General features: G+C 42.3%; 2 protein-coding genes across 3 annotated transcripts in view; one reads left to right on the top strand and one right to left on the bottom strand.

Annotated features, from left to right (window-relative positions):
* Window positions 1-26,286: 26,286 nt before the first annotated feature.
* Window positions 26,287-54,262, bottom strand: LOC110536893 (thioredoxin-like protein 1). Of its 2 annotated transcripts, XM_036936721.1 has the most exons (8): window positions 53,966-54,262; window positions 53,233-53,329; window positions 52,817-52,990; window positions 52,043-52,165; window positions 33,094-33,163; window positions 31,815-31,987; window positions 28,234-28,338; window positions 26,287-27,835 (listed from the first exon to the last, which is right to left on the bottom strand). In XM_036936721.1, exons 1-8 carry the CDS (start codon window positions 54,061-54,063, stop codon window positions 27,806-27,808), a joined length of 870 nt encoding a protein of 289 aa, XP_036792616.1. In that variant the 5' UTR covers window positions 54,064-54,262; the 3' UTR covers window positions 26,287-27,805. The 2 variants fall into 2 exon arrangements, with proteins under 2 accessions (XP_036792616.1, XP_036792617.1); XM_036936722.1 differs by lacking the exons at window positions 26,287-27,835; window positions 28,234-28,338 and adding an exon at window positions 31,058-31,700.
* A 13,055-nt stretch (window positions 54,263-67,317) lies between these two features.
* LOC110536774 (asparagine--tRNA ligase, cytoplasmic) overlaps window positions 67,318-72,089 on the top strand; it is a 22,999-nt gene continuing 18,227 nt past the window's right edge. Inside the window, exons 1-6 of the mRNA XM_036936720.1 lie at window positions 67,318-67,491; window positions 68,839-68,921; window positions 69,023-69,088; window positions 69,239-69,331; window positions 69,567-69,656; window positions 69,784-69,862. Of these exons, the coding sequence (XP_036792615.1) occupies window positions 67,458-67,491; window positions 68,839-68,921; window positions 69,023-69,088; window positions 69,239-69,331; window positions 69,567-69,656; window positions 69,784-69,862 (445 nt within the window). The 5' untranslated portion in view covers window positions 67,318-67,457. The remainder of the gene's footprint in view (window positions 67,492-68,838; window positions 68,922-69,022; window positions 69,089-69,238; window positions 69,332-69,566; window positions 69,657-69,783; window positions 69,863-72,089) is intronic.

The raw sequence follows: 72,089 nt of genomic DNA, 5'->3' as shown, positions 1-72,089 counted from the left end.
CTCCTTCCGACGACAAACGTTATAAAGAATCTATAGACTCTAAGCGCTTCTGTAAAAATTGGTAAACACTAAACAAACAACAACGCAAATGGTTATCTATCCAAAATGTATATATATATATATATATATATATAATATATATATATATATGAACCACTTCTACAATTATTTTGGCTCTATAACAAAGAACAAACATCAAAAACATGGTCAAATTTAAATCTTAGAATCAACTATTAAAGACTCGCAGAACCCACTGGATTTTCCAATTTCATTGAATAAACTACAGGACAAAATACAAACCCTCTAACCCAAAAAGGCCTGTGGTTTTGACGGTATCCTAAATTAAATGCTAAAATATACAGACAACAAATTCCAATTAGCTATGCTTAATCTTTTTAACGTCATCCTTAGCTCTGGCATCTTCCCCAATATTTGGAACAAAGGACTGATCACACCAATCCACAAAAGTGGAGACAAATTTGACCCCAATGACTACCTTCAACAGAAACTTTGGGAAAATCATCTGCATTATCATTAACAGCAGACTCGTACATTTCCTCAGTCAAAAGAATGTACTGAGCAAATGTCAAATAAGCTTTTTACCAAATTACCCTACGACAGACCACGTATTCACCCTGCAGACACGAATGGACAAAGAAACACCAAAACAAAGGCAAAGTCTTCTCTGTTGATTTCAAAAAAGCTTTTGACTCAATTTTGCATGAGGGTCTGCTATAAAAATGTGGTGTTGGGGAGAAAGACATATGACATTATAAAATCCATGTACACAAACAACAAGTGTGCGGTTAAAGTTGGCAAGAACACACACATTTCTTAAGCCCCACCCTCTTCAACATATACAGTGCCTTGCGAAAGTATTCGGCCCCCTTGAACTTTACGACCTTTTGCCACATTTCAGGCTTCAAACATAAAGATATAAAACTGTATTTTTTTGTGAAGAATCAAGAACAAGTGGGACACAATCATGAAGTGGAACGACATTTATTGGATATTTCAAACTTTTTTAACAAATGAAAAACTGAAAAATTGGGCGTGCAAAATTACACCAAACACCAAATTGAGACTCTGCACGCAGAATTCTGCAAAAATATCCTCCGTGTACAACGTAGAACACTAAATAATGCATGCAGAGCAGAATTAGGCCGATACCCGCTAATTATCAAAATCCAGAAAATAGTGGCTAAATTCTACAACCACCTAAAAGGAAGCGATTCCCAAACCTTCCACAACAAAGCCATCACCTACAGAGAGATGAACCTGGAGAATAGTCCCCTAAGCAAGCAACACAATTAGACCCAACCATATAATGAGAAAACAAAAAGATAATTACTTGGCACATTGGAAAGAATTAACAAAAAAACAGAGCAAACTAGAATGCTATTTGGCCCTAAACAGAGAATACCTGACCACTGTGACTGACCCAAAATTAAGGAAAGCTTTGAATATGTACAAACTCAGTGAGCATAGCCTTGCTATTGAGAAAGGCTGCTGTAGGCTATGTGCACACTGCCCACAACATGAGGTGGAAACTGAGCTGCACTTCCTAACCTCCTGCCAAATGTATGACCATATTAGAGACACATATTTCCCTCAGATTACACAGATCCACAAAGAATTTGAAAACAAATCCAATTTTGATAAACTCCCATATCTATTTGGGTGAAATTCCACAGTGTGACATCACAGCTGCAAGATGTGTGACCTGTTGCCACGAGAAAAGGACAACCAGTGAAGAACAAACACCATTGTAAATACAACCCATATTTATGTTTATTTATTTTCCCCTTTGTACTTTAATTATTTGCACATAATATGACATTTAAAGTGTCTTTATACTTTTGGAACTTTTGTGAGTAATGTTTTGTGAGTAAAAAAAAATCTTATTAGTTTCACTTTTGTTTATTATCTATTTAACTTGCTATTTAACTTGCTTTGGCAATGTTAACATATGTTGCCCATGCCAATAAAGCCCCTTAAATTGAAATTGAAATTTAATTAAGAGAGAGAGGTGAGCAGAGGAGGCTGGTGGGAGGAGCTTTCGGAGGACATGCTCATTGTTATGGCTGGAGATGTGAGAGGGGAGTAAGAGAGAGCAGAAGGGAGAGGGGTAAGAGAGGGGGAGATGGGTAAGAGAGGGGGAGAGGGGTAAGAGAGGGGGAGAGGGGTAAGAGAGGGGGAGAGGGGTAAGAGAGGGGGAGATAGGTAAGAGAGGGGGAGAGGGGTAAGAGAGGGGGAGAGGGGTAAAAGAGGGGGAGATGGGGAAGAGAGGGGAAGAGAGGGGAGAAGGGTAAGAGAGGGGGAGATGGGGAAGAGGGGTAAGAGAGGGGAGAGGGGTAAGAGAGGGGTAAGAGAGGGGGAGATGGGTAAGAGATGGGTAAGAGAGGGGGGAGAGGGGTAAGAGAGGGGAGAGGGGTAAGAGAGGGGAAGAAGGGTAAGAGAGGGGGAGAGGGGTAAGAGAGGGGAAGAAGGGTAAGAGAGGGGGAGAAGGGTAAGAGAGGGGGAGAAGGGTAAGAGAGGGGGAGATGGGGGAGAAGGGTAAGAGAGAGGGAGAAGGGTAAGAGAGGGGGAGAAGGGTAAGAGAGAGGGATAAAGGTAAGAGAGGGGGAGGTGGGTAAGAGAGGGGGAGGTGGGTAAGAGAGGGGGAGAGGGGTAAAAGAGGAGGAGAGGGGTAATCTGTGGCCTGCAGCTATGAGAGGGGAGGATGGGGTGGGTTGTTGTTGGTGTTGGATGGGGGGTGGGGGAGGGGTTAATTTGAGCCCCAGCTGGCAAACTATGAGTTTCAGCATCATGTACTTTTGTGCACAATGAGGGAATAACTGTAAATGTGCAGCACTCTACTCAACTCATAGTGAAAAGTTGTACCGTCATGTCTGAATTTACATAATGATATTATATATTATATATTTATCCTTAAATTATCCTAATTTAATCCCAGTTTGATGATTCCTGGTATTTCCTGGTTATTTAAACCTGATTCCTGGTATTTATTGGTTAGTCACACCTGATTCCTGGTATTTCCTGGTTAGTCACACCTGATTCCTGGTATTTCCTGGTTAGTCACACCTGATTCCTGGTATTTCCTGTTTTTTCAAACCTGATTCCTGGTATTTCCTGGTTTTTCAAACCTGATTCCTTGTATTTCCTGGTTTTTCAAACCTGATTCCTGGTATTTCCTGGTTTTTCAAACCTGATTCCTGGTATTTCCTGGTTTTTCAAACCTGATTCCTGGTATTTCCTGGTTTTTTTAAACCTGATTCCGTGAATCTTCCAACTGGGATTCATGGAAAACCTGGGAATTTTGGGAACGTTTGCAATTCTAGACTGGAGTATTTTTCCATCCTAGACTGGAGTATTTTTCCTTCCTAGACTGGAGTATTTTTCAATTCTAGACGGGAGTATTTTTCAATTCTAGACTGGAGTATGACACCACACATACTGTAGGACCACTTTCTGCCCCAGTCCGTCCTCCAGAGGCTCTCCAGCCAGGGTGGGGAAGGAGTGGAGGGGCACCAGATTTTTCATGTTGGGGGGGGGGCCACGGTGATATTGGTGTATGGGTAGGGATTGGGGGAGAACTCCGTAGTAGGTGTCAGAAGGAGGCTAAGAACAGGGGGGGGGGGACCGGGGGGGAGCAGCACCCTCTGGTGCACGGATGAGGCGTGAGGAGTGATCCCACTCTGAAGGGTTTGCTCTGGGAACCGACCCACTGCCTTATCCTGCCCTCCCAGAGCGCCTACGTTCCTCACTTTGCTCTCTCCTCTCAGTCTCTCCTCTCCACCTCCTCCTCTCTCCTCTCACTCACTCCTCTCCACCTCCTCCTCTCTCCTCTCACTCTCTCCTCTCCACCTCCTCCTCTCTCCTCTCACTCTCTCCTCTCCTCTCCACCTCCTCCTCTCTCCTCTCACTCACTCCTCTCCACCTCCTACTCTCTCCTCTCACTCTCTCCTCTCCACCTCCTCTCTCCTCTCACTCACTCCTCTCCTCCTCTCTCCTCTCACTCTCTCCTCTCCACCTCCTCCTCTCTCCTCTCACTCTCTCCTCTCCACCTCCTCCTCTCTCCTCTCACTCTCTCCTCTCCACCTCCCCCCTCTCTCCTCTCACTCTCTCCTCTCCACCTCCCCCCTCTCCCCTCTCTCTCTCTCTCTCCAGCGTGTCCTCCTCGACCGCCCGCCTGCCTTAAAAAAATAAGTGCAGATTAGGAGATGGAGCATGTTTAATATAATTACACATGGACTTCTTGTAATGCAGGACCACGTGAGGCAGAGCTAATCCCTAAACAGCTACCTGCGGGGACGACGATGTGGAACAGCTGTTTGGACTGCAGCAACTGAACCGTGTGAACTAGGATACTCTGCTCCACAATACAGCATTTTAAATAATGTTCCGTTAAAGAGAGCAGTGTTAGCCCGAGCCGATGGTTTCATCAATGTGGCTCCGCGGCCTCCGTAACACAATCACACAAAAGACGACAGCTCTGCGGCTGGCTATGCAGGAGGGCCTTGAAAAAAGACATGAGGCCCGACTGTCGTAGCTAATCCCTTTAGATCGTCCCGTTGCTTGGGTTATTTTATTTAGATCTGCAGCTCTTCTTCCTGGGATACGCATAAAATAATAAAACACAAGACGTACAGATACATGACAAAGTACAGAACAGTTATAGACAAGAACATCATAAGATAACATTTAATTAAAACGTTGATTAATGTGCACTGTCCCCTGTACAAATACAAAATAAACTCAAACTCAAACATTACATTTTAAATAAACAAAAATATGTCTGGGCTTCACACCGGAGGTCAACCACCAGGACTGACTGTCTCTGTGTCTGTTATTGACGCAAATTATAAGGAAGAAAACATGAGATCAATAGCAGGGGGGACATTGACGTGTCTGAGTGTGACATCATAACGATGAAGATGAAAACATGAGATCAATAGCGGGGGGACATTGACGTGTCTGAGTGTTTTTTAACTATGAAGGTTAAAACATGAGATCAATAGCAGGGGGACATTGACGTGTCTGAGTGTTTTTTAACTATGAAGGTTAAAACATGAGATCAATAGCAGGGGGGACATTGACGTGTCTGAGTGTTTTTTAACTATGAAGGTTAAAACATGAGATCAATAGCAGGGGGGACATTGACGTGTCTGAGTGTTTTTTACTATGAAGGTTAAAACATGAGATCAATAGCAGGGGGACATTGACGTGTCTGAGTGTTTTTTAACTATGAAGGTTAAAACATGAGATCAATAGCAGGGGGGACATTGACGTGTCTGAGTGTGACATCATAACTATGAAGGTTAAAACATGAGATCAATAGCGGGGGGGACATTGACGTGTCTGAGTGTGACATCATAACTATGAGGGTTAAAACATGAGATCAATAGAGGGGGGACATTGACGTGTCTGAGTGTGACATCATAACTATGAGGGTTAAAACATGAGATCAATAGAGGGGGGACATTGACGTGTTTGAGTGTGACATCATAACTATGAAGGTTAAAACATGAGATCAATAGCAGGGGGGACATTGACGTGTCTGAGTGTTTTTTAACTATGAAGGTTAAAACATGAGATCAATAGCAGGGGGGACATTGACGTGTCTGAGTGTGACATCATAACGATGAAGGTTAAAACATGAGATCAATAGCAGGGGGGACATTGACATGTCTGAGTGTTTTTTAACTATGAAGGTTAAAACATGAGATCAATAGCAGGGGGGACATTGACGTGTCTGAGTGTTTTTTAACTATGAAGGTTAAAACATGAGATCAATAGCAGGGGGACATTGACGTGTCTGAGTGTTTTTATAACGATGATAATAATTTGTTATAACATCCTTGTTACAGCACTGGAGAAGGTAAACTAAGCATTATTAAAAGTGAATTAAAAGTGAAGGGGTTTGAATACTTCACCAATGCACTGTATCTATGGAAATCCAAAGCTCCAAAGGCTGGACCTAATGTTGTGTACTGACTTGTTAGCACTTGGGGGTCTATAGCAGCTTCCTACAACAATGGGCTTAGGTGAGTCAGATGAACCTGTAGCCATATTAAATTCAACAATATTTGACATTTGAACTCTAAGCTTTACTGTACATTCTGTATATGTTATAACCATGTATTGCTGCCACTATATCAAAAGGTGAGTTTGAGATAGTGGTGGCAGCGTAGCCTAGTGGTCAGAGCGTTGGACTAGTAAAAAAGGTTGCAAGATCGAATCCCCGAGCTGACAAGGTACAGATCTGTCGTTCTGCCCCTGTTCCTAGGGCCGTCATTGAAAATAATAATTTGTTCTTAACTGACTTACCTAGTTAAATACAGGTGTAATAGTCTGTCTGTCTGTCTGTCTACAAACAACGTTTGTATAATTGATTTACAACAGATGCCATTTTTAAGAACCTGAGGACTTTACAAGATCTTTTACAGCTTCCGTTTAAAACAAAATCGATCATCAGTTGTAATTTGAAGGAAAAGACTGGAACATTGCTGTGAAATGCAAATCCAAATGTCTTCCTCACAAGAAGCCGCTGGCCCTGTGTGAATACATCTTTGAGTGTTAGACATTGAGTGGTGCTCAATCACATGATTAGGCTCCATTTTACTGCCAGACCTGACGATCTACAGGGGCAGACTGGGACAAGAAGTTAGCCCTGGCATTTCAGCCACACCAGCACACATCACTGCACGTGCTCAAAGTTTGTGAGTGTTTTTGGTGACAAGACAAATTTCTTCAGCCTCCTGAGGTTGAAGAGGTGCTGCTGCGCCTTCTTCACCACGCTGTCTGTGTGGGTGGACCATTTCAGTTTGTCCGTGATGTGTACGCCAAGGAACTTAAAACTTTCCACCTTCTCCACTACTGTCCCGTCGATGTGGATAGGGGGGTGCTCCCTCTGCTGTTTCCTGAAGTCCACAATCATCTCCTTTGTTTTGTTGACGTTGAGTGTGAGGTTATTTTCCTGACACCACACTCCGAGGGCCCTCACCTCCTCCCTGTAGGCCATCTCACCGTTGTTGGTAAACAGGCCTACCACTGTAGTGTCGTCTGCAAACTTGATGATTGAGTTGGAAGCGTGCATGGCCACGCAGTCATCGGTGAACAGGGAGTACAGGAGAGGGCTGAGAACGCACCCTTGTGGGGCCCCAGTGTTGAGGATCAGCGGGGTGGAGATGTTGTTTCCACCACCTGGGGCGGCTCATCAGAAAGTCCAGGACCCAGTTGTACAGGGTGGGGTCGAGACCCAGGGTCTCGAGCTTAATGACGAGTTTGGAGGGTACTGTGGTGTTAAATGCTGAGCTGTAATCAATGAACAGCATTCTTACAGGGGTAATCCTCTTGTCCAGCCCACACTGTGCTGGGCCCGGCAACATCCTAGTTGTGAATGAATAAACACATTTATTAGATGAAGAAGATTAGTGCTAATATATAATACCTTACGGAAGCCAACTACTTATACTGTTAATAGAAGTGCCTGACTGTCATAGATGTATGTGTCCCCCCCCCCCCCCCCCAAGGGTTAATTACTATTACATATAGAGCCAAACAAATAAAATGGCAGTATCTCTCTCTCGCTCTCTCGCTCTCACTTTCTCTCTCTTGCTCTCTCTCTCTCTCTCTCCCTCCCTCCCTCCCTCCCTCCCTCCCTCCCTCCCTCCCTCCCTCCCTCCCTCCCTCCCTCCCTCCCTCCCTCCCTCCCTCTCTCCCTCTCTCCCTCCCTCCCTCCCTCCCTCTCTCCCTCCCTCTCTCCCTCCCTCCCTCCCCTTAACTACAGCTGAGCTGTCTGTGCTGTTAAGCCTAGCATCACTATGACCAGAAGACCAGGTTGACCACACTGCCTGTGCTGGAACCAGCGACATCCCAGGGTAACACTTTATTTTAAAGGTTAATTTACTAGTAAATGTTTTATTCATGTGGGAGTAATGATTAATAAATGGTGAACACACAATTTATAAACGCCTTATGAATTGTTTATTACTGTGACTTGGCCATTAGACAAAGAAGAAAACCACTGAATACATACCTTATAATACATTATAACAGTTTATAAATGCCTTTATGAATTGTTTATTATATTAGACAAAGAAGAAAACCACTGAATACCTTATAATACTTTATAACAGCCTAACGACATGTTTCAAATGTTCCCCCCTGCCCACTAAGTGTTGCAATATTAGGCGACATATAATTCAATAGAGGAGGTATAGAACTGCCAGCTCCAACTTCTTATGGTTTAGATCCGGCTGCCGAGATCGCTATGACAACAGCCAGTGAAAGTGCAGGGCGCCAAATTCAAAACAACAGAAATCTCATAATTAAAATTCCTCAAACATACAAGAATTTGACACCATTTTAAAGATAAACTTGTTGTTAATTCCACCACAGCGTCCGGTTTCAAAAAGGCTTTATAGCGAAAGCACACCATGCTATGTTATGTTATGTGAGTGCCTAGTCACAGAAAAACACAGCCATTTTTCCGGCCAAAGAGAGGAGTCACAAAAAGCAGAAATAGAAATATATTAAATAAAATTAATCACTAACCTTTGATCTTCATCTGATGTTTTGTTCGATAAAGTTGATATTTATATACAAAAATCTCAGTTTACATTGGCGCGTTATGTTCACTAGTTCCAAAACATCTGGTGATTTTGCAGAGAGTCACATCAATTTACAGAAACACTCATAATAAACATTGATAAAAGATACAAGTGTTAAACATAGAATTATAGATCCTTAATGCAACCGCTGTATCAGATTTTTTTTAAACTGCACACCAAAAAAACAGCACTACCATTGCACACCATGCAAAGCTCAGACACAAAAACAAGCCATACAGATGTGGAGTCAACAGAAGTGAGAAATAGCATTATGAATATTCTCTTACCTTTGATGATCTTCATCAGAATGCACTCCCAGGAATCCCAGTTCCACAATAAATGTTTGTTTTGTTCGATAAAGTCCATAATTTATGTCCAAATACCTCCTTGTTGTTCGCACATTTTGTTCACAAATCCAAATTCATGAGGCGCGATCACTAGGTCTCCCTCACCAACTTCAAACATCTGCTATCTGAGCAGTTAACTGATCGCTGCAGCTGTACATAGTCTATCGGTAAATAGCCCACCCATTTTTACCTACCTCATCCCCATACTGTTTTTATTTATTTACTTTTCTGCTCTTTTGCACACCAATATCTCTACCTGTACATGACCATCTGATCATTTATCACTCCAGTGTTATTAATCTGCAAAATTGTAATTATTCGCCTACCTCCTCATGCCTTTTGCACACTGTATATAGACTCCCCCTTTTTTTCTACTGTGTTATTGACTTAATTGTTTAATTGTTTACTTACTCCATGTGTAACTTTGTGTTGTCTGTTCACACTGCTATGCTTTATCTTGGCCAGGTCGCAGTTGTAAATGAGAACTTGTTCTCAACTGGCCTACCTGGTTAAATAAAGGTGAAATAAAATAAAAAAAGGTCCAGACGAAAAGTCAAAAAGTTCCGTTACAGTCCTTAGAAACATGTCAAACTCTCTTAGGATGTTTTTAACATACATCTTCAATAATGTTCCACCCAGAGAATTCCTTTGTCTTTAGAAATGCAATGGAACGCAGGTCGCTCTCACGGGTGAGCTCGTGATCAGCTCATGGCACTTGCCAGACCTTTGGTTGAAACAGCTCTCTTTCTCTCCCCCTTCACAGGTAGAAGCCTGAAACAAGGTTCTAAAGACTGTTGACATCTAGTGGAAGCCTTAGGAAGTGCAATATGACCCCATAGACATTGTATATTCGATAGGCAATGAGTTGAAAAACTACAAACCTCAGATTTCCCACTTCCTGGTTAGATTTTTTATTTATTTTTTTTCTCGGGTTTTTGCCTGCCATATGAGTTCTGTTATACTCACAGACCTCATTCAAACAGTTTTAGAAACCAGCTAATAATACACATATCCTGGCCTCTGGGCCTGAGCAGCAGGCAGTTTACTCTGGGCACCTTATTCATCCAAGCTACTCAAAACAGACTTTTTCCAGTCTTTACAGTCTATGTGATCTGACATCAGTCACGTGTTACTACATGAATCCGTAATCTGACACCAGTCACGTGTTACTACATGAATCCGTAATCTGACACCAGTCACGTGTTACTACATGAATCCGTAATCTGACACCAGTCATGTGTTACTACATGAATCCGTAATCTGACACCAGTCAGGTGTTACTACATGAATCCGTAATCTGACACCAGTCACGTGTTACTACATGAATCCGTAATCTGACACCAGTCACGTGTTACTACATGAATCCGTAATCTGACACCAGTCACGTGTTACTACATGAATCCGGAATCTGACACCAGTCACGTGTTACTACATGAATCCGTAATCTGACACCAGTCACGTGTTACTACATGAATCCGTAATCTGACACCAGTCACGTGTTACTACATGAATCCGCTGTAGAGACTGATTCAGAAGCGAATTAACATTGATAAAAGAATTCAAATACACAGAATTGGGGTTTGGACTACGCCAGGAGAATGCTACCTGCCCCAATGCAAAATGCAGACTGTAAAGTTTGGTGGAAGAGGAATAATGGTTTGGGGCTGCTTTTCATGATTCGGGCCCCTTAGTTCCAGTGAAGGTAAACCTTAACACTACAGCTAACAATTACATTCTAGACGATTCTGTGCTTCCAACTTTGTGGCCATGGTTTGATGAAGGCCCTTTCAGCATGACAATGCCCCCATGCACAAAGCGAGGTCCATAAGCTGACCTGATTAGTCGAGATCGGTTTGGAAGAACTTGACTGGCCTGCAAAGAGCCCTGACCTGAACTGCATCGAACACCTTTGGTGTCGCCCAACATCAGTGTCCGACCTCACTAATGATCTTGTGGCTGAATGGAAGTCAGTCCCCGCAGCAATGTTCCAACATCTAGTAGAAAGCCTTCCCAGAAGAGTGGAGGCTGTTATAGCGGTAATGTTCCAACATCTAGTGGAAAGCCTTCCCAGAAGAGTGAAGGCTGTTATAGCAGCAATGTTCCAACATCTAGCGGAAAGCCTTCCCAGAAGAGTGAAGGCTGTTATAGCAGTAATGTACCAACATCTAGTGGAAAGCCTTCCCAGAAGAGTGGAGGATGTTATAGCAGCAATGTTCCAACATCTAGTGGAAAGCCTTCCCAGAAGAGTGGAGGCTGTTATAGCAGCAATGTTCCAACATCTAGCGGAAAGCCTTCCCAGAAGAGTGGAGGCTGTTATAGCAGCAAAGGGAGGGGACCAACTCCATATTAATGCACATGATTTTGGAATGAAATGTTTGATGAGCAGGTGTCCACATACTTTTGGTCATGTAGTGTTTCTGATATAGGACCAGTCAAAAGTTTGGACACACCTACTCATAAATTTTTTACTGTTTTCTACATTGCAGAATAATAGTGAAGACATCAACTATGAAATAACACATATGGAATCATGTAGTAACCAAAAAAAGTGTTAAAAGTACTAACTTCAAAGTAACCACCCTTTGCCTTGATGACAGCTTTGTACACTCTTGGCATTCTCTCAACCAGCTTCATGAGGAATGCTTTTCCAACAGTCTTGAAGGAGTTCCCACATATGCTGAGCACTTGTTGGCTGATTTTGTTTCACTCTGCAGTAAACTCAATCCACAATTATTATATTGTCATGAAAATTATTTCTGTTCCAGGTTTTTTTTTTTTTTTTTTCAGTATAAGGACTATGATTTGGAAGCCTTTAGGTAACAAATGCATTATTCAAACCAAATAAAATGTTATTTGCACGAAAAAGAAACACTTAAAAGAAGCTTAACAGCATTGGGGGGGGGGGGGGGGGGGGGGGATGATGTCTTAGATATCTATTAGATTTGATGGCCCTGCAACAAGATAACTACACAGGGTGGTTTATCCAGGAGGCGTTGGCCAATCAGCAACTTTCACACTTCTTTTCATTCTCTATTTGGTTCCAGAACAGAAACAAACAAACAGGAAATCAGCAGTTAAAATGCTTCTTTAGTTTTGGGGGGATTTTAGGGTTTGAGGGTGGTCATAAATAGCTACCGTGTGTGTATATGTGTGTGTGTGCGTGTGCGTGCGTGTGTGCGTGTGCGTGCGTGCGTGTGTGTGTGTGTGTGTGTGTGTGTGTGTGTGTGTGTGTGTGTGTGTGTGTGTGTGTGTGTGTGTGTGTGTGTGTGTGTGTATATGTGTGTGTGCGTGTGAACCTCTGCTGGCTAGCTCAGAAACCCAGAGGACAGTTATAATGTTTAACAAGGTACACAGAAACATTTAAATTCGCTATCTGATAAAAAGAAGGCTGCTTTAAAAGGAACAACAACAACAACAACAATGGCAGCAGCGGCAGCAGAAGCAGACAGATTAGTCATGCTATCAGACGATGATCCACTACTGCTTCACACGGAAACGCAGCCTGGGAAGGAAAAGTGGAGCAACATTTCCGCTGGTCTATGGCGGCCGAACTGCCCTCATGCTTTCCTTTCACTCTAGTCACTGTGACTTTGGCCAACAACAATCAGATGTGAAGAAAACACACTCGGGTAGCCATTTTTGAGAGCTCAACCTTATAGCTCTGCTCTGTTCTGTGATAACTGTCATCAACATCACACGGGAGGCTGCGTTTTACAACCCATTGTGGTTCTGGTTGGGTGTATAAAAACAAATTTAAAAAGCTGTGTTCACAGCCAAACTGTGTTCGGGTGGTTGGGTGCAAAAAGTTTTTAAAAAACAGAACTGGGTTCTTAGGCCTCAGCATTAATGTTACTGTTTGTTTCATGAAACATTCATACGTCTTCATTCATCAATCATTTAGTAAGGAAATGATTGCAGTTAAACATGAAGTGTCATCCCACATTGCGTAGTGGGGAAAAAAAAGAAAGAATGCTTTTTAAGTCATAAATTATGACTTGGCGTTGGTTCATTCTCTCTGCCAAGGGCCTATCCTCCCATCTCACCACTCTGCGGTAGTTCCTTCCTCCACTCAACACATTTTCATTTCAGATGGTGAAGAAACAACACCCCCTTGGAGCAGAATTCTTGTAGCAAGAGTGGCTTCCCGAAACATAGAGTGAATCCCAAACAGCCGACTATTCTCTAGATAGTGCACTACTTTTGACCAGAGCCCTATAGAGAAGTAGTGCACTACTTTGGACCAGAGCACTATAGAGAAGTAGTGCCCTACTTTGGACCAGAGCCCTATAGAGAAGTAGTGCCCTACTTTGGACCAGAGCCCTATAGAGAAGTAGTGCACTACTTTGGACCAGAGCCCTATAGAGAAGTAGTGTACTATATAGGGACTAGCGTGTCATTTGGGAGGCAGATTTTCTTTCATAGGTTGCAGTACTGTACCTACCTACTGAGAGCGGTGTTCCCAAACAACATCATTTTACCTCAGCTTAATCTCACCCAAATAAACTGTCCATAAATATATATTTATGTTTATGTTTATGTTATAGTAAAATACAGTTATACCACTGGTTTTCACAAAGCACAGAGGAAATGATTATTTTTAGAGAGTCAGAACTTAGTTAGAAATTGGTATCAGTTAATGAGAATCTGTTGCATGTAAATAGCATTACGTAAGAGAGACATTTTGATGATTTGTTGCTTTTTTTTTGCCAAATAAAATAAATGCCTCAATGAATCCACTTATCACCCCCCTTCTGTGGATATTTAAACTCATGTAACACTGTATAATGTACAAAAGTAATTTTTTATTTTATTTTTTTATTTCACCTTTATTTAACCAGGTAGGCAAGTTGAGAACAAGTTTCTCATTTACAATTGCGACCTGGCCAAGATGAAGCAAAGCAGTTCGACACATACAACAACACAGAGTTACACATGGAGTAAAACAAACATACAGTCAATAATACAGTATAAACAAGTCTATATACGATGTGAGCAAATGAGGTGAGATAAGGGAGGTAAAGGCAAAAAAAGGCCATGGTGGCAAAGTAAATACAATATAGCAAGTAAAACACTGGAATGGTAGATTTGCAATGGGAGAATGTGCAAAGTAGAAATAAAAATAATGGGGTGCAAAGGAGCAAAATAAATCAATAAATTAAATACAGTAGGGAAAGAGGTAGTTGTTTGGGCTATGTAGGGTCATCTCCAAAGCTTGTACTGATGGGTAGTCTGCACCAAGGCACAGAATAGTGTTGTTTTGTTTAATGCAACAACGAGACATCTGTTTGTTCTGTTGTTTGAAACCCATCCAGCCTGTTACAGCTGGTCCTTGGGGGGTCACTTCCTGCTTCTCACTAAACCATTTATAATGTTCCTAAATCATTAATAGAGATTCCAACTGAAGTTCCTGTGGAGAGGAATGGAATAGGGAAAGCGGCTGGTGCCAGGGTTAATCACTCATGTGTGTCCAGACATTTTTGAGTTTGACAAAGTGTCCACATTTTTTTATTTGACCTTTATTTAACTAGGCAAGTCAGTTAAGAACAAATTCTTATTTTAAATGACGGCCTTGGAACAGTGGGTTAACTGTCTTGTTCAGGGGGCAGAACGACAGATTTTCACCTTGTCGGCTCGGGGGATCCAATCTTGCAACCTTACAGTTAACGAGTCCAACGCAATAACGACCTGCCTCTTGTTGCACTCCACAAGGAACCTGCCTGTTACGCGAATGCAGTAAGCCAAGGTAAGTTGCTAGCTAGCATTAAACTTATCTTATAAAAAACAATCAATCAATCATAATCACTAGTTAACTACACATGGTTGATGATATTACTAGATATTATTGAGCATACAAGCATACAAGTATCTAAGTATCTGACTGAGCGGTGGTAGGCAGAAGCAGGCGTGTAAACGTTCATTCAAACAGCACTTTCGTGCGTTTTGATAGCAGTTCTTCGTTGTGCGTCAAGCGTTGCGCTGTTTATGACCTCAAGCTTATCAACTCCCGAGATGAGGCTCGTGTAACCGAAGTGAAATGGCTAGCTAGTTAGCGTGCGCTAATTGTCGTTGTGTTGCTGGTTCGCACCACTGCGACCTGTATGCTCTTGTTGGCTGGCCCTCACTACATATTCGTTGCCAAACCCACTGGCTCTAGATCATCTATAAGTCTTTAGGTAAAGTCCCGCCTTATCTGAGCTCACTGGTCACCATAGCAACACCCACCCGTAGCACGCGCTCCAGCAGGTATATTTCACTGGTCATCCCCAAAGCCAACACTTCCTTTGGTCACCTCTCCTTCCAGTTCTCTGCTGCCAATGACTGGGACGAATTGCAAAAAAAGACTGAAGCTGGAGTCTGAAATCTCCCTCTCTAACTTTAAGCATCAGCTGTCAGAGCAGCTTACCGTTCACTGTACCTGTACACAGCCACTCTGTAAATAGCACACCTGACTACCTCATCCCCATAGTATTACTTACCCTCTTGCACATTTCCCCCCCAGTATCTCTACTTGCACATCATCATCTGCACATCTATCACTCCGGTGTTAATGGTAAATTGTAATTATTTTCATTATTTTCTATTGTGTTTTGACTGTATGTTTGTTTATGTGTAACTCTGTGTTGTTGTGGTTGTTGCACTGCTCTGCTTTATCTTGTCCAGGTCGCAGTTGTAAATGAGAACTTGTTCTCAACTGGCCTACCTGGTTAAATAAAGGTGAAATAAATAAATAATAATATTGTCCCCCTACTGTATTATAATAATGTAATAATTATGTACTATAATTATGTAGATACTGTATTTACAGTATGGGGGGGGGGGGGCATTATATAGATACTGTATTTACAGTAGGGGGACCATTATGTAGATACTGTATTTACAGTATGGGGGGGGGGGGGGGGGTATTATGTAGATACTGTATTTACAGTAGGGGGACCATTATATAGATACTGTATTTACAGTATGGGGGGCATTATATAGATACTGTATTTACAGTAGGGGGACCACCATTATATAGATACTGTATTTACAGTAGGTGGCCCATTATATAGATACTGTATTTACAGTAGGTGGGCCATTATGTAGATACTGTATTTACAGTATGGGGGGGCATTATATAGATACTGTATTTACAGTAGGGGGGGGGGCATTATATAAATCCTGTAGTTACAGTAGGGGGCCCATTATATACATACTGTATTTACAGTAGGGGGGACCATTATATAAATCCTGTAGTTACAGTAGGGGGGCCATTATATAAATCCTGTAGTTAAAGTAGGGGGCCCATTATATAGATACTGTAGTTACAGTAGGGGGACCCTGCGTTTCAGCTCAAGGTCACCTGCATCTCCCTCAGGGTAGATCAAGCCTTGCAAGCCGCCTGATCCCGCGAGCTTACATGAGTGGTTCTCTGCTTGGCTGTAATCAGTCTGTTACAAGTAATTACTGGGCTGGCAATTATGAGGCTAGTCTCGCGAGGACATCCTTCCAATTATTTTTTTTATTGTTGTTGACTCGAGCAAAGCCTGGTGTACAGTGTCTGAGGCTAGCCTTAGAAAGAAAGAGAGAAGATGTACACTGTGTCAAATTTCATTAAGGAGATAATTATTCCTTAAATCTAACAGATGTATTGTCTCTGTCATTTCTTGTTGTCCCCTAGATGCACTGTATCTAGGGGACAACAGGAAATGACAGAGACATTTACAACTGCGACCTGGCTTCTACACCTGCATCGCTTACTGTTTGGGGTTTTAGGCTGGGTGTCGGTACAGCACTTTGAGATATCAGCTGATGTAAGAAGGGCTTTATAAATACATTTGATTTGATTTGATAAGTGCATTAGCTACACCAACATTAGCTACACCAACATTAGCTACCCAAACATTAGCTACACCAACATTAGCTACACCAACATTAGCTACACCAACATTAGCTACACCAACATGCTATTAAAATCTGCTCTTGTGGATCAAAACTATCATATTACTGGCGGCAGGGAGGGGTCATTACGTACGCACCTCTGAGAGGATACTACAGCTTTATTCACCGTTAAAATAACAATAATGTATGTTATTGGTGTAGCTAATGTTGGTGTAGCTAATGTTGGTGTAGCTAATGTTTGGGTAGCTAATGTTGGTGTAGCTAATGTTGGTGTAGCTAATGTTGGTGTAGCTAATGTTGGTGTAGCTAATGTTGGTGTAGCTAATGTTTGGGTAGCTAATGTTGGTGTAGCTAATGTTTGGGTAGCTAATGTTGGTGTAGCTAATGTTGGTGTAGCTAATGTTGGTGTAGCTAATGTTGGTGTAGCTAATGTTGGTGTAGCTAATGTTGGTGTAGCTAATGTTGGTGTAGCTAATGCACTTATCAAATCAAATGTATTTATAAAGCCCTTCGTACATCAGCTGATATCTCAAAGTGCTGTACAGAAACACCCAAACAGCAAGCAATGCAGGTGTAGAAGCACGGTGGCTAGGAAAAACTCCCTAGAAAGACCAAAAGCTAGGAAGAAACCCAGAGAGGAACCAGGCTATGTGGGGTGGCCAGTCCTCTTCTGGCTGTGCCGGGTGGAGAGGAACCAGGCTATGTGGGGTGGCCAGTCCTCTTCTGGCTGTGCCGGGTGGAGATTATAACAGAACTATTATCAGGTGCCTAAATCCATCTTAATTTTAACCACGTGTCTCTGCTCCCATATCTTTTTTTGTGTGTGCTTGATAACAAACATGCATGAATAAAACAATACCCCCCTTTGTATCTCCAGGGGTCTGATGGGGCTTCCAGGCAGAAAGATAACTGGAGGAGTGAGTACCAGATGCTCAACAGGCTCTGTTCACACTTACTGGTCTGAGGCCAAACCACACGAACAGCAACATTTGGACACTTTGTGGAACACAAAGCCTTCACTATCTCATCCTGGAATATCCAAGGCCTGAGGTCATCTGCCTTTATGGAACACAAAGCCTTCACTATCTCATCCTGGAATATCCAAGGCCTGAGGTCATCTGCCTTTATGGAACACAAAGCCTTCACTATCTCATCCTGGAATATCCAAGGCCTGAGGTCATCTGCCTTTATGGAACACAAAGCCTTCACTATCTCATCCGGGAATATCCAAGGCCTGAGGTCATCTGCCTTTATGGAACACAAAGCCTTCACTATCTCATCCTGGAATATCCAAGGCCTGAGGTCATCTGCCTTTATGGAACACAAAGCCTTCACTATCTCATCCTGGAATATCCAAGGCCTGAGGTCATCTGCCTTTATGGAACACAAAGCCTTCACTATCTCATCCTGGGATATCCAAGGCCTGAGGTCATCTGCCTTTATGGAACACAAAGCCTTCACTATCTCATCCGGGAATATCCAAGGCCTGAGGTCATCTGCCTTTATGGAACACAAAGCCTTCACTATCTCATCCGGGAATATCCAAGGCCTGAGGTCATCTGCCTTTGGCCTAAAGAGCAGGAACCTGGACTTCACCAAAGAAATCGGTAATACAGACATTGTCATCCTGCAAGAAACCTGGTATAGAGGAGACGGACCCACTGGTTGCCCTCTAGGTTACAGAGAGCTGGTAGTCCCATCCACCAAACTACCAGGTGGGTGGTATAGAGGATACGGACCCACTGGTTGCCCTCTAGGTTACAGAGGGCTGGTCGTCCCATCCACCACACTACCAGGTGTGAAACAGGGAAGGGACTCAAGGGTTATGCTAATTTGGTATAGAGCAGACCTAACTCACTCCATTAACTTAATCAAAACAGGAACATTTGGCTAGAAATTCGAAAGGAAATTATCTTAACAGAGAAAAATGTCCTCCTGTGTGCTACCTATATACTCCCACTAGAATCCCCATACTTTAATGAAGACAGCTTCTCCATCCTAGAGGGGAAAATCAATCATTTCCAGGCCCAGGGACATGTACTAGTCTGTGGTGACCTAAATGCCAGAACCGGACAAGAACCTGACACCCTCAGCACACAGGGGGACAAACACCTGCCTGCAGGTGACAGCATTCCCTCCCACATATGCCCCTCTAGGCACAACTACGACAACATAACCAACAAAAACGGGTCACAACTCCTGCAGCTCTGTCGCACGCTGGGTATGTACATAGTCAACGGTAGGCTTCAAGGGGACTCCTATGGCAGGTACAGCTATAACTCATCACTTGGCAGTAGTACTGTAGACTATTTTATCACTGACCTCAACCCAGAGTCTCTCAGAGCGTTCACAGTCAGCCCACTGACACCCCTGTCAGATCACAGCAAAATCACAGTGTACTTGAACAGAGCAATACTCAATCATGAGGCATCAAAGCCAAAGGAACTGAATAATATTAAGAAATGCTATAGGTGGAAGGAACGTAGTGTGGAAACCTACCAAAAAACAATTAGGCAACAACAAATTCAATCCCTTTTAGACAACTTCTTGGACAATACATTCAACAGTAATAGTGAAGGTGTAAACTTGTCAGTAGAAAACCTAAACAGAATATTTGACCTCTCAGCTTCCCTATCAAATCTAAACATTTCAAGCAGAAAACCTAAGAAAATTAACAACAATGATAAATAGTTTGATGATGAATGCAAAAAAAAACCTAAGAAAAGAAAGTGAGAAACCTATCCAACCAAAAAACATAAAGAGCCAGAAATCCTGAGCCTACTGTCGTGGAAAATTACTTAATTAGTCACGCTATCCTGTGTTATACAGCTTAAAGAATAGTCTCTTGTTATATGCTAGTGTTTTTTCTAACCTGATACAAACGTATCTCTGTGTGACTTAGTCATAAGGAGGGTTGCCGTGCCGACAACAACTCAACGCCGGAGACTGGGCGTATAGCTAAGATCCGCTTGGGTGCAACCGCATCATGTGACATCCCGTGGATTTACTTTCTACGGGAAGTCACATGTTGTAATGGACGGGGCGGTGAGTTGGAAGCAGGTGAAACGTTGTAATAAAACAACAAAAACCAAGAACACGACACTAACAGAAGGCAGTACGCCGATACACAAGAACAATACCAACTGGTGAGTGAACCTGGGAGAGTGACATGTAAAGGGGAGGAAATGATGTAGGTAAGGGAGCCCAGGTGTGAATCATAATGTTTTACAGGTACGCGTAATGATAAGTACCAGGTGTGCGTAATGATGAATCCTAGGACCGGTGGCTAGTACTCTGGCGACGTCGTACGCCGGAGGAGGAGGAGCAGGATCAGACGTGACACATGTATGGAAACTTGCAGAAAGGAGCACATTATAGTGTTTTGCTGTTGTGAAGGCAATTAGATGGTTGAGACCATCAGGCAAATCAAACGCGCGCTATCTTAAATCTACACAGACAACTAATGTCCTTTTAAATACTATCTGCTGATTGCCACGTATACAAAAGGGATGTGCTTCTCTATAAAAGCTGAGAACCAACACTGTTCGTTGGGCCTTAACTGCACAACTGTTGAAGTGCATAGTTGACTGCTTCAATTTTCTTATAATAATGTTGTTTTGAAGAATACAGTCTCTCTCCTTTTGGTTAGAATTCACACCACAATTTGGCGATGAGGATGGGATGCCAACTCCGCTTGTTTATTGCTCCCGGGGAGACCGAGGTTGTTAACTGGGCTGCGTTAGATGTGTCAGGGAGTCCCACACAGGAAAGGCACCCACCTCGGACCTGGCATACTGACAATAAAAGGTCACACTAAAATGTGTGGTTTTGTCACACAACACGATGACTCAACAGATGACTCAACTTTTGAGTGAGCGTTCAATTGACATGTTGCATACATGTCCACCAGAGCTGTTGCCAGAGAATTGAATGTTCATTTCTCTACCATAAGCCGCCTCCAATGCCATTTTAGAGAATTTGCCCATATGTCCAACAGGCCTCACAACCGCAGACCAGGTGTAACCACGCCAGCCCAGGACCTCCACGTCCGGCTTCTACACCTAGGGGATCGTCTGAGACCAGCCACCCGGACAGCTGATGAAAATTCGGAATATTTCTGTCGGTAATAAAGCCCTTTTTTGGGGGGGAAAAACTCATTCTGATTGGCTGCGCCTGACTCCCCTTTGCCCTCCCAGGCCCACCCATGGCTGCGCCCCTGCCCAGTCATGTGAAATCCATAGCTTAGGGATTTAATTGACTGATTTCCTTACATGAAACTCACAAACATTTGCGTTTATATTTTTTTTCAGTGTACATTGGAGAAAGACTGACACTTAAGTACTGTGGTCCGTTTGTATTACCTTGTGAATTAAATGAAAAATATAGTTGGCTGCTTGGACTCTACTTGGAGAGAGTGGGGTCCACCGAGAGACTGAAGTGAGATGAGTGGAGACCCCACACATACTTCAGCCTAGTGTCTGATGTTCTCCCAGACCTCCCCCCTGTCCCAACCCATCAGTTAAACCCCCTTCTCCTCTAACAAACAAGTAATAATAGTGAATCAACATTCTCTCCTAATCTGTCCAGAACTCTTATTTAATTTTGAAGCAGGTTTGCAAGTCACAAAAAAATATTTTTCATCATTCCTTCTCTCTCTCTCTCTCTCCCAAGCCAAACCCATCCCCAAAACCCCCTGGAATTCAGTTAATTCTAACAATATACTGTTCACAGAATTAAAAAAATTAAAACATAGGATCATATGCATTTGAGCATACTGTACACATTAATAAAGACAACATTTAGGGAAAGTGATTCTAACTTCTTGGTCTTCCACTTTACCCAAGATGGTGATTTAGAGTTTCTTATGTATCATTATGATTACACCATTAGTTGTGTTTTGGGGCTGATGAAAAAGCTGTCACTTTGTGTTCTCTATATTCTATAGGAACAGGTGTGTTTCTTGGAACATGGCTATATAAACATGGTTTCTTGCTAGGATATCAAGACAGCTGGAAGGTTTAATAGGACTGTTAAGGCCTCTCAAATTCCAAGAGAAAATAGCTAGCATTGACATTGTTTTTTTGTATTTTTAAAAGAAGAATGTATTATTAATAATATAATTGTTCTATTTAGTGTTGATAAATTCAGTAGCTTAACAGGAATAATAAAATAAAAAAATTAAATACAGAATTTTTGTGTTAGCCCATATGTGACTGGCCATCTGCCTTTAGGAAACGTTATGTAGCCAACACCTCATTTGGCCGCCTTTCCTTCCAGTTCTCTGCTGCCTGTGACTGGAACGAATTGCAACAATCGCTGAAGTTGGAGACTTTTATCTCCCTCACCAACTTTAAACATCTGCTATCTGAGCAGCTAACCGATCGCTGCAGCTGTACATAGTCCATCGGTAAATAGCCCACCCAATTTACCTACCTCATCCCCATACTGTTTTTGTTTATTTACTTTTCTGCTCTTTTGCACACCAGTATCTCTACCTGCACATGACCATCTGATAATTTATCACTCCAGTGTTAATCTGCTAAATTGTAATTATTCGCCTACCTCCTCATGCCTTTTGCACACAATGTATATAGACACTTTTTTTTCTACTGTGTTATTGACTTGTTAATTGTTTACTCCATGTGTAACTCTGTGTTGTTGTCTATTCACACTGCTATGCTTTATCTTGGCCAGGTCGCAGTTGTAAATGAGAACTTGTTCTCAACTAGCCTACCTGGTTAAATAAAGGTGTTCTCAACTAGCCTACCTGGTTAAATAAAGGTGTTCTCAACTAGCCTACCTGGTTAAATAAAGGTGTTCTCAACTAGCCTACCTGGTTAAATAAAGGTGAAATAAAATAAAATAAAAATGTTGAAATACTGAAAACACAGAAGAACGCTGCTTCTTAAAGTTCGCTGAACTACTTGAGAACATTCCTAAATGTCAAACCAGTTGGAGAACATGCCTAAAACATTATATCATTATAAATGTAACCATGTTTGAATGTTTAGGAAACGTTCTGTTAAACTAATGAAATAACTTTTATTTAGTCCATTTCCTTTAACGTGCTGGGAACGTTCCAGAGCCAATCCAACCATCCTGCATCACTGGTGGGAAGGTTGACTGCAAAATAACCAGAGGACAACCATGTCACCACCCAGCTCTAAGAAACTTTATTTAACTAGGCAAGTCAGTTAAGAACAAATTCTTATTTTCAATGACGGCCTAGGAACAGTGGGTTAACTGCCTTGTTCAGGGGCAGAACGACAGATTCAGATGTACCTTGTCAACTCGGGGGTTTGAACTTGCAACCTTCCGGTTACTAGTCGAACACTCTAATGTAACCACTAGGCTACCCTGCCGGTTCTCAGAACGTTCTCAGAACGTTATACGCTAGCTGGGTAGGCTGGCATATTGCAGTCCAATACACTTTACACACATAGCTAACAATTAAATAGGCCAAAATACAACAAAAAAAACCAGACAAAAAACACAAAACCAAACGGAAACCCCCAAAAAGCACAGTGATACTGTGTAAAAAAAAAAAAAAAAGAACAACACATTAGAACAGATGACAGATATTGTAGCAGACTGCTGCTCTGATCTGGTTGTCCTCTCCTCTCAGAGAGCAGACTGGTCCAATGGTGTTGTAACAGGCCGTGTCCCAAAACGCCACCCTATTCCCTACGTAGTGCACTACTTTTGACCAAGGCTTACATAAAGGAATAGGGTGCCATTTGTGACGCAGACACAGTAACAGTGGCATGAGTCAGTCAGTCAGTCAGTCAGTCATCGAAGGGACATGATGTCCATATGGCCTCAGTCCACCAACTGTCAGGACCAGGACACGGTATGAGCAGCCTGCTGAGGTTATGGCCTGGTCTGGTCTGGCATGGTCTGGTCTGGCATGGTCTGGCCTGGTCTAAAGGTGAAAACAAAACGGATACATGGAAAAGTAATATTTCAGTATCGATAACATCAGTTAAACATAATGCAGTAATCCATCTGGTCTGTCACACCACTGCTTAAATGGCTACAGGATGAAATACATGTTTACTCCCATCATGCAGCCGGTTAAACTGACCAACCTGTTTCAGATGAGTCAACCCCATCTGAGGCTCTCATCAGGGGGCCACTAGAGGTTAGTAGATGGTTGATGGCGGCCGCCCCGTTCTGTGGTGCTGGACCTGGGCCCGTACCCATAAAGCGTCTCAGTGTAGGAGTGCTGATCTAGGATCAGGTCTCCCAATCTGTCCATATAATCTCATTCATTATGATTTAAAAGACGAAACTAATCCTAGATCAGCATTATGGATACAGGCCGTGGTTTAAACCATCCTAAAAGCAGGCCTTCGATGCAGGACCACAGAGTTGTCTGCCATCTAAAATGGCCCCCTATAGCTGTCCGGACCTCTGGCAGTCTCTATGGGGATGCCACAGGGTTCAATTCTTGGACCGACTCTCTTCTCTGTGTACATCAATGAGGTCGCTCTTGCTGCTGGCGAGTCTCTGATCCACCTCTACGCAGACGACACCATTCTGTATACCACAGAGTTGTCTGCCATCTAAAATGGCCCCCTATATGGCCCCCTGTGGTTGATCCTAGATCCGCATTATGAATACAGTTTACTGTTTAAAGTTAGAAATGTGGTTGTGCACCAGCAGTTTTTCCTTTACGTTAATCACTCAATTAGCACATTTATTTTTTTTGGGGGGGGGGTAAGTTAGTCTGGAGGCCAACTACCTAAACTTGTAGTTAATCGAATTACTGACCGGGGGATCCCCATTGATTTGGTTAGTCACCCAGATATATTAAAAACTGCAACAACAACAACAAATCTCCACCCTATAGCAAATGTGTATAATTGCAGGAAATGTGTTACATAGTTGTACAATCTTCTCTCCGCCCCATGGCAAAATGTGTAGAATTGCCGGAAATTAACAACAACAAAAAAATGTTTATTTTTGTCTCCAGTGTCAAGAGGAGGTCCCCAAAATGCTCTGACTGCTTAGGGCCCTCAAAACGCTAGGGCCAGCTCTGACTGCTTAGGGCCCCCAAAACGCTAGGGCCAGCTCTGACTGCTTAGGGTCCCCAAAACGCTAGGGCCAGCTCTGACTGCTTAGGGCCCCCAAAACGCTAGGGCCAGCTCTGACTGCTTAGGGCCCCCAAAACGCTAGGGCCAGCTCTGGCTGCTTAGGGCTCCCAAAACGCCAGGGCCAGCTCTGACTGCATGTGTGGGTATGAATAGCAGACATTTTTTATTGTAAATAAGAATAGAATGTTACAACACTTCTACATAATGTGGATGCTACCATGGTTACGGATAAACCTGAATGAATCGTGAATAATAATGAGTGAGAAAGTTAAACAAATTTTTCAAATGAGTGTGTGGTTTAGAAACAAATTATATTCTTATTTACAATAAAAGTGACTCCAAAATGACACAAGACATTATTTACCATTCATTTCTATTGGGCACCAAATAATCTGAAACACATCCAAAAACAAACAGCAAATTAATCCAACAAGTTTGTAGAGTCACAAGCTTGATGTAGTCATTGAGTGGTAGGAATATGGTACCAAATAATACACTTTTGATGACTTTAACACACAAATGGATTTGTCCCAATATTTTTGGTACCCTAAAATGGAAGGACTATGTACAAAAAGTGTTGTAATTTCTAAACGGTTCACCAGATATGGATTAAAATACTCTCAAATGAAAGCTGACAGTCTGCACTTTAACCACATAGTCAATGCATCGTTTCAAATCCAAAGAGCTGGAGTACAGAGCCAAAACAACCAAGACAATGTGTGACTGTCCCAATACTTTGAGTTCACTGTACTGTTCAATTTGAGCCCTGGTCAAAAGCTGTTTGTATTATATAGTGAATAGCAGGATGCCATTTCACTTTAACATAGATGTCTCTGTCCTTAGAGGTACAACCAGTAAGAGGATATTGCTGTGCATTAGGATTTCTTCATTATGTGTTTTAAAAACTTAGCCAATGGAATGATATGCCTCTAACATAACCCCCAACGCGTGGACTAACGCCGTACGCAGCTAGCAACAGGAAATCAAATCAAACCACCGGCGTCAATTAAAAACGGTACCATTTTAGAACGGTATCATTGATGTTTTTGATTTAAAAACAATTCATTTCAAGTTCACAGTGGTTTACGTTTGTAGTAGTTCATTACGCCGGTGGTAAAAGCGCTCTTTTCTGCCATTATGGTTGCTGTGATTCTATTGAAGGAAGAACCTTCGGTTGATTTATTCTCTTCCTGTCTTCAGGCAGCAGCCACGGCTGAGCTTCGTCCTGACACCGTTTATGCAAACCCTTCCATAATATAAGCTACTAACTTGTCCTCTTCAGATCACTCAATTTATAAATCACAGTCAAAATGTCAAATCGGAATAGTACACACACAGACACACGTTTTGTCAGAGAAATGTTTTATTTGGTAAAATGCTTATTTTATTTTTTAAATAGGCCTTAACTGCCGATGCAGATTATCGATTTTTCAAAAATAACAAGGATTTTTCTCAATGTGGTAAATTATGTTTATCGTAAATTAACAGACAGAAAGTGCCAAGAATTAAAATAAATGCACAAGCCTAAATGAGTTTATAACAAAAACTAATTTAGTCATCTAGCAGCCTTGATCTTGGTTTGATTAGGAGTAGCATCGTCAACAATTCTCTGTTATATTAACACAGTGTTGTCCCAGCTTAAAGAATAATTACACCACTTTTCATTTTAACAATATAAATAAACATATCAATATTTGTTTTTTAAATGCAAATTAAAAAATATCCCCAGCAACATCTTTTTTTTTGTATCCACGGTAGAAATGTTAATTAATTACCAAGAGATCCTGTGTAATTGCAAAAAAAAAAATCATGGAATTTCTGTATGTTATGTTTATACAAAATCTGAAGAGAATTATTGTAAAAAAAAAAAAAATCTCTCATAATTAACTGAAATCACCTCTCGCAAATATTGTTTCCCCAAAAATTCAGAAAGAGGACAAATATAACAGAGCCCGTATTTCTGATGAAATCAACCGTTCAGCGGAAACCAAGAGCTCTCTGAAGTGCGGTGGGCGCCCATGGATTGTGTAAGACGTTATAGCAAAGCCTTTGGTGACACGGTGTGGTCAAAAAATGTCATTACATCATCCTCGTCCCCATTCAGAAGTGGACTCAACGCACCTGTTGGTGCTCGAGATGCTGCTACCGTCAAACTCCTTCACCTGGGATTCTTCCCTTTTTGCAGGAGACTTAGTCATGTCCACGGGGATGATCAGTGCTTGAAGACGACTGGTACATTTCGGTGCCCGGAACTCTGCAATATTTTTACAATAGATAACAGGAACTCCAGCAGGAGAAAACATGACGTACCCTGGGAACTCCATTTTCCTCGTCTTTGTGAATGGTGGTTAGGAAGATTTTTGTTTAAACTTTTCTAAAAATTCAAGAGACATGAAATACCAACTGTACCTTTGAAAAAGGATTGTGTTTATTTACAGTGTTTGTCGGAATTACAATTAAAAAAAAAAAGTTTTTTTTTTTTTTTAAATGAATTGAGCGAGTTGCCTTGTCATTTCACCGGCAGAACAGAGGAGCACAAACTCGTATAAACGTTAGGTTGATGCGTGTGTCCCAAATGACTCCCTATACAATGCACTACTTTTGCACTACTTTTGACCACTGACACCTCTGGATCAAAGCCAGACTTCAGGATGGATATCAGGTCCCCCCCCCCAAAAAATATATAGCGTACTTTAAAAAGGGAATAGGGTGCAATTTGGAACACAGATTTTGGTTGGTCTGTGTTGTGTTAAAGTGGAGTAGACCCTAACCCCTCCTAGTGGCAGCTTTGGCAGACAGACAAGAGGCTAAGTCCTGGGGGGGGGATCGTCGCAGCAATACGGGCAGTCTTCTCCTCCTCTCTTCCTCATCAGTGACTCTCTCCTTTCTTGCCCACAACCTACGTTGGATAGAAAACACAGCCGTGTAAACAGTGCAGGAATCCTCCTCGTCCCGAAGGAGTAGACGTAGGAGGTTTTCGTTGACATTGTATGCAGTAGCAAATAACATTATTCTTAGCACCAAGTGAAAAAAAATAAAAAATCATATTGACATGTATAGTGGAACAACTGCACATTGTTGATTTAATTTAAATCTCCACATTAGCCTGATTTAATTGCTGAAATCAATGTAATGTACCATTGAAATTGTATTGCTATGATTGTATCATTACTGTTAGGCCTCATCTGACGAGAGTGGCCTGATCCCAATGCAGGATACAAAAATCACAATTCAATACCGTCAACATCATAGTCTCATAGCTGTTTGGAGGGGGGGGAGAGAGAGACCGGATCTTACCCGTTTGAAGTCATTCATGTTCGTTGCCTGTACAGGGGTCCCGATAAAAGTAAGGTAATTGATTTTCGTTGTCTCTTCATCCCCTTGGTTGTTCTTCACAAACATCTGTTACAACACATGGGGGAAGAAACAACTTAATCATAATGGAACACAACTTAATCATAATGGAACACAACTTCATCATCATGGAACACAACTTCATCATCATGGAACACAACTTCATCATCATGGAACACAACTTCATCATAATGGAACACTACTTCATCATAATGGAACACTACTTCATCATAATGGAACACTACTTCATCATCATGGAACACTACTTCATCATCATGGAACACTACTTCATCATCATGGAACACTACTTCATCATCATGGAACACAACTTCATCATCATGGAACACTACTTCATCATAATGGAACACTACTTCATCATAATGGAACACTACTTCATCATAATGGAACACTACTTCATCATAATGGAACACTACTTCATCATAATGGAACAACTTCATCATAAAGGAACACAACTTCATCATAAAGGAACACAACTTCATCATAAAGGAACACAACTTCATCATAATGGAACACAACTTCATCATAATGGAACACAACTTCATCATAATGGAACACAACTTCATCATAAAGGAACACAACTTCATCATAATGGAACACAACTTCATCATAATGGAACACAACTTCATCATAAAGGAACACAACTTCATCATAATGGAACACAACTTCATCATAATGGAACACAACTTCATCATAATGGAACACAACTTCATCATAAAGGAACACAACTTCATCATAAAGGAACACAACTTCATCATAAAGGAACACAACTTCATCATAATGGAACACAACTTCATCATAATGGAACACAACTTCATCATAATGGAACAACTTCATCATAATGGAACACAACTTCATCATAATGGAACACAACTTCATCATAATGGAACACAACTTCATCATAATGGAACACAACTTCATCATAATGGAACACAACTTCATCATAAAGGAACACAACTTCATCATAAAGGAACACAACTTCATCATAATGGAACACAACTTCATCATAATGGAACACAACTTCATCATAATGGAACACAACTTCATCATAATGGAACACAACTTCATCATAATGGAACACAACTTCATCATGAAGGAACACAACTTCATCATAATGGAACACAACTTCATCATAATGGAACACAACTTCATCATAATGGAACACAACTTCATCATAATGGAACACAACTTCATCATAATGGAACACAACTTCATCATAATGGAACACAACTTCATCATAATGGAACACAACTTCATCATAATGGAACACAACTTCATCATAATGGAACACAACTTCATCATAATGGAACACAACTTCATCATAATGGAACACTACTTCATCATAATGGAACACAACTTCATCATAATGGAACAACTTCATCATAATGGAACAACTTCATCATAATGGAACACAACTTCATCATAATGGAACACAACTTCATCATAATGGAACAACTTCATCATAATGGAACAACTTCATCATAATGGAACACAACTTCATCATAATGGAACAACTTCATCATAATGGAACAACTTCATCATAAAGGAACACAACTTCATCATAATGGAACACAACTTCATCATAAAGGAACACAACTTCATCATAAAGGAACACAACTTCATCATAATGGAACACAACTTCATCATAATGGAACACAACTTCATCATAAAGGAACACAACTTCATCATAATGGAACACAACTTCATCATAATGGAACACAACTTCATCATAATGGAACACAACTTCATCATAATGGAACACAACTTCATCATAATGGAACACAACTTCATCATAATGGAACACAACTTCATCATAAAGGAACACAACTTCATCATAATGGAACACAACTTCATCATAAAGGAACACAACTTCATCATAAAGGAACACAACTTCATCATAAAGGAACACAACTTCATCATAAAGGAACACAACTTCATCAAAATGGAACATCTTCATCATAATGGAACACAACTTCATCATAAAGGAACACAACTTCATCATAATGGAACACAACTTCATCAAAATGGAACACAACTTCATCATAATGGAACACAACTTCATCAAAATGGAACATCTTCATCATAATGGAACACTACTTCATCATAATGGAACACTACTTCATCATAATGGAACACTACTTCATCATAATGGAACACAACTTCATCATAATGGAACACAACTTCATCATAATGGAACACAACTTCATCATAATGGAACACAACTTCATCATAATGGAACACAACTTCATCATAATGGAACACAACTTCATCATAATGGAACACAACTTCATCATAATGGAACACAACTTCATCAAAATGGAACATCTTCATCATAATGGAACACAACTTCATCATAATGGAACACAACTTCATCAAAATGTAACACAACTTCATCATAATGGAACACAACTTCATCATAATGGAACACAACTTCATCATAATGGAACACAACTTCATCATAATGGAACACAACTTCATCATAATGGGACACAACTTCATCATAATGGAACACAACTTCATCATAATGGGACACAACTTCATAATGGAACAACTTCATCATAATGGGACACAACTTCATCATAATGGAACACTACTTCATCATAATGGTCAGTTTCCCGGGCACAGTTTAAGTGTTGCCCTGGCATGCTCAATAGAGAACCTACTTTTGAAAGAGCTTTCTCGTCTAGGACCATTGTCTGGGAAACTGCCCATAAAGGATATAATTCATGCAGTCTTAGTTCGAACTTATGTTCCCAATCAAGCAACAAATATCAGGTTTTTATTTTCTGTAAACATGCATTCTACATTATATCACATCTGTGTGTAGCCTAGTGGGCTGCGGTTGAGATAACAACAAAATAATCATTACTATTTTGTGCCACTAGATGGCTGTATGGTTCTACATTAACACAGCTGACAGACCAGTTAAGAACAAATTCTTAATTAAAATGGTAATGCATGTCAGCACCACATTATATTGACAAGATAATGGACAACGGGAATAAAAGTCTACAAAGGCAGAAGGAGGCGGGATCAGGTGGGAGCATTCTAGCCAATGAGAGAGTAGATACGCATTTGACCAACAGACACAACTCTGATATAAAATACGTTTTTCTCAAAAGTTGCCAGGATACCACGTGCATCTATCTATCAGTAATTCATGACCTAAACATTACCAAATTTTATTTAATCAAATCAATTACATTTTATGTTGACCAAGTTCAAAGTTCATTGACCTCCATACAGAAACTCATTGGTCCGCTTCACATTTTATTCTCATGGGGACAGATATCGGGGCGGAGTCAGTCCCCTGGCGTCGCCTCCTCCTCTTTGTCTGCAGTTCAGAACTGGACAACCCCTCCTTCTTCTTCTAGCTTGAGAACAGGAACCAACTGAGGTACATGCCGTGTTTCAATATCATGTGACCTCAGGAAAAAAAAAAAAGAGGGAAGGAAAGAACCAGGAAATGAGGCCTGCAGGTGATTGGTTGGTGTTAAATGACTTACGGTGACGCTCTGGACATTCTGGAACTTGACGTATCTCAGTGGGATCAGTCCGTCGTCCTTGAAATCCTCCTCTGCCAGGTCCAGGGTCTGGGTGGCCTCGCTACGCTCAGCATCGTCAAAGTCCATGGAGCGAGGAAGGTTAATGAAGATTTTCACACACTTTGGTGCCTGGGCTGAAACCGGGAGAAAAGGAAGTAGACAGAGTGGGGTGGGGGGTAAAAGTAGACAGAAGGATGGGGGGGGGGGGTAGGAAGTAGACAGGGGGGGGGGAGTAGACAGAGGGGGGGAAGGAAGTAGACAGAGGGGGGGAAGGAAGTAGACAGAGGGGGGGAAGGAAGTAGACAGAGGGGGGGAAAGAAGTAGACAGAAGGGGGGGAAGGAAGTAGACAGAGGGGGGGAAAGAAGTAGACAGAAGGGGGGGAGGAAGTAGACAGAAGGGGGGGAGGAAGTAGACAGAGGGGGGAAGGAAGTAGACAGAAGGGGGAAGGAAGTAGACAGAAGGGGGGGAAGGAAGTAGACAGAGGGGGGGAAAGAAGTAGACAGAAGGGGGGGAGGAAGTAGACAGAGGGGGGAAGAAAGTAGACAGAGGGGGGAAGGAAGTAGACAGAGGGGAGGAAGGAAGTAGACAGAGGGGAGAGGGAAGTAGGAAGAGGGGAGAGGGAAGTAGGAAGAGGGGAGAGGGAAGTAGGAAGAGGGGAGAGGGAAGTAGGAAGAGGGGGGGAAGAAAGTAGACAGAGGGGGGGAAGAAAGTAGGAAGAGGGGAGAGGGAAGTAGGAAGAGGGGAGAGGGAAGTAGGAAGAGGGGAGTAGGAAGAGGGGAGAGGGAAGTAGACAGAGGGGGGGAAGAAAGTAGACAGAGGGGGGGAAGAAAGTAGACAGAGGGGGGGAAGAAAGTAGACAGAGGGGGGGAAGAAAGTAGACAGGGGGGGGAAGAAAGTAGACAGAGGGGGGGGAAGAGAGTAGACAGAGGGGGGGGGAAGAAAGTATGAGACAGGTAAAGGAAAGGGAAAGATACCACAGAATTCCCTCAACTTAAATGTGTCTTCTGCATTTAACCCAACCCCTCTGAATAAGAGGGGGGGGGGGGGGGCAGAAAACAGGGCAACCAAGGAAAGCGTGGGAACTCAACAACAACAAACGATAAACCACAATCCAATAAAGGACATCTTTTCCGTCGACAAACGGTCAAATTTAAAAAATGTTTTCCATTTCAACTGCATGTACTTTTACGAGGAAACGGAGCAACATTTAGGAGCTGACCAGGAAGAATAAGGACTCACCGAAGTCAGAGGACAGGAGCTTCATGGAGAACAGCTTGACAGGCTGGTTGAAGGACATAGTAATTAGGAGCTGAAGAGGAGAAAATATGAGTTTAGTATTATACATCTATTAGTCTAGTCTGTCAGTGAGGGGTGATACTATACATCTATTAGTCTGGCCTGTCAGTGAGGGGTGATACTATACATCTATTAGTCTGGTCTGTCAGTGAGGGGTGATACTATACATCTATTAGTCTGTCAGTGAGGGGTGATACTATACATCTATTAGCCTGGTCTGTCAGTGAGGGGTGATACTATACATCTATTAGTCTGGTCTGTCAGTGAGGGGTGATACTATACATCTATTAGTCTGGTCTGTCAGTGAGGGGTGATACTATACATCTATTAGTCTGGTCTGTCAGTGAGGGGTGATACTATACATCTATTAGTCTGGTCTGTCAGTGAGGGGTGATACTATACATCTATTAGTCTGGTCTGTCAGTGAGGGGTGATACTATACATCTATTAGTCTGGTCTGTCAGTGAGGGGTGATACTATACATCTATTAGTCTGGTCTGTCAGTGAGGGGTGATACTATACATCTATTAGTCTGGTCTGTCAGTGAGGGGTGATACTATACATCTATTAGTCTGTCAGTGAGGGGTGATACTATACATCTATTAGTCTGGTCTGTAAGTGAGGGGTGATACTATACATCTATTAGTCTGGTCTGTCAGTGAGGGGTGATACTATACATCTATTAGTCTGGTCTGTCAGTGAGGGGTGATACTATACATCTATTAGTCTGTCAGTGAGGGGTGATACTATACATCTATTAGCCTGGTCTGTCAGTGAGGGGTGATACTATACATCTATTAGTCTAGTCTGTCAGTGAGGGGTGATACTATACATCTATTAGCCTGGTCTGTCAGTGAGGGGTGATACTATACTTCTATTAGTCTAGTCTGTCAGTGAGGGGTGATACTATACATCTATTAGTCTGTCAGTGAGGGGTGATACTATACTTCTATTAGTCTGTCAGTGAGGGGTGATACTATACATCTATTAGCCTGGTCTGTCAGTGAGGGGTGATACTATACTTCTATTAGTCTAGTCTGTCAGTGAGGGGTGATACTATACATCTATTAGTCTGTCAGTGAGGGGTGATACTATACTTCTATTAGTCTGTCAGTGAGGGGTGATACTATACATCTATTAGCCTGGTCTGTCAGTGAGGGGTGATACTATACATCTATTAGTCTGTCAGTGAGGGGTGATACTATACATCTATTAGCCTGGTCTGTCAGTGAGGGGTGATACTATACTTCTATTAGTCTAGTCTGTCAGTGAGGGGTGATACTATACATCTATTAGTCTGTCAGTGAGGGGTGATACTATACTTCTATTAGTCTGTCAGTGAGGGGTGATACTATACATCTATTAGCCTGGTCTGTCAGTGAGGGGTGATACTATACTTCTATTAGTCTAGTCTGTCAGTGAGGGGTGATACTATACATCTATTAGTCTGTCAGTGAGGGGTGATACTATACATCTATTAGTCTGGTCTGTCAGTGAGGGGTGATACTATACTTCTATTAGTCTGTCAGTGAGGGGTGATACTATACATCTATTAGTCTGGTCTGTCAGTGAGGGGTGATACTATACATCTATTAGTCTGGTCTGTCAGTGAGGGGTGATACTATACATCTATTAGTCTGGTCTGTCAGTGAGGGGTGATACTATACATCTATTAGTCTGGTCTGTCAGTGAGGGGTGATACTATACATCTATTAGTCTAGTCTGTCAGTGAGGGGTGATACTATACATCTATTAGTCTGGTCTGTCAGTGAGGGGTGATACTATACATCTATTAGTCTGTCAGTGAGGGGTGATACTATACATCTATTAGTCTGTCAGTGAGGGGTGATACTATACATCTATTAGTCTGTCAGTGAGGGGTGATACTATACATCTATTAGTCTGTCAGTGAGGGGTGATACTATACATCTATTAGCCTGGTCTGTCAGTGAGGGGTGATACTATACATCTATTAGCCTGGTCTGTCAGTGAGGGGTGATACTATACATCTATTAGTCTAGTCTGTCAGTGAGGGGTGATACTATACATCTATTAGTCTGGTCTGTCAGTGAGGGGTGATACTATACATCTATTAGCCTGGTCTGTCAGTGAGGGGTGATACTATACATCTATTAGCCTGGTCTGTCAGTGAGGGGTGATACTATACATCTATTAGCCTGGTCTGTCAGTGAGGGGTGATACTATACATCTATTAGCCTGGTCTGTCAGTGAGGGGTGATACTATACATCTATTAGTCTGGTCTGTCAGTGAGGGGTGATACTATACATCTATTAGCCTGGTCTGTCAGTGAGGGGTGATACTATACATCTATTAGTCTAGTCTGTCAGTGAGGGGTGATACTATACATCTATTAGTCTGGTCTGTCAGTGAGGGGTGATACTATACATCTATTAGTCTGGTCTGCCAGTGAGGGGTGATACTATACATCTATTAGTCTGGTCTGTCAGTGAGGGGTGATACTATACATCTATTAGTCTAGTCTGTCAGTGAGGGGTGATACTATACATCTATTAGTCTGGTCTGTCAGTGAGGGGTGATCCTATACATCTATTAGTCTGTCAGTGAGGGGTGATACTATACATCTATTAGTCTGGTCTGTCAGTGAGGGGTGATACTATACATCTATTAGTCTGGTCTGTCAGTGAGGGGGTGATACTATACATCTATTAGTCTGGTCTGTCAGTGAGGGGTGATACTATACATCTATTAGTCTGGTCTGTCAGTGAGGGGTGATACTATACATCTATTAGTCTAGTCTGTCAGTGAGGGGTGATACTATACATCTATTAGTCTGGTCTGTCAGTGAGGGGTGATACTATACATCTATTAGTCTGTCAGTGAGGGGTGATACTATACATCTATTAGTCTGGTCTGTCAGTGAGGGGTGATCCTATACATCTATTAGTCTGTCAGTGAGGGGTGATACTATACATCTATTAGTCTGGTCTGTCAGTGAGGGGTGATACTATACATCTATTAGTCTAGTCTGTCAGTGAGGGGTGATACTATACATCTATTAGTCTGGTCTGTCAGTGAGGGGTGATACTATACATCTATTAGTCTGGTCTGTCAGTGAGGGGTGATACTATACATCTATTAGTCTGGTCTGTCAGTGAGGGGTGATACTATACATCTATTAGTCTGGTCTGTCAGTGAGGGGTGATACATCTATTAGTCTGGTCTGTCAGTGAGGGGTGATACTATACATCTATTAGTCTGGTCTGTCAGTGAGGGGTGATACTATACATCTATTAGTCTAGTCTGTCAGTGAGGGGTGATACTATACATCTATTAGTCTAGTCTGTCAGTGAGGGGTGATACTATACATCTATTAGTCTAGTCTGTCAGTGAGGGGTGATACTATACATCTATTAGCCTGGTCTGTCAGTGAGGGGTGGGTGATACTATACATCTATTAGTCTAGTCTGTCAGTGAGGGGTGATACTATACATCTATTAGTCTGGTCTGTCAGTGAGGGGTGATACTATACATCTATTAGTCTGGTCTGTCAGTGAGGGGTGATACTATACATCTATTAGTCTGGTCTGTCAGTGAGGGGTGATACTATACATCTATTAGTCTGGTCTGTCAGTGAGGGGTGATACTATACATCTATTAGTCTGGTCTGTCAGTGAGGGGTGATACTATACATATATTAGTCTGGTCTGTCAGTGAGGGGTGATACTATACATCTATTAGTCTGTCAGTGAGGGGTGATACTATACATCTATTAGTCTGTCAGTGAGGGGTGATACTATACATCTATTAGTCTAGTCTGTCAGTGAGGGGTGATACTATACATCTATTAGTCTGGTCTGTCAGTGAGGGGTGATACTATACATCTATTAGTCTGGTCTGTCAGTGAGGGGTGATACTATACATCTATTAGTCTGGTCTGTCAGTGAGGGGTGATACTATACATCTATTAGTCTGGTCTGTCAGTGAGGGGTGATACTATACATCTATTAGTCTGGTCTGTCAGTGAGGGGTGATACTATACATCTATTAGTCTGGTCTGTCAGTGAGGGGTGATACTATACATCTATTAGTCTGGTCTGTCAGTGAGGGGTGATACTATACATCTATTAGTCTGGTCTGTCAGTGAGGGGTGATACTATACATCTATTAGCCTGGTCTGTCAGTGAGGGGTGATACTATACATCTATTAGTCTGGTCTGTCAGTGAGGGGTGATACTATACATCTATTAGTCTGTCAGTGAGGGGTGATACTATACATCTATTAGTCTGGTCTGTCAGTGAGGGGTGATACTATACATCTATTAGTCTGGTCTGTCAGTGAGGGGTGATCCTATACATCTATTAGTCTGTCAGTGAGGGGTGATACTATACATCTATTAGTCTGTTAGTGAGGGGTGATACTATACATCTATTAGTCTGGTCTGTCAGTGAGGGGTGATACTATACATCTATTAGTCTGGTCTGTCAGTGAGGGGTGATACTATACATCTATTAGCCTGGTCTGTCAGTGAGGGGTGATACTATACATCTATTAGTCTGGTCTGTCAGTGAGGGGTGATACTATACATCTATTAGTCTGGTCTGTCAGTGAGGGGTGATACTATACATCTATTAGTCTGTCAGTGAGGGGTGATACTATACATCTATTAGTCTGGTCTGTCAGTGAGGGGTGATACTATACATCTATTAGTCTGGTCTGTCAGTGAGGGGTGATCCTATACATCTATTAGTCTGGTCTGTCAGTGAGGGGTGATACTATACATCTATTAGTCTGGTCTGTCAGTGAGGGGTGATACTATACATCTATTAGTCTGTCAGTGAGGGGTGATACTATACATCTATTAGTCTGGTCTGTCAGTGAGGGGTGATACTATACATCTATTAGTCTGGTCTGTCAGTGAGGGGTGATCCTATACATCTATTAGTCTGGTCTGTCAGTGAGGGGTGATACTATACATCTATTAGTCTAGTCTGTCAGTGAGGGGTGATACTATACATCTATTAGTCTGGTCTGTCAGTGAGGGGTGATCCTATACATCTATTAGTCTGGTCTGTCAGTGAGGGGTGATACTATACATCTATTAGTCTAGTCTGTCAGTGAGGGGTGATACTATACATCTATTAGTCTGGTCTGTCAGTGAGGGGTGATACTATACATCTATTAGTCTGGTCTGTCAGTGAGGGGTGATACTATACATCTATTAGTCTAGTCTGTCAGTGAGGGGTGATACTATACATCTATTAGCCTGGTCTGTCAGTGAGGGGTGATACTATACATCTATTAGTCTGTCAGTGAGGGGTGATACTATATATCTATTAGTCTGGTCTGTCAGTGAGGGGTGATACTATACATCTATTAGTCTGGTCTGTCAGTGAGGGGTGATACTATACATCTATTAGTCTGGTCTGTCAGTGAGGGGTGATCCTATACATCTATTAGTCTGGTCTGTCAGTGAGGGGTGATACTATACATCTATTAGTCTGGTCTGTCAGTGAGGGGTGATACTATACATCTATTAGTCTGGTCTGTCAGTGAGGGGTGATACTATACATCTATTAGTCTGGTCTGTCAGTGAGGGGTGATACTATACATCTATTAGTCTGGTCTGTCAGTGAGGGGTGATACTATACATCTATTAGTCTGGTCTGTCAGTGAGGGGTGATACTATACATCTATTAGTCTGGTCTGTCAGTGAGGGGTGATACTATACATCTATTAGTCTAGTCTGTCAGTGAGGGGTGATACTATACATCTATTAGTCTGGTCTGTCAGTGAGGGGTGATACTATACATCTATTAGTCTAGTCTGTCAGTGAGGGGTGATACTATACATCTATTAGTCTGTCAGTGAGGGGTGATACTATACATCTATTAGTCTAGTCTGTCAGTGAGGGGTGATACTATACATCTATTAGTCTGGTCTGTCAGTGAGGGGTGATACTATACATCTATTAGTCTGGTCTGTCAGTGAGGGGTGATACTATACATCTATTAGTCTGGTCTGTCAGTGAGGGGTGATACTATACATCTATTAGTCTGGTCTGTCAGTGAGGGGTGATCCTATACATCTATTAGTCTGGTCTGTCAGTGAGGGGTGATACTATACATCTATTAGTCTAGTCTGTCAGTGAGGGGTGATACTATACATCTATTAGTCTAGTCTGTCAGTGAGGGGTGATACTATACATCTATTAGTCTAGTCTGTCAGTGAGGGGTGATACTATACATCTATTAGTCTAGTCTGTCAGTGAGGGGTGATACTATACATCTATTAGTCTAGTCTGTCAGTGAGGGGTGATACTATACATCTATTAGTCTGGTCTGTCAGTGAGGGGTGATACTATACATCTATTAGTCTAGTCTGTCAGTGAGGGGTGATACTATACATCTATTAGTCTAGTCTGTCAGTGAGGGGTGATACTATACATCTATTAGTCTGGTCTGTCAGTGAGGGGTGATACTATACATCTATTAGCCTGGTCTGTCAGTGAGGGGTGATACTATACATCTATTAGTCTGTCAGTGAGGGGTGATACTATACATATATTAGTCTAGTCTGTCAGTGAGGGGTGATACTATACATCTATTAGTCTGGTCTGTCAGTGAGGGGTGATACTATACATCTATTAGCCTGGTCTGTCAGTGAGGGGTGATACTATACATCTATTAGCCTGGTCTGTCAGTGAGGGGTGATACTATACATCTATTAGTCTAGTCTGTCAGTGAGGGGTGATACTATACATCTATTAGTCTGGTCTGTCAGTGAGGGGTGATACTATACATCTATTAGTCTAGTCTGTCAGTGAGGGGTGATACTATACATCTATTAGCCTGGTCTGTCAGTGAGGGGTGATACTATACATCTATTAGTCTAGTCTGTCAGTGAGGGGTGATACATCTATTAGTCTGTCAGTGAGGGGTGATACTATACATCTATTAGTCTAGTCTGTCAGTGAGGGGTGATACTATACATCTATTAGCCTGGTCTGTCAGTGAGGGGTGATACTATACATCTATTAGTCTGGTCTGTCAGTGAGGGGTGATACTATACATCTATTAGTCTGGTCTGTCAGTGAGGGGTGATACTATACATCTATTAGTCTGGTCTGTCAGTGAGGGGTGATACTATACATCTATTAGTCTGGTCTGTCAGTGAGGGGTGATACTATACATCTATTAGTCTGGTCTGTCAGTGAGGGGTGATCCTATACATCTATTAGTCTAGTCTGTCAGTGAGGGGTGATACTATACATCTATTAGTCTGGTCTGTCAGTGAGGGGTGATACTATACATCTATTAGTCTGGTCTGTCAGTGAGGGGTGATACTATACATCTATTAGTCTAGTCTGTCAGTGAGGGGTGATCCTATACATCTATTAGTCTGGTCTGTCAGTGAGGGGTGATCCTATACATCTATTAGTCTAGTCTGTCAGTGAGGGGTGATACTATACATCTATTAGTCTGGTCTGTCAGTGAGGGGTGATACTATACATCTATTAGTCTGGTCTGTCAGTGAGGGGTGATACTATACATCTATTAGTCTAGTCTGTCAGTGAGGGGTGATCCTATACATCTATTAGCCTGGTCTGTCAGTGAGGGGTGATACTATACATCTATTAGTCTGTCAGTGAGGGGTGATACTATACATCTATTAGTCTGTCAGTGAGGGGTGATACTATACATCTATTAGCCTAGTCTGTCAGTGAGGGGTGATACTATACATCTATTAGCCTAGTCTGTCAGTGAGGGGTGATACTATACATCTATTAGTCTGGTCTGTCAGTGAGGGGTGATCCTATACATCTATTAGTCTAGTCTGTCAGTGAGGGGTGATACTATACATCTATTAGTCTAGTCTGTCAGTGAGGGGTGATACTATACATCTATTAGTCTGGTCTGTCAGTGAGGGGTGATACTATACATCTATTAGTCTGGTCTGTCAGTGAGGGGTGATACTATACATCTATTAGTCTAGTCTGTCAGTGAGGGGTGATACTATATATCTATTAGTCTGGTCTGTCAGTGAGGGGTGATACTATACATCTATTAGTCTGGTCTGTCAGTGAGGGGTGATACTATACATCTATTAGTCTGGTCTGTCAGTGAGGGGTGATCCTATACATCTATTAGTCTGGTCTGTCAGTGAGGGGTGATACTATACATCTATTAGTCTGGTCTGTCAGTGAGGGGTGATACTATACATCTATTAGTCTGGTCTGTCAGTGAGGGGTGATACTATACATCTATTAGTCTGGTCTGTCAGTGAGGGGTGATACTATACATCTATTAGTCTAGTCTGTCAGTGAGGGGTGATACTATACATCTATTAGTCTGGTCTGTCAGTGAGGGGTGATACTATACATCTATTAGTCTGGTCTGCCAGTGAGGGGTGATACTATACATCTATTAGTCTGGTCTGCCAGTGAGGGGTGATACTATACATCTATTAGTCTGGTCTGTCAGTGAGGGGTGATACTATACATCTATTAGTCTAGTCTGTCAGTGAGGGGTGATACTATACATCTATTAGTCTGTCAGTGAGGGGTGATACTATACATCTATTAGCCTGGTCTGTCAGTGAGGGGTGATACTATACATCTATTAGTCTGGTCTGTCAGTGAGGGGTGATACTATACATCTATTAGTCTGGTCTGTCAGTGAGGGGTGATACTATACATCTATTAGTCTGTCAGTGAGGGGTGATACTATATATCTATTAGTCTGGTCTGTCAGTGAGGGGTGATACTATACATCTATTAGTCTGGTCTGTCAGTGAGGGGTGATACTATACATCTATTAGTCTGTCAGTGAGGGGTGATACTATACATCTATTAGTCTAGTCTGTCAGTGAGGGGTGATACTATACATCCATTAGTCTGGTCTGTCAGTGAGGGGTGATACTATACATCTATTAGCCTGGTCTGTCAGTGAGGGGTGATACTATACATCCATTAGTCTGGTCTGTCAGTGAGGGGTGATACTATACATCCATTAGTCTGGTCTGTCAGTGAGGGGTGATACTATACATCTATTAGTCTGGTCTGTCAGTGAGGGGTGATACTATACATCTATTAGTCTGGTCTGTCAGTGAGGGGTGATACTATACATCTATTAGTCTGGTCTGTCAGTGAGGGGTGATACTATACATCTATTAGTCTAGTCTGTCAGTGAGGGGTGATACTATACATCTATTAGCCTGGTCTGTCAGTGAGGGGTGATACTATACATCTATTAGTCTGGTCTGTCAGTGAGGGGTGATACTATACATCTATTAGTCTGGTCTGTCAGTGAGGGGTGATACTATACATCTATTAGCCTGGTCTGTCAGTGAGGGGTGATACTATACATCTATTAGCCTGGTCTGTCAGTGAGGGGTGATACTATACATATATTAGTCTAGTCTGTCAGTGAGGGGTGATACTATACATCTATTAGTCTGGTCTGTCAGTGAGGGGTGATACTATACATCTATTAGCCTGGTCTGTCAGTGAGGGGTGATACTATACATCTATTAGTCTGGTCTGTCAGTGAGGGGTGATACTATACATCTATTAGTCTGGTCTGTCAGTGAGGGGTGATACTATACATCTATTAGTCTGGTCTGTCAGTGAGGGGTGATACTATACATCTATTAGTCTGGTCTGTCAGTGAGGGGTGGGTGATACTATACATCTATTAGTCTAGTCTGTCAGTGAGGGGTGATACTATACATCTATTAGTCTGTCAGTGAGGGGTGATACTATACATCTATTAGTCTGGTCTGTCAGTGAGGGGTGATACTATACATCTATTAGCCTGGTCTGTCAGTGAGGGGTGATACTATACATCTATTAGTCTGGTCTGTCAGTGAGGGGTGATACTATACATCTATTAGTCTGGTCTGTCAGTGAGGGGTGATACTATACATCTATTAGTCTGTCAGTGAGGGGTGATACTATACATCTATTAGTCTGGTCTGTCAGTGAGGGGTGATACTATACATCTATTAGCCTGGTCTGTCAGTGAGGGGTGATACTATACATCTATTAGTCTGGTCTGTCAGTGAGGGGTGATACTATACATCTATTAGTCTGGTCTGTCAGTGAGGGGTGATACTATACATCTATTAGTCTGTCAGTGAGGGGTGATACTATACATCTATTAGCCTGGTCTGTCAGTGAGGGGTGATACTATACATCTATTAGTCTGTCAGTGAGGGGTGATACTATACATCTATTAGTCTGGTCTGTCAGTGAGGGGTGATACTATACATCTATTAGTCTGGTCTGTCAGTGAGGGGTGATACTATACATCTATTAGTCTGGTCTGTCAGTGAGGGGTGATACTATACATCTATTAGCCTGGTCTGTCAGTGAGGGGTGATACTATACATCTATTAGTCTGGTCTGTCAGTGAGGGGTGATACTATACATCTATTAGTCTGTCAGTGAGGGGTGATACTATACATCTATTAGTCTGGTCTGTCAGTGAGGGGTGATACTATACATCTATTAGTCTGGTCTGTCAGTGAGGGGTGATACTATACATCTATTAGTCTGGTCTGTCAGTGAGGGGTGATACTATACATCTATTAGTCTGGTCTGTCAGTGAGGGGTGATACTATACATCTATTAGTCTGTCAGTGAGGGGTGATACTATACATCTATTAGTCTGTCAGTGAGGGGTGATACTATACATCTATTAGTCTGGTCTGTCAGTGAGGGGTGATACTATACATCTATTAGTCTGGTCTGTCAGTGAGGGGTGATACTATACATATATTAGTCTAGTCTGTCAGTGAGGGGTGATACTATACATCTATTAGTCTGGTCTGTCAGTGAGGGGTGATACTATACATCTATTAGCCTGGTCTGTCAGTGAGGGGTGATACTATACATCTATTAGTCTGTCAGTGAGGGGTGATACTATACATCTATTAGCCTGGTCTGTCAGTGAGGGGTGATACTATACATCTATTAGTCTGGTCTGTCAGTGAGGGGTGATACTATACATCTATTAGTCTGGTCTGTCAGTGAGGGGTGATACTATACATCTATTAGTCTGTCAGTGAGGGGTGATACTATACATCTATTAGCCTGGTCTGTCAGTGAGGGGTGATACTATACATCTATTAGTCTGGTCTGTCAGTGAGGGGTGATACTATACATCTATTAGTCTGGTCTGTCAGTGAGGGGTGATACTATACATCTATTAGTCTAGTCTGTCAGTGAGGGGTGATACTATACATCTATTAGCCTGGTCTGTCAGTGAGGGGTGATACTATACATCTATTAGTCTAGTCTGTCAGTGAGGGGTGATACTATACATCTATTAGCCTGGTCTGTCAGTGAGGGGTGATACTATACATCTATTAGTCTGGTCTGTCAGTGAGGGGTGATACTATACATCTATTAGTCTGTCAGTGAGGGGTGATACTATACATCTATTAGTCTGGTCTGTCAGTGAGGGGTGATACTATACATCTATTAGTCTGTCAGTGAGGGGTGATACTATACATCTATTAGTCTGGTCTGTCAGTGAGGGGTGATACTATACATCTATTAGTCTGGTCTGTCAGTGAGGGGTGATACTATACATCTATTAGCCTGGTCTGTCAGTGAGGGGTGATACTATACATCTATTAGTCTGGTCTGTCAGTGAGGGGTGATACTATACATCTATTAGTCTGGTCTGTCAGTGAGGGGTGATACTATACATCTATTAGTCTGTCAGTGAGGGGTGATACTATACATCTATTAGTCTGGTCTGTCAGTGAGGGGTGATACTATACATCTATTAGTCTAGTCTGTCAGTGAGGGGTGATACTATACATCTATTAGTCTGGTCTGTCAGTGAGGGGTGATACTATACATCTATTAGTCTGTCAGTGAGGGGTGATACTATACATCTATTAGTCTAGTCTGTCAGTGAGGGGTGATACTATACATCTATTAGTCTAGTCTGTCAGTGAGGGGTGATACTATACATCTATTAGTCTGGTCTGTCAGTGAGGGGTGATACTATACATCTATTAGTCTGGTCTGTCAGTAAGGGGTGATACTATACATCTATTAGTCTGGTCTGTCAGTAAGGGGTGATACTATACATCTATTAGTCTGGTCTGTCAGTGAGGGGTGATACTATACATCTATTAGTCTGGTCTGTCAGTGAGGGGTGATACTATACATCTATTAGTCTGGTCTGTCAGTAAGGGGTGATACTATACATCTATTAGTCTGGTCTGTCAGTGAGGGGTGATACTATACATCTATTAGTCTGGTCTGTCAGTGAGGGGTGATACTATACATCTATTAGCCTGGTCTGTCAGTGAGGGGTGATACTATACATCTATTAGCCTGGTCTGTCAGTGAGGGGTGATACTATACATCTATTAGTCTGGTCTGTCAGTGAGGGGTGATACTATACATCTATTAGCCTGGTCTGTCAGTGAGGGGTGATACTATACATCTATTAGTCTGGTCTGTCAGTGAGGGGTGATACTATACATCTATTAGCCTGGTCTGTCAGTGAGGGGTGATACTATACATCTATTAGTCTGTCAGTGAGGGGTGATACTATACATCTATTAGTCTGGTCTGTCAGTGAGGGGTGATACTATACATCTATTAGTCTAGTCTGTCAGTGAGGGGTGATACTATACATCTATTAGTCTGGTCTGTCAGTGAGGGGTGATACTATACATCTATTAGTCTGGTCTGTCAGTGAGGGGTGATACTATACATCTATTAGTCTAGTCTGTCAGTGAGGGGTGATACTATACATCTATTAGTCTGTCAGTGAGGGGTGATACTATACATCTATTAGTCTGGTCTGTCAGTGAGGGGTGATACTATACATCTATTAGCCTGGTCTGTCAGTGAGGGGTGATACTATACATCTATTAGTCTAGTCTGTCAGTGAGGGGTGATACTATACATCTATTAGTCTGGTCTGTCAGTGAGGGGTGATACTATACATCTATTAGTCTGGTCTGTCAGTGAGGGGTGATACTATACATCTATTAGTCTAGTCTGTCAGTGAGGGGTGATACTATACATCTATTAGTCTAGTCTGTCAGTGAGGGGTGATACTATACATCTATTAGTCTAGTCTGTCAGTGAGGGGTGATTCTATACATCTATTAGTCTGGTCTGTCAGTGAGGGGTGATACTATACATCTATTAGTCTAGTCTGTCAGTGAGGGGTGATACTATACATCTATTAGTCTGGTCTGTCAGTGAGGGGTGATACTATACATCTATTAGTCTGTCAGTGAGGGGTGATACTATACATCTATTAGCCTGGTCTGTCAGTGAGGGGTGATACTATACATCTATTAGTCTGGTCTGTCAGTGAGGGGTGATACTATATATCTATTAGTCTGGTCTGTCAGTGAGGGGTGATACTATACATCTATTAGTCTGGTCTGTCAGTGAGGGGTGATACTATACATCTATTAGTCTGGTCTGTCAGTGAGGGGTGATACTATACATCTATTAGTCTGGTCAGTCAGTGAGGGGTGATACTATAGATCTATTAGTCTGGTCTGTCAGTGAGGGGTGATACTATACATCTATTAGTCTGGTCTGTCAGTGAGGGGTGATACTATACATCTATTAGTCTGGTCTGTCAGTGAGGGGTGATACTATACATCTATTAGTCTGGTCTGTCAGTGAGGGGTGATCCTATACATCTATTAGTCTGGTCTGTCAGTGAGGGGTGATACTATACATCTATTAGTCTGGTCTGTCAGTGAGGGGTGATACTATACATCTATTAGTCTGGTCTGTCAGTGAGGGGTGATACTATACATCTATTAGTCTGGTCTGTCAGTGAGGGGTGATACTATACATCTATTAGTCTGGTCTGTCAGTGAGGGGTGATACTATACATCTATTAGTCTAGTCTGTCAGTGAGGGGTGATACTATACATCTATTAGTCTGGTCTGTCAGTGAGGGGTGATACTATACATCTATTAGTCTGGTCTGTCAGTGAGGGGTGATACTATACATCTATTAGTCTGGTCTGTCAGTGAGGGGTGATACTATACATCTATTAGTCTAGTCTGTCAGTGAGGGGTGATACTATACATCTATTAGTCTAGTCTGTCAGTGAGGGGTGATACTATACATCTATTAGCCTGGTCTGTCAGTGAGGGGTGATACTATACATCTATTAGTCTGGTCTGTCAGTGAGGGGTGATACTATACATCTATTAGTCTAGTCTGTCAGTGAGGGGTGATACTATACATCTATTAGTCTGGTCTGTCAGTGAGGGGTGATACTATACATCTATTAGTCTGGTCTGTCAGTGAGGGGTGATACTATACATCTATTAGTCTGGTCTGTCAGTGAGGGGTGATACTATACATCTATTAGTCTGGTCTGTCAGTGAGGGGTGATACTATACATCTATTAGTCTGGTCTGTCAGTGAGGGGTGATACTATACATCTATTAGTCTAGTCTGTCAGTGAGGGGTGATACTATACATCTATTAGCCTGGTCTGTCAGTGAGGGGTGATACTATACATCTATTAGTCTGTCAGTGAGGGGTGATACTATACATCTATTAGTCTGTCAGTGAGGGGTGATACTATACATCTATTAGTCTAGTCTGTCAGTGAGGGGTGATACTATACATCTATTGGTCTGTCAGTGAGGGGTGATACTATACATCTATTAGTCTAGTCTGTCAGTGAGGGGTGATACTATACATCTATTGGTCTGTCAGTGAGGGGTGATACTATACATCTATTAGCCTGGTCTGTCAGTGAGGGGTGATACTATACATCTATTAGTCTGTCAGTGAGGGGTGATACTATACATCTATTAGTCTGGTCTGTCAGTGAGGGGTGATACTATACATCTATTAGCCTGGTCTGTCAGTGAGGGGTGATACTATACATCTATTAGTCTGGTCTGTCAGTGAGGGGTGATACATCTATTAGTCTGGTCTGTCAGTGAGGGGTGATACTATACATCTATTAGTCTGTCAGTGAGGGGTGATACTATACATCTATTAGTCTGTCAGTGAGGGGTGATACTATACATCTATTAGTCTGGTCTGTCAGTGAGGGGTGATACTATACATCTATTAGTCTGGTCTGTCAGTGAGGGGTGATACTATACATCTATTAGTCTGGTCTGTCAGTGAGGGGTGATACTATACATCTATTAGTCTGGTCTGTCAGTGAGGGGTGATACTATACATCTATTAGTCTGGTCTGTCAGTGAGGGGTGATACTATACATCTATTAGCCTGGTCTGTCAGTGAGGGGTGATACTATACATCTATTAGTCTGTCAGTGAGGGGTGATACTATACATCTATTAGTCTGGTCTGTCAGTGAGGGGTGATACTATACATCTATTAGTCTAGTCTGTCAGTGAGGGGTGATACTATACATCTATTAGTCTGGTCTGTCAGTGAGGGGTGATACTATACATCTATTAGTCTGGTCTGTCAGTGAGGGGTGATACTATACATCTATTAGTCTGTCAGTGAGGGGTGATACTATACATCTATTAGTCTGTCAGTGAGGGGTGATACTATACATCTATTAGTCTGGTCTGTCAGTGAGGGGTGATACTATACATCTATTAGTCTGGTCTGTCAGTGAGGGGTGATACTATACATCTATTAGTCTAGTCTGTCAGTGAGGGGTGATACTATACATCTATTAGTCTGGTCTGTCAGTGAGGGGTGATACTATACATCTATTAGTCTGGTCTGTCAGTGAGGGGTGATACTATACATCTATTAGTCTGGTCTGTCAGTGAGGGGTGATACTATACATCTATTAGTCTGGTCTGTCAGTGAGGGGTGATACTATACATCTATTAGTCTGGTCTGTCAGTGAGGGGTGATACTATACATCTATTAGTCTAGTCTGTCAGTGAGGGGTGATACTATACATCTATTAGTCTGTCAGTGAGGGGTGATACTATACATCTATTAGTCTGGTCTGTCAGTGAGGGGTGATACTATACATCTATTAGTCTGGTCTGTCAGTGAGGGGTGATACTATACATCTATTAGTCTAGTCTGTCAGTGAGGGGTGATACTATACATCTATTAGTCTGTCAGTGAGGGGTGATACTATACATCTATTAGTCTGGTCTGTCAGTGAGGGGTGATACTATACATCTATTAGTCTGGTCTGTCAGTGAGGGGTGATACTATACATCTATTAGTCTGGTCTGTCAGTGAGGGGTGATACATCTATTAGTCTGGTCTGTCAGTGAGGGGTGATACTATACATCTATTAGTCTAGTCTGTCAGTGAGGGGTGATACATCTATTAGTCTGGTCTGTCAGTGAGGGGTGATACTATACATCTATTAGTCTGGTCTGTCAGTGAGGGGTGATACATCTATTAGTCTGGTCTGTCAGTGAGGGGTGATACTATACATCTATTAGTCTGGTCTGTCAGTGAGGGGTGATACTATACATCTATTAGTCTGGTCTGTCAGTGAGGGGTGATACATCTATTAGTCTGGTCTGTCAGTGAGGGGTGATACTATACATCTATTAGTCTGGTCTGTCAGTGAGGGGTGATACTATACATCTATTAGCCTGGTCTGTCAGTGAGGGGTGATACTATACATCTATTAGCCTGGTCTGTCAGTAAGGGGTGATACTATACATCTATTAGTCTGTCAGTGAGGGGTGATACTATACATCTATTAGTCTGGTCTGTCAGTGAGGGGTGATACTATACATCTATTAGTCTGGTCTGTCAGTGAGGGGTGATACTATACATCTATTAGTCTGGTCTGTCAGTGAGGGGTGATACTATACATCTATTAGTCTGGTCTGTCAGTGAGGGGTGATACTATACATCTATTAGTCTGGTCTGTCAGTGAGGGGTGATACTATACATCTATTAGTCTGGTCTGTCAGTGAGGGGTGATACTATACATCTATTAGTCTAGTCTGTCAGTGAGGGGTGATACTATACATCTATTAGTCTGGTCTGTCAGTGAGGGGTGATACTATACATCTATTAGTCTGGTCTGTCAGTGAGGGGTGATACTATACATCTATTAGCCTGGTCTGTCAGTGAGGGGTGATACTATACATCTATTAGTCTGTCAGTGAGGGGTGATACTATACATCTATTAGTCTGGTCTGTCAGTGAGGGGTGATACTATACATCTATTAGTCTGGTCTGTCAGTGAGGGGTGATACTATACATCTATTAGTCTGGTCTGTCAGTGAGGGGTGATACTATACATCTATTAGTCTGTCAGTGAGGGGTGATACTATACATCTATTAGTCTGGTCTGTCAGTGAGGGGTGATACTATACATCTATTAGTCTGGTCTGTCAGTGAGGGGTGATACTATACATCTATTAGTCTGGTCTGTCAGTGAGGGGTGATACTATACATCTATTAGTCTGGTCTGTCAGTGAGGGGTGATACTATACATCTATTAGTCTGGTCTGTCAGTGAGGGGTGATACTATACATCTATTAGTCTGGTCTGTCAGTGAGGGGTGATACTATACATCTATTAGCCTGGTCTGTCAGTGAGGGGTGATACTATACATCTATTAGTCTGTCAGTGAGGGGTGATACTATACATCTATTAGTCTGGTCTGTCAGTGAGGGGTGATACTATACATCTATTAGTCTGGTCTGTCAGTGAGGGGTGATACTATACATCTATTAGTCTGGTCTGTCAGTGAGGGGTGATACTATACATCTATTAGTCTGGTCTGTCAGTGAGGGGTGATACTATACATCTATTAGTCTGTCAGTGAGGGGTGATACTATACATCTATTAGTCTGTCAGTGAGGGGTGATACTATACATCTATTAGTCTGGTCTGTCAGTGAGGGGTGATACTATACATCTATTAGTCTAGTCTGTCAGTGAGGGGTGATACATCTATTAGTCTGTCAGTGAGGGGTGATACTATACATCTATTAGTCTGGTCTGTCAGTGAGGGGTGATACTATACATCTATTAGTCTAGTCTGTCAGTGAGGGGTGATACTATACATCTATTAGTCTGGTCTGTCAGTGAGGGGTGATACTATACATCTATTAGTCTGGTCTGTCAGTGAGGGGTGATACTATACATCTATTAGTCTGGTCTGTCAGTGAGGGGTGATACTATACATCTATTAGTCTGGTCTGCCAGTGAGGGGTGATACTATACATCTATTAGTCTAGTCTGTCAGTGAGGGGTGATACTATACATCTATTAGTCTGGTCTGTCAGTGAGGGGTGATACTATACATCTATTAGTCTGGTCTGTCAGTGAGGGGTGATACTATACATCTATTAGTCTGGTCTGTCAGTGAGGGGTGATACTATACATCTATTAGTCTGGTCTGTCAGTGAGGGGTGATACTATACATCTATTAGTCTGGTCTGTCAGTGAGGGGTGATACTATACATCTATTAGTCTGGTCTGTCAGTGAGGGGTGATACTATACATCTATTAGTCTAGTCTGTCAGTGAGGGGTGATACATCTATTAGTCTGTCAGTGAGGGGTGATACTATACATCTATTAGTCTGGTCTGTCAGTGAGGGGTGATACTATACATCTATTAGTCTAGTCTGTCAGTGAGGGGTGATACTATACATCTATTAGTCTGGTCTGTCAGTGAGGGGTGATACTATACATCTATTAGTCTGTCAGTGAGGGGTGATACTATACATCTATTAGTCTGGTCTGTCAGTGAGGGGTGATACTATACATCTATTAGTCTAGTCTGTCAGTGAGGGGTGATACTATATATCTATTAGTCTGGTCTGTCAGTGAGGGGTGATACTATACATCTATTAGTCTGGTCTGTCAGTGAGGGCCATAACCAGTGCAAATATTTTCAAAATGAACACATTCAGACCACTCTGACCTAAAGAGAAGAACCTAGCATCCATCCATCCTCAAAACTCACCTGTTCATCACAGTCAGACTCCAGGTAGGTGGTGTCCTTGACTAAGCAGTTTTCAAAGCCGCTTTCGTCACTCTCATTTAGACACTCACAGCCAGCTTTGTTCACAAACGGCATCAGGTCCATCTGAACACACAGACGGAGTACAAAGATATATATTTTTAAAAAGGACGCACACACACCCCTCACTGAGACATGCACGGTACAAGCGAGCACAAAAACAAAGATTTAATTCTAGTCAAGAGGTTCTCACACCTACTTGTGTAGCTTTGTAAAGCACCACCTTAAAGGTTAACACTGCTTTACTGAAATGTGAGCTTATGGTTAGCTTCGACTTATGCTAAACCTTGCTACTGCCTTCCTGTCCTGGGATACCGTCACCACAGACCCAGAAAATCCTAAAGTTTTCTGAGTCAGCATTGACAGTGCAAGACAGGGAGGGGTTCTGAGTTCACGTCCTGTCTCGGGAAGACAGAGAGGTGTTCTGAGTTTGCGTCCCATGTCTGGGAAGACAAGGACAGAACTCAGAAGTATATCTAGCCTAGGGCAAGTTTCCCTCCCAAAAAGCATAAAGATCAGTTAGCTAGTTGCTAGGCAATAGACAAACTATGATCTTAATTCTAAAGATTATCTTTCCGTTTTGGGAAACTCACCCGAATGATATCAATTCATCATATACTCACATATCCCTTGGAAATGTCCGAGTGATACCAATTCATCATATACTCACATATCCCTTGGGAATGTCTGAGTGATACCAATTCATCATATACTCACATATCCCTTGGGAATGTCAGAGTCCTCGTTGCTTCCAGGGTCATTTTCTACATGCTGCTTGATCTTCTCCTCTAGTCCTGAGGCATCGGCACCCTGATAGAGGTCGACGCGCACTTTGTTACGGAAAAACAAAAACGTCGGCGTGGCAGAGATGTTGTTGGCGGCAGCCGTTGCCTGAAAGAGGGAGATTGACATTCAAGTCTTAGTCCCGTGCCTCAACACACATACCAGACTTCTTCATCTGTACTGGCTCAAATGATTAACATGAGAGGACGTTGACATGTCCGAGGCTATGCATCACTTCTTGTTGACCAAGTCTCCTATGACGACAACAACAACATAATGGAGTACCTGGTGTTTTGATAACGACACAGTAGGCTGTATTAATTTTAAAAAGTCACAAAAATCAACCTCACCTGACAGACGTGTACATCCACTTCGAGAAAAATGACATGAGGGTACTTGTTACTCAACATGTTGAAAGCAGGGGATATCCTGACACAGGGTCGACACCTGGGGAGCGAAGAAGAGTTCAATGGGAAGCTATTGTCAACTAAACCGGAAGTTTAGTTCATTGGCTAACGTTGCTTAGCTAGCTATTAACAAAGGCTGTTAAAAAACAAAACAGAAATGCAAAAGTAAGCCTTACTACATGTGCAGTAGCTAAACAATAGCTAGCGAAGCATTATTCTTCATGGCTCGCTAGTTTATGCCTATTATTAAAAACCACTAGCCAGACAGGTGGCTAGCTAGATAACATAACATCTATGTACCACACATTATATCCCACATATCTGACTGTATTGTTAGATAGCTAGTACCAGACTACTGTCATGCTGTTAAACAAAGTTGTCTAGCTAGCTTAGCCTGTCTGCTATTGCTAAGTCATAGCTGGCTAAGCTATCTATCTAGCTAACGTTAGTTACCTAACAGCGTGGTATGTGGTCCGAGTTAAATTATCAAGTGTTGTTTTAAAATAGCTATTTGAAAGTATTCCAACAACTGATGTTACTGTGAAATCCGTTTTTTAAAAATGGACTAACTATCTAGTTATACATTGATTGACAAATGAAAGTGAATCATTCATTTCAGTGTAGATCATAGCTAGCTGGTAAAACCAAGGGCCTGGGAACAGATTTGAAACCTTACCCTGCCATTGTGAACTTCACCACCGCAAGCCTTGATCCGGCGTCTGCTAGTTCAGGTTGGAATTCTGAATCATTCCCGATTACTTTTACCCCGACCATTTTTACAGCTCTAAATATGTATCTAATTTATGACAGATTATATACAAAATAGTGTCACACGGGTGTAAGGACACACTGTCCAAACTCAACTCTTCTGTGGAATCACACACTTTGCTGAAGCGCCTTGACGAAGGTTGGCCATTAAACCAATGAAAACCGAGCAGGGCGTGGTCAACACCACAGCTAAAACAAAATCACAGAAATATAATTAATTTATTCTCTCTAGATTTAACAAATAATGATCCAAGGTAAGCTTTTATTTCACGTGAATCTATCGAAATCAAATCCAATTGTATTTGTCACATGACCCCCGAATACAACGGGTGTAGACGAAATGCTTACGAGCCCTTCCCAATGATGCAGAGTTAAACTATTATAATACAAATATTAACAGGAGGAATATAATACACAAGAATGGAGCTATATACAGGAAGTACCATATCAATGTGGAGCTATAAACAGGAAGTACCAGTACCAGATCAATGTGGAGCTATATACAGGAAGTACCAGTACCAGATCAATGTGGAGCTATATACAGGAAGTACCAGATCAATATGGAGCTATATACAGGAAGTACCAGATCAATGTGGAGCTATAAACAGGAAGTACCAGTACCAGATCAATGTGGAGCTATATACAGGAAGTACCAGATCAATATGGAGCTATATACAGGAAGTACCAGATCAATGTGGAGCTATATACAGGAAGTACCAGATCAATATGGAGCTATATACAGGAAGTACCAGTACCAGATCAATGTGGAGCTATATACAGGAAGTACCAGATCAATATGGAGCTATATACAGGAAGTACCAGATCAATGTGGAGCTATATACAGGAAGTACCAGTACCAGATCAATGTGGAGCTATATACAGGAAGTACCAGTACCAGATCAATGTGGAGCTATATACAGAAAGTACCAGTACAAGATCAATGTGGAGCTATATACAGGAAGTACCAGTACCAGATCAATGTGGAGCTATATACAGAAAGTACCAGTACAAGATCAATGTGGAGCTATATACAGGGAGTACCAGATCAATGTGGAGCTATATACAGAAAGTACCAGTACCAGATCAATGTGGAGCTATATACAGGAAGTACCAGTACCAGATCAATGTGGAGCTATATACAGAAAGTACCAGTACAAGATCAATGTGGAGCTATATACAGGGAGTACCAGATCAATGTGGAGCTATATACAGGGAGTACCAGATCAATGTGGAGCTATATACAGGGAGTACCAGTACCAGATCAATGTGGAGCTATATACAGGGAGTACCAGATCAATGTGGAGCTATATACAGGGAGTACCAGATCAATGTGGAGCTATATACAGGGAGTACCAGATCAATGTGGAGCTATATACAGGACGTACCAGTACCAGATCAATGTGGATCTAAATACAGGAAGTACCAGATCAATGTGGATCTATATACAGGGAGTACCAGACCAGATCAATGTGGAGCTATATACAGGAAGTACCAGTACCAGATCAATGTGGAGCTATATACAGGAAGTACCAGATCAATGTGGATCTATATACAGGGAGTACCAGACCAGATCAATGTGGAGCTATATACAGGGAGTACCAGTACCAGATCAATGTGGATCTATATACAGGAAGTACCAGTACCAGATCAATGTGGAGCTATATACAGGAAGTACCAGTACCAGATCAATGTGGAGCTATATACAGGAAGTACCAGATCAATGTGGATCTATATACAGGGAGTACCAGACCAGATCAATGTGGAGCTATATACAGGGAGTACCAGTACCAGATCAATGTGGATCTATATACAGGAAGTACCAGTACCAGATCAATGTGGAGCTATATACAGGAAGTACCAGTACCAGATCAATGTGGAGCTATATACAGGAAGTACCAGTACAAGATCAATGTGGAGCTATATACAGGGAGTACCAGATCAATGTGGATCTATATACAGGGAGTACCAGATCAATGTGGAGCTATATACAGGGAGTACCAGTACCAGATCAATGTGGAGCTATATACAGGAAGTACCAGATCAATGTGGAGCTATATACAGGGAGTACCAGATCAATGTGGAGCTATATACAGGGAGTACCAGATCAATGTGGAGCTATATACAGGGAGTACCAGATCAATGTGGAGCTATATACAGGGATTACCAGATCAATGTGGAGCTATATACAGGGAGTACCAGATCAATGTGGAGCTATATACAGGGAGTACCAGATCAATGTGGAGCTATATACAGGGAGTACCAGATCAATGTGGAGCTATATACAGGGAGTACCAGATCAATGTGGAGCTATATACAGGGAGTACCAGATCAATGTGGAGCTATATACAGGGAGTACCAGATCAATGTGGAGCTATATACAGGGAGTACCAGTACCAGATCAATGTGGAGCTATATACAGGAAGTACCAGTACCAGATCAATGTGGAGCCATATACAGGGAGTACCAGATCAATGTGGACCTATATACAGGGAGTACCAGATCAATCTGAGCTATATGCAGGAAGTACCAGTACCAGATCAATGTGGAGCTATATACAGGGAGTACCAGATCAATGTGGAGCTATATACAGGAAGTACCAGTACCAGATCAATGTGGAGCAATATACAGGAAGTACCAGTACCAGATCAATGTGGAGCTATATACAGGAAGTACCAGATCAATGTGGAGCTATATACAGGAAGTACCAGATCAATGTGGAGCTATATACAGGAAGTACCAGATCAATGTGGAGCTGTATACAGGAAGTACCAGATCAATGTGGAGCTATATACAGGAAGTACCAGATCAATGTGGAGCTATATACAGGAAGTACCAGTACCAGATCAATGTGGAGCTATATACAGGAAGTACCAGATCAATGTGGAGCTATATACAGGAAGTACCAGATCAATGTGGAGCTATATACAGGGAGTACCAGATCAATGTGGAGCTATATACAGGAAGTACCAGATCAATGTGGAGCTATATACAGGGAGTACCAGATCAATGTGGAGCTATATACAGGAAGTACCAGATCAATGTGGAGCTATATACAGGAAGTACCAGATCAATGTGGAGCTATATACAGGAAGTACCAGATCAATGTAGAGCTATATACAGGAAGTACCAGATCAATGTGGAGCTATATACAGGAAGTACCAGATCAATGTGGAGCTATATACAGGAAGTACCAGTACCAGATCAATGTGGAGCTATATACAGGAAGTACCAGATCAATGTGGAGCTATATACAGGAAGTACCAGATCAATGTAGAGCTATATACAGGAAGTACCAGATCAATGTGGAGCTATATACAGGAAGTACCAGATCAATGTGGAGCTATATACAGGAAGTACCAGTACCAGATCAATGTGGAGCTATATACAGGAAGTACCAGATCAATGTGGAGCTATATACAGGAAGTACCAGATCAATGTGGAGCTATATACAGGGAGTACCAGATCAATGTGGAGCTATATACAGGAAGTACAAGATCAATGTGGAGCTATATACAGGAAGTACAAGATCAATGTGGAGCTATATACAGGGAGTACCAATACCAGCTCAATGTTTGAATGTGTGTTTGTGTTGTCGGTATGCGTGTGTGTGATTATGTAATGTGTGTGAATGTGTTATTTTTTGTGTGTGGGCGTGTCTTTGTAGTGTGTATATATAGTGTGTACAGTACCAGTCAAAAGTTTGGACACACCTACTCATTTGAGGGTTTTTCTTTATTTTCACCATTTTCTACATTGTAGAATACTACTGATGACATCAAAACTATGAAATAACACACATGGAATCATGTAGTAACCAAAAAAAGTGTTAAACAAATCAAACTATATATTTAGATTTTAGATTCTTCAAAGTTCAAATCTGTCATGAAGGCAAAGGGGTGGCTACATTGAAGAAAACATTTTTTTGGTTACTACATGATTCCATATGTGTTATTTCATAGTTTTGATGTCTTCACTATTATTCTACAATGTAGAAAATAGTAAAAAATAAAGAAAAACCCTGGAATGAGAAGATGTTTCCAATCTTTCAATCTGGTACCGTATATATGGTTTTGTGAGAGTGCGTAGAGTCTGATCCAGGGTCAGTGCAGATAGTCCAGACAAACATTAATTAACTATTTATCAGTCTTGAGGCTTGTGGGTGGAAGCTGCCTATTGGTCCGAGGGCCGATGCTCCGGTACCGTTTGGTTGGCTTGAGTCTTTAGCAATTGTTTGGCCCCTGTGATGTACTGGGCTGTCCGCCCCTGCCAAGCAGTAAAGCAGCCATTCAAAATGCTCTCGATGATGCAGATGTAAGATTCGAGGGCCCATGCAAAATTATTTTTATCCTCCTGACGGCGAAGAGGCGCTGTTGTGCCATTTTCATGACTGTGCGGGTGTGTGTGGACCGTGTTAAGTCCTTAGCGACGTGGACGCCAATGAACTTGAAGCTCTTGACCCACCCCACTACAGCCCCCGCAAATATGGATGGCAGAATGCTCTCCCCTCTTTCTCCTGTAGTCCACGATCAGCTCCTTGGTCTTACTGACTTTAAGGGAGAGGTTGTTGTCATGGTACCACACTGCCAAATCTCTGACCTCCTCCTCCCTGTAGACTGTCTCATCGCAGTCGGAGACCAGGCTTACCACCGTCATGTCATCAGCAAACTTGATGATGATGTTGGAGTCGTGCGTGGCCACGCAGTCGTGGGTGAACAGAGAGTACAGGAGCATACACCCTTGATGGGACCCCGTGTTGAGGGTCAGCATGCCGTAGGTGTTGGTGTTATTGCCTATCCTCGCTACCTGGGGCCGTCCCGTCAGGAAGTCCAGGATCCAGTTGCAGAGGGAGGTGTCCAGTCCCAGGGTCCCCAGCTTGGTGATGAGTTTCGCAGGGGACTATGGTGTTGAACGCTGATCTGTAGTCAACAAACAGCATTCTCACATAGTTATTTCCCCTCTTATCCAGATGGGAGAGGGCAGGCTGAAATGCTATTGAGATTGCGTCATCTGTGGATTTCTTGGGGCGGGATATGTGAATTAGAGTGGGTCCAGGGTGTCTGGGGTGATGGTGTTGATGTGTGTCATGACCAGCCTTTCAAAGCACTTCTTCAATACAGATGTGAGTGCTACAGGGGTGATAGTTATTTAGCCAGGTCATCTTAGAGCTCTTGGAAACAAGGGACAATGGTGGTCAGCTTGAAACATGTTGGGATTACAGACTGGGACTAGGAGAGATTGAAAATGTCTGTGACACTTGCCAGCTGGTCTGGCCATTCTTTGATAACGCGCCCTGGTATTCCATCTGGCCTTGTGATTGTTAACCTGTTTAATGGTTTCACTCACATCGGCTGTCAGGGTTCCTCCTGGTCACCAGAGGGCGGCAGAGACCGCCCTAGAGACTTTTATCGTGTCTTATTATTTCGCGATTGTGTCCCCGTTAAAACAGGTGTGTTTTCTGTGGTCATTTACAGATGCTTGCATTGTTTACTGTGTGTGCTTGTTTCCTGAGTGAGTTTTCAAGACTTATTTTTATTTTTATTGTTTTTCTCCTAGGTGTACCGTATCTCAGGTAAGTATTTATGTTCATCCTTAACCATTGATGTCTGGTCTCTTCCTCGCACCTGGGTCTAATCCTCATACCGGCCAGAGAGAGACATCACAAAGTCATCCGGAACAGGGGCTTTCACGCAAGACCCAGTGGTTGTATTCCTCGATGTGAGCATCACAGCCCGAACTCGAAAGACCGTCTCGTAGCCTCGTGTTTGCTTTATCGAACCGCTTCTGTATTGAGCCACATCCTGTCTGAGATTTTGTTTGTAAGCAGGACAATAGTTCATAGGTCAGAATTACCGAAGGGAGGCTGAGGGAGCTCCTCATTGTTTTTTCTAGGTAGTCTAAAAGTAGTTTAGTGGTTTAGAGTTTGAGTGGTGGTGTGTGTGTGCGTGTGTGTGTGTGTGTGTTCGTGAGTGTGTGTGTGTGTGCACGTGCGTGCGTGCGTGCGTGCTTGAGTGTGTGAGTGTGTGTGTGTTCGTGAGTGTGTTCGTGAGTGTGTGTGTGTGCGTGCGTGAGTGTGTGAGTGTGTGTGTGTGTGAAAATGTTTTTTTAAGTCTCCCTCCAGTTAGTCTTTGCCCACCAGAGATGCTGCCTCGAGTTTGTTTATGGCCCCATACTTTTCGTTGAATGGCAACGTGGTGTTGGGAGGGATGTTTACGTGGTGTTGGGAGGGATGTTTACGTGGTGTTGGCTTGTGGAGGGATGTTTACGTGGTGTTGGCTTGTGGAGGGATGTTTACGTGGTGTTGGCTTGTGGAGGGATGTTTACGTGGTGTTGGGAGGGATGTTTACGTGGTGTTGGGAGGGATGTTTACGTGGTGTTGGCTTGTGGAGGGATGTTTACGTGGTGTTGGGAGGGATGTTTACGTGGTGTTGGGAGGGATGTTTACGTGGTGTTGGCTTGTGGAGGGATGTTTACGTGGTGTTGGGAGGGATGTTTACGTGGTGTTGGGAGGGATGGTTACGTGGTGTTGGCTTGTGGAGGGATGTTTACGTGGTGTTGGGAGGGATGTTTACGTGGTGTTGGGAGGGATGTTTACGTGGTGTTGGGAGGGATGTTTACGTGGTGTTGGCTTGTGGAGGGATGTTTACGTGGTGTTGGGAGGGATGTTTACGTGGTGTTGGGAGGGATGTTTACGTGGTGTTGGGAGGGATGTTTACGTGGTGTTGGGAGGGATGTTTACGTGGTGTTGGGAGGGATGTTTACGTGGTGTTGGGAGGGATGTTTACGTGGTGTTGGCTTGTTTACAGCTGTGGCGATTACGGATGAGAACTCTCAGTAGATAAAAAGGTCTGCAGGTATTGTATATCAGGTGAACAAAAGCTCGAGATTTCCTTCACACTGGAAGTAGTGATTACATGTTTATACTGCATATACTCTAGGTGTGTGTGCGCGTGGGGGGGGGGTCTTTATATATTGTTTTCATGTTCCAGGCAATCTCTATACACAAAATGATTAAGATCTGAACATATTTATGATCTGAGAGAGAACGTAAACTGACTCAACTCTCCAGTCTCCATTGAATTGGCTTATAATGCATATACACTAGGGCTGTGTGTGTGTATTTCTTTATATAGTGTTATATATACATACATGGGGTATAGATGGTGTATAGATGGGGTATAGTTGGTGTATAGATGGCGTTTAGATAGTGTATAGATGGGGTATAGATGGGGTATAGTTGGTGTATAGATGGCGTTTAGATAGTGTATAGATGGGGTATAGATGGGGTATAGTTGGTGTATAGATGGGATATAGATAGTGTATAGATGGGGTATAGATGGGGTATAGTTGGTGTATAGATGGCGTTTAGATACTGTATAGATGGGGTATAGTTGGTGAATCGATGGCGTTTAGATAGTGTATAGATGGGGTATAGTTGGTGTATAGATGCCGTTTAGATAGTGTATAGATGGGGTATAGTTGGTGTATAGATGGCGTTTTCCCCCCATTTTGTTACGTTACATCCCTATTCTAAAATAGATCACATGTATTTTTTGTGTGTCCTCATCAACAAACACACAATATCCAATAATGACAAAGGGATGTAATGTATTAAAAGTTTTGTTTTTTTTACTTTAAAAAAAACTAGATACCTTAAATAAATATTCAGAGCCTTTGCTATGAGACTCGAAATCGAACAGAGGTGTATCCTCTTTCCATTGATCATCTTTGAGATGTTTCTACAACTTGATTGGAGTCCACCTGTGGTAAATTCACTTGATTGGACATGATTTGGAAAGGCACGTAACTGTCTAACAGTAACAGTGACCTGTGAAAGCATTCACTTTCCACTTGGCTTTTTTCCTATTTTGTTGCTTTACAACCTGGAATTAAAATATATATATATTTTTAGGGGGGGGGGGGGGGGGGGGGGGGGTTGTTTAATTTGACTCCCACAACATGCCTACCACTTTGGAAAATGCAAAATATTTTCTCATGTGAAACAAACAAGAAATAAGACAAAAAAAAAACAGAACTTGAGCGAGCATAACTATTCACCCACCCAAAGTCAATACTTTGTAGAGCCACCTTCTTTCTGCAGCAATTACAGCTGCAAGTCACTTGAGGTATGTCTCTAAGCTTGGCACATCTAGCCACTAGAGTTTTTTTCCCATAAGTCAGACCACAGATTCTCAATTGGATTGAGGTCTGGGCTTTGACAAGGCCATTCCAAGACATTTAAATGTTTCCACTTAAACCACTCGAGTGTTGCTTTAACAGTATGCTTAGGGTCATTGTCCTGCTGGAAGGTGAACCTCCGTCCCAGTCTCAAATCTCTGGAAGACAGAGAGGTTCCCCTAAAGATTTTCCCTGTATTTAGCACCATTTTTATTTTTATTGCACCTTTATTTAACCAGGGAGGCCAGTTGAGAACAAGTTCTCATTTACAACTGCGACCTGGCCAAGATATAGCATAGCAGTGTGAACAGACAACACAGAGTTACACATGGAGTAAACAATAAACAAGTCAATAACACAGTAGAAAAAAAGAAAAATGTTTAAAGTTGGTGAGGGAGATAAAAGTCTACAACTTCAACAATTTTTGCAATTCGTTCCAGTCACAGGCAGCAGAGAACTGGAAGGAAAGGTGGCCAAATGAGGTGTTGGCTTTAGGGATGATCAGTGAGATACACCTGCTGGAGCGAGTGCTACGGGTGGGTGTTGCCATCGTGACCAGTGAACTGAGATAAGGCGGAGCTTTACCTAGCATGGACTTGTAGATGACCTGGAGCCAGTGGGTCTGGCGATGAATATGAAGCGAGGGCCAGCCGACTAGATCATACAGGTCGCAGTGGTGGGTGGTATAAGGTGCTTTAGTAACAAAGCGGATGGCACTGTGATAAACTGAATCCAGTTTGCTGAGTAGAGTATTGGAAGCCATTTTGTAGATGACATCGTCGAAGTCGAGGATCGGAAGGATAGTCAGTTTTACCAGGGTTAAGTTTGGAGGCGTGAGTGAAGGAGGCTTTGTTGCGGAATAGAAAGCCGATTCTAGATTTGATTTTGGATTGGGGATGTTTGATATGAGTCTGGAAGGAGAGTTTACAGTCTAACCAGACACCTAGGTACTTATAGATGTCCACATATTCTAGGTCGGAACCATCCAGGGTGGTGATGCTAGTCGGGCGGGCGGGTGCAGGCAGCGAACGGTTGAAAAGCATGCATTTGGTTTTACTAGCGTTTAAGAGCAGTTGGAGGCCACGGAAGGAGTGTTTTATGGTGTTGAAGCTCGTTTGGAGGTTAGATAGCACAGTGTCCAAGAAAGGGCCAGAAGTATACAGAATGGTGTCGTCTGCGTAGAGGTGGATCAGGGAGTTGCCCGCAGCAAGAGCAACATCATTGATATACAGGTATACAGAGAAAGGAGTCTGCTCGAGAATTGAACCCTGTGGCACCCCCATAGAGACTGCCAGAGGACCGAACAACATGCCCTCCGATTTGACACACTGAACTCTGTCTGCAAAGTAGTTGGTGAACCAGGCAAGGCAGTCTGCCGATAAGAATATGGTGATTGACAGAGTCGAAAGCCTTGGCAAGGTCGATGAAGACGGCTGCACAGTACTGTCTTTTATCGATGGCGGTTATGATATCGTTTAGTACCTTGAGCGTGGCTGAGGTGCACCCGTGACCTCAAGGTACGGTGGGATTCGAGATGGTCAGTGATCTGTTTGTTGACTTGGCTTTCGAAGACCTTAGATAGGCAGGGCAGGATGGATATAGGTCTGTAACAGTTTGGGTCCAGGGTGTCTCCCCCTTTGAAGAGGGGGATGACCGCGGCAACTTTCCAGTCCTTGGGGATCTCAGACAATATGAAAGAGAGGTTGAACAGGCTGGTAATAGGGGTTGCGACAATGGCGGCGGATAGTTTCAGAAATAGAGGGTCCAGATTGTCAAGCCCAGCTGATTTGTACGGGTCCAGGCTTTGCAGCTCTTTCAGAACATCTGCTATCTGGATTTGGGTAAAGGAGAAGCTGAGGAGGCTTGGGCGGGGGGTGGGGGGGGGGGGGGTAGAGCTGTTGGCCGAAGTTGGAGTAGCCAGGAGGATGGCATGGCCAGCCGTTGAGAAATGCTTGTTGAAGTTTTCGATTGTCATGGATTTATCGTGGTGACCGTGTTACCTAGTCTCAGTGCAGTGGGCAGCTGGGAGGAGGTGCTCTTGTTCTCCATGGACTTTACAGTGTCCCAGAATTGTTTGGAGTTAGAGCTACAGGATGCAAATTTCTGCTTGAAAAAGCTGGCCTTTGCTTTTCTGACTGACTGCGTGTATTGGTTCCTGACTTCCCTGAACAGTTGCATATCGCGGGGACTATTCGATGCTATTGCAGTCCGCCACAGAATGTTTTTGTGCTGGTCGAGGGCAGTCAGGTCTGGAGTGAACCAGGGGCTATATCTGTTCTTAGTTCTCCATTTTTTGAACGGAGCATGCTTATCTAAGATGGTGAGGAAGTTATTTTTAAAGAATGACCAGGCATCCTCAACTGACGGGATGAGGTCAATATCCTTCTAGGATACCCGGGCCAGGTCGATTAGAAAGGCCTGCTCGCAGAAGTGTTTTAGGGAGCGTTTAACAGTGATTAGGGTGGTCGTTTGACTGCGGACCCGTAGCGGATACAGGCAATGAGGCAGTGATCGCTGAGATCCTGATTGAAGACAGCGGAGGTGTATTTGGAGGGCCAGTTGGTCAGGATAACGTCTATGAGGGTGCCCTTGTTTACAGATTTAGGGTTGTACCTGGTGGATTCCTTGATGATTTGTGTGAGATTGGGGGGGCGATCAATTCACAAATGGTGTCCAGGGCACAGCTGGGAGCTGAGGGGGGTTGGTAGCAGGCGGCAACAGTGAGAGACTTATTTTTGGAGAGATTAATTTTTAAAATTAGAAGTTCGAACTGTTTGGGTACGGACCTGGAAAGTATGACATTACTTTGCGGGCTCTCTCTGCAGTAGACAGTTGGCAGTTCTATCTTGCGGAAAATGTTATAGTTGGGTATGGAAATCTCCGAATTTTTGGTGGCCTTCCTGAGCCAGGATTCAAACACAGCAAGGACATCAGGGTTGGCAGAGTGTGCTAAAGCAGTGAGTAAAACAAACTTAGGGAAGAGGCTTCTGATGTTGACATGCATGAAAGCAAGGCTTTTTCGATCACAGAAGTCAACAAATGAGGGTGCCTGGGGACATGCAGGGCCTGGGTTTACCTCCACATCATGACCATACAACATTCCTTCAATTCTGACCAGTCTCCCAGTCCCTGCTGCTGAAAAACCATAGCATGATGCTGTCATAACCATGCTTCACTGAGGGGATGGTGTTCTCGGGGTGATGAGAGGTGTTTGTTTTATGCCAGACATAGCATGTTCCTTGATGGCCAAAAAGCTCAATTTTAGTCTCATCTGACCAATGGCTTTTTTTTTTTTCAATGTTATGGATATTTTTTTACAACCCAACCCTGATCTGTTCTTCTCCACAACTTTGTCTCTGAACTGTTTGGAGAGCTCTTTGGTCTTCATGGTGCCGCTTGCTTGGCAGACTCTTGGGCCTTTCAGAACAGGTGTGTATATATATATACTGAGATCATGTGACAGATTGTGACACTTAGATTGCACACAGGTGGACTTTATTTAACTAATTATGTGACTTCTGAAGGTAATTGGTTGCTCCAGATCTTATTTAGGGGCTTCATAGCGAAGGGGGTGAATACATCTGTACACACCATTTTTCTGTTTTTTAATTAATTAATTTTTACATTTTTAAACAAGTTATTTTTTTCATTTATAATTTATATGCACTCATCGTTTATTATTATTATTTTTTTAAACAACCTTTTTTCATTTCACTTCAACAATTTGGACTATTTTGTTCATTACATGAAATCCAAATGCAAAAATATATACAAATTATTGGTTGTAATGCAACAAAATAGGAAAAATGCCAAGGGGGATGAATACTTGTGCAAAGGCACTGTATATACGGTCTCACAATTGACAGTGCATGTCAGAGCAAAAACCAAGCTATGAGGTCGAAAGAATTGTCGCAGAGCTCGGAGACAGGATTGTGCCGAGGTACAGACCTGGGAGAGGGTACCAAAAAATGTCTGCAGCATTGATGAAACTCCCCAAATACAGGTGTGCCAAGCTTGCAGCGTCATACCCAAGAAGACTCGAGGCTGTAATCGCTGCCAAAGGTGCTTCAACAAAGTACTGAGTAAAAGGTCTGAATACTTATGTAAATGTGGTATTTCCATTTTTTTTGGTACACATTTTCTAAAATATCTAAACCTGTTTCTGCTTTGTCATTTTGGGGTATAGTGTGTAAATCTTATGAGTGGGTGGGAATTGTTTTAATAAATTTTATAATAAGGCTGTAACGTAACAAAATGTGGAAAAAGTCAAGGGGTCTGAATTCTTTCTGAATGCACTGTACATACAGAGTGTACAAAACATTAGGAACACCTTCCTAATATTGAGTTACACCCCCTTTTGCCTTCAGAACAGAACATTTTGCCCTCAGAACAGCCTCAATTCATTGGGTTATGAACTCTACAATGTGTCAGAAGCAGTCCACAGGGATTCTGGCCCATGTTGACTCCAATGCTTCCCACAGTTGTGTCAAATTGGCTAGATGTCCTTTGGGTGGTGGACCATCCTTGATACACACGGGAAACTTTTGACACAAACCGATGTGCCTGGTACTTACTACCATACCCCGTTCAAAGACACAAAATATTTTGACTTGCCCATTCTCCCTCTGAATTGCAAACATACAAAACATTTATTCAGATTTACCCATCAGTAGCTCCGAGAACAACCCTTAGAAAAACATATTGCAGGCTGAGTGTTGTGTAACTGCATTTCAGCAATTACTGCTTCTAAAATACAACAGTCGACAGCAGTTTTGAAACTGCAATCTTTTTTTTTCGTACGGGAAGTGTACCAAAGAACATTTTTAATTTAATGTATGGACATTAATGGGTTCAAATGGATTTTGCAACAATATATGCATGATGTAATGGATTGAATTAAATATGCATGAATCATATATAGCCTCATCATCTCTCAGCTCCATATACATCTGTCCCGACATCTCTATGGTCCAACACACCAGATATGGTCCTTTCATCATGCCAGGGCGTGACTACAATGACTGTCAGGAACTGTGAACCAATCCGCGTTCAATTTACTGCACACTGTAACCAATCAACGTTCCCGACCTTTTCGGAAGTTGTATGCGCAGATAATCATACGAGCGCTCACAAACCAACGGGAGAAGCGAAGGCCGGTTTATTTCAGTATTATTATTACCTAGCTAGTAATTCATAAAAATATACAGATTTTATACAATTTCTACATGGATATGGCGGAGAAGGTAACGAAAACTGCAGGTAAACTCATTGGGTAACGTTATGTAGCTAGCTACAAGCTATACAATGCTGAAATCATGTGTCAAGTGTTTCATCAGACCGGTGTGGCTAGTTAGCTTGCATACTTTTTAAAATTATTTTATTTAGCCTTTATTTAACTAGGTTAAGTCGGTTAAGAACCAATTATTATTTTCCAATGACGGCCTAACCCCCGGACAAACCCTCCCATATCCCGGACGACGCTGGGCCAAGTGTGCGCCGCCCTATGCGACTCCCAATCATGGCCGGTTGTGATACAGCCCGGGAATCGAATCAGGGTCTGTAGTGACGCCTCTAGCACTGAGATGCAGAGCCTTAGGTGCCTGCGCCACCGGGAACCCACCGGTAGCACAACCGTGTTTTGACTGTCTAGCTAGCTAAAACAAGCTAGTTAAACATCCTACGCGTTTGTTTGAGTGCCCTTTTCACTTCTGTCATACCTGTCTGTACCTAGCTGAGGTTCTCAACTCCACAATATGTAAATACAGTGCATTCGGAAACTATTCAGACGCCTAGACTTTTCCCACATGTTGTTACGTTACAGCCTTATTCTAAAGTTGATTAAATAGACCCCCCCCCCCCCCCCCCCCCCTTATCAATATATACACAATACCGCATAATAACAAAGCGAAAACAGGGTTTTAGAAGTTTATGTACATCTCTGGAGAGACCAGAATATAGCTGTGCAGCGACGCTCCCCATCCAACAGAGCTTGAGAGGATCTGCAGGGAAGAATGGGAGAAACTCCCCAAATACAGGTGTGCCAAGCTTGTAGCGTCATACCCAAGAAGACTGGAGGCTGTATGTAATCGCTGCCAAAGGTGCTTCAATAAAGTACTGAGTAAAGGGTCTGAATACTTATGTAAATCTGATATTTCAGTTTTTTTTAAATATATTTTAATAAATGTGCAAACATTTTCTAAAAAAAACAACTGTTTTTTCCTTGTCAATATGGGGTATTGTGATGTCATTCTGGGGTATTGTGATATCATTCTGGGGTATTGTGATGTCATTCTGGGGTATTGTGATATCATTCTGGGGTATTGTGATGTCATTCTGGGGTATTGTGATGTCATTCTGGGGTATTGTGATGTCATTCTGGGGTATTGTGATGTCATTCTGGGGTATTGTGATATCATTCTGGGGTATTGTGATGTCATTCTGGGGTATTGTGTGTTGATTGAGGAGGGAATACAATTGAATCTATTTTAGAATAGGGCTGTAACGTAACAAAATGTGGAAAAGGTCCAGGGGTCTGAATACTTTGCCAATGCACCACTGTAGCTCCAACCTTTGAGTGGGTGAAATAGGCTTTCACTTTTTTTCCAGGTGAACTGTATGTGTCTGACAAAGAGGGGAATGATCAGGATGGTGATGGAACAGAACAGAAGCCTTTCAAGACCGCGTTGAGGGTAAGAGGAATCAGCGTTGTCTCTTTTGTTTTGAATTATTTACACCATTCAACAGAATTGATATGTCTACGTGCTGTAACAACAGCTATGTGATTTCACAGGCATTGACATTTGCTGGAAAAGAACCATTCCCAACCATCTATGTGGACTCTCAGAAGGAAGGAGAGGTACATAGTTACAACAAGCAACCCTCCCCCCCAAAATAATAATCATCAAAACACAAACCCAGCAAAATGTGAAGATGTTTTCCTTTGGTTTCTCTCTCTCTCACTCTCACACTCACTCACTCACTGATTTTGTTTCTCCTATTCATCCAGCGTTGGGCAGTGATCTCCAAGACACAGAGGAAAAATGTGAAAAAGTTATTTGCTAGAGAGCAGATGAAGAGCGACTCCAAAGACAAAAAGGAGGTACGTTGGGGAGGTGGAAAAAGGGAAGTGTGGCACCCTATCCCCCATATAATGCACTGCCTCTGGTCAAAAGTAGTGCACTAGGTAGGGAATAGGGTGCACCATGTAGGGAATAGGATGCACAATTATAATTATACACACTATTGTCTTCAGCCATAAACTGTATACTCACAGGTAGCAGTAGTGTATGTAAGCGGCAATTTATGTAAATCGTTTTTTCAACTTTGATTTGAAGGCAGAGGATTCTGAGAGACGAGAGAAGAACCTGGACGGAGCTAAGAAAGTCACCATTGAGAATGACTCTAGCCTTCCAGAGCCCAAAACGGTCAGATCCACTATATTCTCTTTAGTCAGCATCCTGTCAGAAACTCCTCATCTTTGGAAATAAAGAGTATAATTTTTGTCTTCCGTTATGTTTAAATATTGAAATTGAATCAACACTTTCCCAAAAGGTTAAAATCTATCAGCTGGAGCCTCTCCGGGGGGAGAGGGTGAAGGTGTTTGGTTGGGTGCACCGAATGAGAAAACAAGGTGAGGATTGTAGAAAGACAAAGTCCACTATGAAGGAAGATAGCGGTAGTTTTAGCGCTAGCTTAGCGCAAAGACTGGAAGTCTCTGGGTACAGCTAGCTACCCACCAAAAAATGCAACACTGTGTACATAATGTTATGAACATAAATACTGTGTGATTCAAAACTTGTAAAAGTAGCACTTAATTAAAAAAAGAAAATCTTTAATCTAAGTTATGATATTTTAGCATCGAAATCACAGCGCATCTTGGGTATTCTCCATAGCAACCTTGCTTACTTTTGTTGCACACTGGTCAGAACCAGTTGTGAGTTCGGTGTTCGTCTCAAGCAACACAAGTTACCTTCACTGATGAGTTTTAACAGTTTTATTTTAAAATTTTAATTAATTAATTAACATTTTTTTAAATATTCTTTAAGAGTTTTATACAGTGGTTTTCTCAGTTTCTCAGTCTCAATATAACACATTCTGGCAGCTGCATTTCAGTGGAGGCTCCTCAGAGGAGGAAGGGGAGGACTTATCATTTTGTAAAAAAACAACATTTTTATATAAAAATTACTATACTAAAAATGATCCTTTTTATACTAAATATTTTCACATCACCAAATAATGGATTAAAACACACTGTTTTTCAATTTAAGTTCACAGTAGTCTCATCAGCACTTTGTAGGGTAGCACCATGGTGTAGCCGGAGGACAGCTAGCTTCCTCTGTGTACATTGACTTAAATACAAAACCTAGGAGGTTCATGGTTCTCACTTCCTTCCATAGACTTACGCAGTAACTATGACAACTTCCGGAGGACCACCTCCAACCTATCGGAGCTCTTGCATCATTAACTGACATGTTGTCCACCCAATCAAAGGATCAGAGAATGAATGTAGTACTGAAAGCATAAGCTACAGCTAGCACTGCAGTGCATAAAATGTGGTGAGTAGTTTTTTTTCTTTCCCAACCCCTTTTTATTGAGTGATATCCAATTGGTAGTTAGTCTTGTCCCAACTCTTGTACGGACTCGGGAGAGGCGAAGGTCGAGAGCCATGGGTTCCACGACCCTGCCAAGCCGCACTGCTTCTTGACACACTGCTTGCTTAACCCGGAAGCCAACCGCACCAATGTGTCGGAGGAAACACCATACAACTGGTGTCTGAAGTCAGCGTGCATGCGCCCGGCCCGCCACAAGGAGTTGCTAGAGCGCAATGGGACAAGAATATCCCGGCCGGCCAGACCCTGGGCCAATTGTTCGCTGTCTCATGGGTCTCCCGGTTGCGGCCGGCTGCAACACAACCCGGGATCGGGCTAGTAATGCCTCTAGCACTGCGATGCAGTGCCTTAGACCGCTGGGCCACTCGCGAGGTCACGTGGAATTTGACTCGTGGCGGTAATACGGTCACAGCAACAGCTCTAACGTTGACACGATCAGTCCAATCAAAGCTACTGTAGATCTAACGTGAATTTACATAATATTATCTGTGTCCAATGACCTTTGAGCCTTCTTGGATGGGCACTTCTAATGTAACTATGGCAGCACCCAAGGGGCGTGATTTTTTTTTTTTTTAGCTCTCCCCTTAGATTTTGCGGTGACGTAGTGTCCCCTTGAGTGACAGAACACTGAGCCAATCACGGCGCAACTAGAGAACATTACAACCTCCTACGCTCTGTATTTTTCCCTGGCTTCCCCACCACCACGGAAAGCACTGAGTTAGGATGAAACACCTGCATTTTAAAGCTCAAGAAAGGAACCTTGTTTGTATGCGGCTTTTTTTAACTGAATTTATATATATTTTTTTTACATTGTTTGCAAACTGATGTGACACGTATTAATGTCGAAATAACATGCAAAACAGGCAACAAAATGTTAAATTTTTGATATTTATTTTTTTAGCTAAACACAGAGATGCAAACCAGTTACCTTTTGGCGAAATTCGCCGTTTTGAATCCAAAATAGTTAAAGTACTTGATTCGTTTTTTGGGGGGTTCTAATATCCGCGTTTGGGTCACTAATGACTGTAAGCGAACCAGTGATACATGTTTGAAGCAATTATGTCTGCAGCCAGTCATTCACCTAACAGAATGCAGCACGTGACTGAAGAGACAACCAACTTGCTAGTGTGGGAGAAATTAGGTACATATATGGATAAATATACTGTCCTATATAAAAGAGGGATGCATTTGCCATTCTGGTAAGGTACATTGTCTATTGTATAGGACAGGAAGCCAGAGTGGGGCCAT

Source organism: Oncorhynchus mykiss, chromosome 12, assembly GCF_013265735.2.
Source record: "Oncorhynchus mykiss isolate Arlee chromosome 12, USDA_OmykA_1.1, whole genome shotgun sequence".
Lineage (NCBI taxonomy): Eukaryota > Metazoa > Chordata > Actinopteri > Salmoniformes > Salmonidae > Oncorhynchus > Oncorhynchus mykiss.
The sequence above is the reverse complement of the archived record's forward strand: the minus strand, read 5'-3'. Positions and strand labels throughout refer to the sequence as shown.

Excerpts from the sequence above, each read along its gene's own strand:
- LOC110536893 (XM_036936721.1), bottom strand. The coding sequence starts at position 54,063 with ATGGTCGGGGTAAAAGTAATCGGGAATGATTCAGAATTCCAACCTGAA. Across the intron at positions 52,166-52,816 it reads CTGACATTCCCAAGGGATAT|ATGGACCTGATGCCGTTTGT; the intron begins GTGAGTATATGA and ends CTGTGTGTTCAG. Across the intron at positions 31,988-33,093 it reads GCTCCTGTCCTCTGACTTCG|CCCAGGCACCAAAGTGTGTG; the intron begins GTGAGTCCTTAT and ends TCCCGGTTTCAG.